Genomic DNA, 72,089 nt, shown 5'->3' with positions numbered 1-72,089 from the left:
TTGTTCCTACATAGTACTTGAACTAGTGCAAAATTGACCCTTTTTCCTGATCGGAATATCTAAAATTTTCAGCTGGCGCCTTGCGTTATTGATTTAAACCTTCCTTTTCATAATGAAAACAAATGTGTTAAGAATACCCAGATTCGAGGTCTAAATCTATAAAAAAAAAAAGAAATGAAAAAAAAGCTCGCGCGTTTTGAGATACGCAGGCAACGCAGCTTGTTCTTTAGTTAAAACGTTCTTAAATTAACCAGTTTCAGAACAGAATATAAAAAAAATCTGCTCGTGGTTCGCGCTCGAATCCTTTTCATGGTTTAAAACTATGGATACAGCTTCCAGTTTTTAGGTATAAATCTCATAATTTTCCCGCTCACGCTACGCGCTCGCACCTGTAGTTACCAAGGCACAGGTTGCTGATTAAAAATTGACAAGCAAAAAAGAAACAAGGCAAAAGCGATTTTGTGTCTCGCCCACTTATGAAAATACCAGAAATATCGTGAATTGCGAGGGCACGCAACATAATTGTATCGAAACTTAATTGTGAAATTATTGGGATGGAATAACACTTGTCATAAGAGCCTTGCACGTAAACTTTAATGTTGACCTGAAAATGACCTTTGACCTTACCATGTGACCTCCGCCTGCAGCATAACATGCAGGTCCCCCAAGTCCATCTACCATCCAAGTTTGATTGAAAAGTGACTTACGGTTGCGGAGTTAGGTGTCATAAGAGTCTTGCATGTAAACTTTAACGTTGACCTGAAAATGACCTTTAACCTTACCGTATGACCTCCGACTGCAGCATAACATGCAGGTCCCCCAAGTCCATCTACCATCCAAGTTTGGTTGAAAAGTGACTTACGGTTGCGGAGTTAGGTGTCATAAGAGAGTCTTGCATGTAAACTTTAACGTTGACCTGAAAATAACCTTTGACCTTTAACCATGTGACCTCCGACTGCAGCATAACATGCAGGGCATCCAAGTTTGGTTAAAAAATGACTTACGGTTGTGGAGTTATGTGTCATAAGGTCTGTGGCGGACGGACGACATTTGGATCCCTAAGTCTCGCCTTCACCTCTGGTAGGCGAGACAAAAATCAACAATGCAATTTGTTGATTATTACATAATAAGGACACAATTTTTGTTTTTTGAATAACTAACTAACACACCATGTGTGTTAGTTTTCGGCACGAGCGCCCGCACAAGCGTGCGATCGATGGACGTATCATTAGATGGGCACCTCCCCAGCTCCATTAACAACCGAAATAGTCTGGCCTCGTTAGGGTTAAGCATGGTCCTATGAGTTTGGGAGGGGGGGTGGGTGCTTGGGGTGCTTCAGCACTTATGTCATAAACCATAGGCAGCTCCCTTGGAAATCAGGGCCCGTCTTATTCAAAGAGTTACGATAGATCTAATCAATCTCAATTCTATGGAAATCCATCGATGTCATAATTTTTTTCTGTAGTAAACAAAGAGAATCACACTGAAGCTTCAAGAGAACGATGCACGTATGAATTTATATCATATCTAGAAAATATTTTGAACAAATTGGCATATTAGATTTTGACGTTGCTGGCTGTCCATAGTTGTGGTTGATCGGATCAATCGCAACTCTTTGTAAGACGGGGCACAGATTGGTATGCTAAATATTGCAGAAATCACCTTCATTGTTAAGCGAACACCTTTTTCTTGTATTATTTATTGTGTGTGTGAGGGTGGGTATGTGTGTGTATTGAAATCTGTACTCGGTGTTTCAATTTTACCGTCTGTCACTTTATATTCATTTGCTTTACAGGGGGAGTTCGGCGAGATGGCGAAAAGGTTGTGTGGAATAAAACTGCAGTAGAGAAACTAAATGCATACCTTAACAGTATGCGGATGTCCAAATCTAACTGCGAGTTATTCCAGATCCACTGTGCCGTGATAGTTGTGAGGTATGAAGCACAAATTTCATTCCTGAACTTATTAACATCAGAAAATAATGTCTTATGTGCTTTACTAAAATGAATTATGAGGGGGGGGGGGCATGTCTGCACACCTAAAATTTTAACTTAAGTAAACATGTTTTTATTCTTATTCCACAAATGCAAACAAATTTAGCAATATTTTTATCGATGATCGAATAATGTTTCCAAATTGCACATTTTTATGATAAAGTTGAAAACTTTTATGACGAAAAAGACATGAAAGATTGACCCATTTTGATTGCTCGCACAGGAAGGTGTAAAAAAGATGCCAAATGATTTAGGTAGGCAAGACAAATTTGAAATGTGAGGAATCAAAGTACATACTCTTTACGATAATGCAATACTCCGTCATGAGAAAGTCCAGTGTGGAGTCCCTCAGGAAAAAAAAACATCTCGTAAACAGATGGGTTAAATACATTGTTTTCTTTAAAAAAAACCTTGGCCAGTCATTTTCAGATTGAACACTAAAATGATGCCCCATGTCTGTGCACCCTTTTATTTTACACACGATTCGCGGATTTTGATAAGAAATTGCTGCATTTTTAGGCCGTCACATGAAATGCCTGAAATTCAATATTAATCCATTATTCTGAATCGGATTTTTATTGAATATCTGTCTCTGTATTGCATATGCAAAGCAACGAACGTAGAGGGCAGCAACACACGGCAGTGTTGCTATATTAGGAAGTAATCTAGGGGGGGGGGGCTGAAAACGCTACTAATTTTCACCTTCACAGTATGTATTCCCCTTAGTAATAAATTGAAATGCGCGTCTGGCTGGTCGTTGGAGGAGTCTGTGGCTAGGAGGGCCATGAAATGGACCCCCAAACTAGGCTGGCCTAGCTGAAAAAGTAACCTCATGAAATTTGTTGGATATTGTCGTGCAGCTCTTTTTGCTCAGTCGCTACTATCACTCGCGTATAGTTGTAACAAATAGTTTTTTGGCGGGGGGCAGGGGAGACGGGATGTTTAATATTACAGATACCAAATCCCAGCTGCATGGTCAGAAAAGCCACCACTTCGTCCTGGATGCCCAAGCTATCGGCCACTTCCATTGTATTGAAAAAACCCTAAGCCCCCCCCCCCCCCTAAAAAAAAGTTCCAGTCTAGAACCACGCTTGAGGGTTTGCATTATTAGGGGGTGCTACACCCACAAATGTAATAATCGCCCACAAATGTAATAACGCCCACAAATGTAATAACACTTTACCCACAAATGTAATAACGCCCACAAATGTAATAACACTTTACCCACAAATGTAATAATTTCACCCACAAATGTAATAATGCACTTTACCCACAAATGTTATAATTTTTGATCGCCCACAAATGCAATAATGACTTTACCCACAAATGTAATAAATTTGAAGGGGTTTTTGGCGAATCCGTTCTAAACTAAAATCCTATAGTAATACGTTCATATAGCACAAAAGTGCAGTCTTTTTTTCCAGACCCGGTTAATTCAAAAATTATAATATAAGTCCAAAGTCTTTTTCCAGACCCGGTTGTTCCCAAAAATATTATATAAGTCCAAAGTCTTTTTTCCAGACCCGGTTGTTTAAAAAATTATAATATAAGTCCAGTCTTTTTTCCAGACCCGGTTATTTTAAAAATTATAATATAAGTCCAAACTAAGATACAATAATGATATTCCAGTGGAATAAAAATGAGAATCGAGCTTATTCTTTTCTCCAGACCCAGTTAATTAAAACTGGTGGAATAAATGTCTTTGTTGTTGTTTTAACTTGTATGGCGCGTATTGTGAATATATGCGCAAAGAGTAAATTGAGAATCAAGCGTAGTCTTTTCTCCAGACCTGGCTACTTAAAACTAAAAACTAAAACCCTTTACCCACAAATGTTATAATTTTTGATCGCCCACAAATGTAATGATGACTTTACCCACAAATGTTATAAATTTGAAGGGATTTTTGGCGAATCTGTTCTAAACTAAAACCCTATAGTAATGCGTTCATATAGCGCAAAGTCACAGTCTTTTTTTTCTCCAGACCCGGTTATATAAAACATTTAAACAATCTTCCAAATAAAGATCCCAAAATTAATTCTTTTTAAAGGAGAATGAAACTCTTGGAGCAAGTTAGCTTTTGTGAAAGCAGAAAAATCAAAGAATAAGATCAACAAAAGTTTGAGTAAAATGGGACTAGCAATAAAAGAGTTATGAGCATTTGAATGTCGAGATCACTAATGCTATGGAGATCCTACTATTGGCAATGCGACCAAGATCTATGATGTAACAGATGAACAACTCTCCCCTTATGGACACTGGAAATATACCCCAAAACATCTCTTTTTGCTCATTCTAATCATATGACAAACGATTCATCAATGATATGTTGTGAAACCTCTGTACTTGTCCTCTCATAAAGAGAACACATCACCTTGTGATAGACTCTATAAAAGTGAGAATATAAGTGAAATAAGTACTAAAGTAATGAGGGAGTTGTACGTGTGTGACATCACAGATCTTGGTCGCATTGCCAATTGGAGGATCTACATGGCATTAGTGATCTCAATATTCAAATGCTCATAACTTTCTTATTATTCATTAAATCTTCCTCAAACTTTCAACAATATGTTTCTTTGATTTTTCTCTTTGATATGGATTCAGCTGGTTTCAAGGGTTTCATTCTCCTTTAATGTTGAATAACATAGAAGTTTAGCGTAGTCTTTCCTCCAGACCCAAATATTTCAAATAGCAAATAAAAAAATAAATAATTATTAAAAAAAAGACCTCACAATCTTATTAATGTTGAACAAAATGTAAATATAGCATAGTCTTTCATCCAGACCCAGTTATAAAAAAATCATTCAAAAACAAAACAACAACAACAACCAAAAACAGGCCCCGCAATCTTTTCAACATTGAATAGCATCGAAATATGGTGTAGTCTTTGTTCCAGCGCCGGTTATTTCAAAATATCAAATCATAAAGAAAAATATTAACAAAGACCCCACAATCTCATTGATGTTGAATAACTTGAAATATAGCGTAGTCTTTCTTCAAGACCCAGTTATTTTAAAATAACAAATCGTAAAAAAAAGATATATAATAATAATAAAACAAAGGCCCCACAATCTTATTGATGTTGAATAACATGGAAATATAGCGTAGTCTTCCCTCCAGACCCACTTATTTCAAAATTACAAATCATTTTTTAAAGAGTCAACCAGTAACAAAGACCCCCACTATCTTATTAATATTAAATAACATGGAAATATAGCGTAGTCTTTCATTCAGACCCAGATCTTTCAAATAACAAATGATGAATAATAATAATAAATAAATAATAATAAAAAAACAAACATAGACCCTGCAATCTAATCAACATTGAATAGCATGGAAATATGTTGTAGTCTTTGCTCCAGATCCAGTTATTTCAAAATAGGAAATTATAAAAAACAATAAACAATATTAACTAAGACCCCACAATATCATTGATGTAGAATAACGTTGTTGTTGTTGTTATCTTGGGTTTTAAGGCGCATCATTCAGATATGAATATTTACGCCTATGATTAATTTGTCGTTTTTATGCGTTATCACAGGGTTTTTATAGTTTGGTAGATGCTGGGGTCTAAGTTTTAAGATTAAGATTTCGCTTAATTTGTATTTTTAAGAGAACTGGGGTGGGGTAAAGACATTTTAAATTCTTGCTAAATTTCACCAAACAGTTATATGCACATCCTGGTAAGTATGCAAATGAGGGGACCGATAACATCACCCACTCACTATTTCTTTTGTATTTTATTATATGAAATATGAAATATTTGAATTTTCTCCTCATTGTCATGTGAGCAAAGATTCATTCCTCCCTTAACATGTGAGATTTGATTGTTTTAACATTTTGTGGTTCAAACAAGAGGGGCATAATTGTCCTATCCGTAAAAAATGAAATATTGTATAATTCAAACAATAAAAAACAAAACAAATAGTGAGTGAGTGACATCATCAACTCTCTCATTTGCATATCACTGAGTTGAGCATAGAACTGTTTTGGGGAAAAAGCGACACTTTAAAATGTCATAACTTTCTTATTTTCCATCCGATTTTGATGAAGTTTTCAGCATTATTCTTCTTTGATTTTTCTCTATTTATTCAAATCAACTTTTTTCTGGGATAGACTTGACCTTTAAAAAAAAACTGGGTGTGGGGTAAAGACATATTTTTTTACTGGGTGTAACTTTTGAAGATTGGTCTTAGATTTGAAATTTTTTTTAAATTCATTTTTTAAATAACCGGGTCTGGGGGAAAGAGTACGTTTTAAAACTCGTGTTATTCCACAAGAATAAGAACATGATAGGGTCTTACGTTAGAAGATTTTTTTTTCGTATTTATAATGATTAGGTCTGGAATAAATACAACGCTCTAAACCTCTTTTTAAAACAGGTTCTTAGGTTGAAGGATTGTTTGGTCTTAGATTTGGAGTTTTTCTCATTTTTACTATTGGCGTTATTTTGAAAAAAAACTGGGTCTGGCTGAAAGACTACGCTACATGTCCATATTATCCAGCATTGATAAGATTATGGGGTCTTTATACTGTTTTTGTTGTTGTTGTATTGTTATTTATAATTTTGGAATAACAATGTTTGGAGAAAAGACTAAGCTCGATTTTCATTCTTATTCCAGTGGAATATCATTATGGTATCTTAGTTTGGATTTATATTATAATTTGTGAAATAACCGGGTCTGGAAAAAAGACTTTGGACTTATATTATAATTTTTGAAACAACCGGGTCTGGAAAAAAGACTTTGGACTTATATTATAATTTTTGAAACAACCGGGTCTGGAAAAAAGACTTTGGATTTATACTATACTTTTTGAATTAACCGGGTCTGAAAAAAGACTTTGCACTTTGTGCTATATGAACACATTATTATAGGGTTTTAGTTTTTAGTTTTAAGTAACCGGGTCTGGAGAAAAGACTACGCTTGATTCTCAATTTACTCTTAGCGCACATATTCACAATACGCGCCGTATAAGTTAAAACAACAACAAAGACATTTATTCCACAAGTTTGAATTAACTGGGTCTGGAGAAAAGACTAAGCTCGATTCTCATTTTTATTCCACTGGAATATCATTATCGAATCTTAGTTTGGACTTATATTATAATTTTTGAAATAACCGGGTCAGGAAAAAAGACTTTGGACTTATATTATAATTTTTGAAACAACCGGGTCTGGAAAAAAACTTTGGACTTATATCATAATTTTTTTAACAACCGGGTTTGGAAAAAAGACTTTGGACTTATATCATAATTTTTGAATTAACCGGGTCTGGAAAAGAGACTTTGCACTTTTGTGTTATATGAACGCATTACTATTATAGTTCAGAACGGATTCGCCAAAAATCCCTTCAAATTTATTACATTTGTGGGTAAAGTCATTATTACATTTGTGGGCGATCAAAAATTATTACATTTGTTGGTAAAGTGCATTATTACATTTGTGGGTGAAATTATTAAATTTGTGGGTAAAGTGTTATTACATTTGTGGGTAAAGTGTTATTATATTTGTGGGTAAAGTGTTATTACATTTGTGGGCGTTATTATATTTGTAGGTAAAGTGTTATTACATTTGTGGGCGTTATTACATTTGTGGGTGCAACAGGGGGTAATTTCCTTATGTGATGATCTTTCAACTTTCTCTCTCTGTCTTTGTTTTGCTTTTGTCATTATAAAGGAACTCCCCAAAGCTTCATGTACATATATGTTTTATACAGCATTATACGAACACTGTTGATCCGTGTGATTTTCAGTGAGTGCCGGGCACTAGAAATCTGGAGACTTTCTCTTTTCTCATTTCTCATTTTCTCTTTTTTTTTTTTTTTTTTTAATCAATACATTCTACTGGATTTATGCTAAAAATGTCACCATGTTGTACTTGTGTTTTTGTTTATACTGTTTATACGAATTTTAATAGGAGGCTGCATTCTACATTGGAGTAAGATCGCATGAATTAACAGAATGCTCCGAGGAGAGCAGGTCGAAAAGCTTCGGTATGTCCGTTTTTTAGGCTATTTTACAATTTTTCGGTACCAGGCACTTATCTATTCACAGATATTCATTAAGAATATCTGATTCAAAATGGTGGATGAATATTGAATTTCAGGCATTCCATGAGACGGCCTCAAAATGCAGTGTTTTCTCGTCAAAATACCTGAAGATTTTGTGTGTAAAATGAATGGGTACACTGTTAGAAAATGTATCCTTAGAATAAAAGAAGTTCCTGCAGCAGAGTCTCGAGAACACCTGTAATCTTACCAGATTGCGTAATCTTACATTATATCATGTAAAATTACAGGAAATTGGTATTTGGTGTACGGAACCTTACAAATTTCCTTAAATAAAATACAATTTTCCCCTTTTTAAACAGACCTGTTCTGTTAAATTGTAGAAAAATTCCTATTTTATGAATTTACAGAATGATTCTTTTATTGCTTTCTGCAAAATTTGGGGTTTTTTTCCTGTAAAATCAGGGTTTTTTTAACATTGTACGCAGACATGTGGCACCATTCTTTTTTTTTTTATCTGAAAATGACTGACCAAGGTTTTTTTTTTTCAAGAAAATAATATTGCATCTTTTTTTCCCCAAATTTTTGCGAGATGTTTTTTTTTCTGCGGGACTCCACACTGGACTATCTCATGACGGAATATTGCATTATTGTAAAGAGTAACAATGTACTTTGATTCCTCACATTTCAAACTTGTCTTGCTGTTCTAAAGCATGTTCCATCTTGTTTATACATTCCTAAGCGAGCAATCAAAATGAGTCACTCTTTCATGTCTTTTTCGTCATAAAAAAAATTAAACTTCATCATAAAAATGTGCTATTTGGAAGCATTATTCGATCATCTTTTAATTTGCTCGCATTCTAAAATCATATTGCATCGACCTTGTTGTCTGTGATATAAGTGTATGAGAGAACGCAAAAATACACTCTCATAGTTGATATGATTATAACTGACTTATCATCATTAAAATAAATTTAATTATTACAATAAATAACGTGATGTAAATGTAATGATTCCATGAGTAATTGTTGATTTCACTCTATAATGTATTCTGTTTTTACTTTATGTTACATACATTGAATTGCTATGATGTTGGGTTATTTGTTAACTGCAGGGTGCCTTTGGAAAGCAGTTTTGCATAACTGAACATGCTAGGTCTACCCTGCAGTATAAAATAAATAAAACCAATAAATAAATAAATAAATAAATTCGATTCTTAATCAATATTCATTCAAACATAATACAAGGTTTTATAAATCAGAAACAAACTAGGGATTGACATTTTAAAGAAAAGCAGTATGACGTAGAGCAGATTGACATGGAAATGGGGTGGTACACTAAACATGCTAAAATCAACACTTGTGCAGTGTGAATCCCCTTGAAAGTATAGATATAACTGGGTCACTGGCGGATCCTCCCCCCCCCCCCCCTTTTAGAGACACAATTGAAATTTGTAATGTAAAAATGCAGTCTTCAACCTTTATTTTCTATTTTCATTAAAATTCATTTTGGGGGGAGAAGAAGTTATCCCCTACCCAAATTATTTTTCATAGCTGACAATATGTCACCTAATATTTTGCTCCTAATTTTGATATTATATTATTGATTGTATTATATAGTGGCGAGCACCTTGCTGTTAGAGCGGATGATTTAGCTGGCCTCGTCAAAACAATAAAGAATATGACAGGTATGTATTTCGTTTTTTAAACATGTTGTTTCTTCCTACTAGATATTCTGACATTTCTTCTCAGGTACAATTCGCATAGACTTCTCATAACGAAATATGATATTTTCCTGTTTATTTGAATGCAAAATACGGACACTATAGCACGTAACGAAATACAAATATCTTATTCTATGAAAAATAAAAACCAAAAGAGAATGACACCCTAGTTGGAACAAGTTAGCTTGTATAGAAACGGAAAATAAAAGAACAAATTCAACAAAAGATTTTAGTGAAATTGGACAAACAATAGACAAGTTATGAGCATTTGAATCTTGAGAACACCAATCGTTTGAACACCGATCCTCAAATTAGCAATGCGAAGCTGTTTTATTATTCGTTCAATCTCCCTCAAACTTTCATTGATTTTTTCTCAGATTTTTCTATTTTTAATTGAATTCAACTGGTTTCGAGAGTATCATTTTCCTCAAGCGCATAAGGAAATATGAATATCAAATTCAAAGACATATTGTGTGCTCGAATTTGGCTACATAGTATATTTAATAACACGTTTAATAGTTTCAATAAGTTAAGTAATCTCAATCACATTTCAAGAAATAGGCCTACAGAACAATTTAATTTTGCTTGCCCCTGTAAAAATGAGAAACATGTACTCAGGCTATGGGATGGAGGGTGTTGGGGGGTGTGCTGCCCTCGCAACATAAATATCCTTAATAACGGCGGCCATAATTTAGGGGAGACGTGTTAGGCCACATCTATGTATGTTTGTGTTTGTTTCACGCTGTTTAAACTTTTTTACAAAAGTTCTTTCATGATATTGGTTTATCTTATACAGGAGAGCATCCAATTTTTGTCATAACTCACAAAGCAACGTCATCCGGCGGTCCAGTGAATGATTTCAAATCTGGGCTTCTCAGTCTGGGAGTTCAATTCGTCTTCGAGATTGAGAACTACACAAATAAAGATCACTTCTATGACGAAGAGAAGCACATGGAGTTGCTGGAAGTTCTCAACCAATGTACAAGAGTGGCTGATAAAGCCTTACGATATGCCGAAACTCAAGAATCGGCTTGCATCCTTTTGTAAGAAAATTGATTGATACCTCAAGGCTCTTGTGTACATGAAGGCCGATATAAGCGGCGGTGTCGGGGCGAACTTTTTTATCACAAAGTTTTATTAAATTGCCTCTGATTGCGCCGACGCGTCGGTGCAATCAGAGGCAATCTGACGTCGCGACGCGTCTCTAAACTTAGAAAATAAAGGGGGGAACCGAACCTGCAATCTTCATTTAGCATTGCAAGCGTAAAAGGATAGTACTTGGTTTATATTTTGACGCAGGTTAGAAAATATTTAGGAGAAAAAAATGGGGATCCTTTATGACCCTTGGTGAGCCTATTAGAAAGGGTCGTCTCTAACCCTAACCACTTGTTTCCCTGGTTATGACGAAAAAAAACATCTAAATGGCACCGCTTCACCTGATTTAGGCCTAATGAAAATCACAATGATTATTATGATGGTGATACTACTAATATAACAACAATAATAATTATGGTAGTAATGATATAAAAATATAATAGGTTATATGGTAACAAGGCGGATCGTTTACAGCCTTAGTTGTGTGTTGCTTTTTTTTTCCTTACTGACCAAGATCAGAATGAAAATAGGTTTAAATTATAAGGAGATTGTAGAAATTGTATTTTGAAACCTGTATACAGATTACTTCTTGAAATCAACTTCATGAACAGGGGGGGGGGGGTTCAGCATCGTCCAATAGGCCAATATATTATGATATGGTCTGTAGCATAATGAGCCAATAATTCTAAGGGGTAAGACATGGCGTATGGGGCCACATTTCCAATAAGAGAGCGAAGCAAAAGAGTACAATTTTGACCTTTTTAATACGAAAACCTAATTTTGTGACAAGGTTTGACATAGTATTTTGACAATAATATATTTCAACTCCTTCCCCTTTCTTTTCCTCTTTTCCTTGGTTTTGAAAATTTTGGATATATGGCCCCCAAGCCCCCCCCCCCACCCATTCGTACGACAGTGATGGTGATATTCTGATTGTGTTGCAAACATTGCATGGATGCCATACTTTTCCCTATAAAACATAATTATGAATCATAAAACGATTTTTCAAAAAAGTGTAATTATGAATCATGAAAAAGTCTCCCCAGTGTTAAAGTATTAATTGTGACAATGAATCTATGACGAAGGAATCATAGCGAAAACCTCTTTGTGTGAATAGCTTTGCATTTGGTCAGAAAATGTTTACATCAATATGATTTCGACCTTTTTGTTCTTTTTTTTTCTTTCCTGTATATATACGCATATATGAATAAGTCGACAATATTTTCTTCATTTCCAAGGGGGATCCACACTTCACAATATTTGCTTTTAGTGGACTCCCTCATTTCCATTTATGCTCAATATTATACTGTTTTTTTTGTTTTACGAAGTAAGAATGCACGTCTGTAAAATTGTACTTGATTTATATTTAGGGAATATTGGATGGCCTTGAGTGGGATGCGAAGAAATATTGTACGAGCTGAAGAACAATATTGGATATACAGCGAGTAACAATATTTATACGCATCCCACGAAAATTGGTCATCCAATATTATTATTATTTAGATACCCCCACAAAGCTAAACATAAAGTAATGGAGAAAGGATACAAAAAACTCATTTGGCGGAGGGTATCAGAATTTCAAAAAGAAAATCACATGCCTAAAAAGTTCAATATCTGCTCTTTTATTTGATACCTTGATCACAAAAAATGGCCAAGAAATAAAAACAATTTTTTTCCCTCGACACAATGCTTGTATTTCCATAATTTCATTAAAGAAACGTGTTTTCATCGGTTTCCCACAGAAGCTATCGCACGGTTAACAAAAGACTTAATGCATGACTGATCGTCAACAAAACCATGAAAACGGAGTGTCAAGTGAGTCTGGACGCTAGCCTGTAAAACCTCTTCATTTTATGAAATTATTGAAAATCAAGGCTTTTCTGTAATTGAGGTATCAAATTAAAGAGCAGATATTGAACTTTTTAAAAATATGGTTTTCTTTTTCTTTCACTCAACAATGGCCATCAGTGGTGGCGTTCCCACTGATGTACCTACCACGCCGCCGACACACACCGCCGCCGTAACTCACCCCGCCGTCTACTCACCGCGTCCGCATACCACACCAACTCGTTTCCCGCCAAAACCGCCGACCCACGCACAGAGCGCCACCTACGACGTCCGCCCGCCGTGACCGCCGGCCCAGCGCTTTCCCCCACGTCCGCACGAACGCCATAAGTACCGCCGCACGCCTAGCGAGTTCAAGTTCAATATCTGCTCTTTAATTTAATTTTACAAGGCAACAATAGTCAAAACTGACTAGTTTGCCTATTTAAAATAACAACAACAACAACAACAGCGAACACTCACTCCTGAAGACGGACAGTCAACCTGCCCGAAACGTCGAGTCTCTCTACTACTCATCATCTCTACTCGCCGACTCAAGCCAGCATCTCCTCACTAGCTCTACTACTCAAGCTGTTCTCAACTCATCAATCTTTCCTGGTTTACAGTCCTTTTCAGGACTACTTTCAAGAAAGAATACTCTACTCTCAAATCTCCACTTTCTCGCCTATCCATTTCTTCTCTTCTCCTATCCACTGTTTCTACAACACTTCACATGGTGTACCGTAAACCACATCAGCGATTGTACATACCACCATGCAAACCTTCAAACAACAAACAATCACTTTGGAACCCATTTTTTTAACCCAACTTGGATTTTAAGGCAACATGGATAACTGCATAATGGTAACCAGTCCTAAAGTATTTTTTGACCCTTGAAACCCTAGTGTAGACACCAAAATAATATCCCCAAGTAACAACAGTCATTTAAAACCCCAATTTTTAAAGCTGATTTTTGGACATACCTGACATCTGACTGTCCTTTCAACTGAACCCAATATATTACTTGACCCTTTAAACTCTAGTGTATACACCAAAAATCATACATCCAAGGTGTATTTCTAATAAAATATGTATAATTTTAAGTAACAACAGTGAATTTACACCCCATTTTTCGAAGTCGCCTTGGATTTTTTTAACATACAGACAACTGACTGGTCTTGTAACTTACCCTAGTATTTTACTTGACCCTTTAAACCATGGTTTAGACACCAAACTCATATTCCCCAGACAGATATTGAACAAACTATGTCCTTTTATAAGTAACATCAGACATTTTTTACTCCTTTTTTGGAAGCCATCTTGGAATTTTTGACATACTAGACCTCTGACTGTCATTGCAACTTGTCGTAATATATCCTTTGACCCTTGAAACCATATTTTAGACACCGACATCATATCTCACAGGCGGATATAAAATGAGCTATACCACTTTTAATTATCAGCAGCCATTCTAGAATAAATTTCTGGAAGCCATATTGGATTTCTGGTCTTACCAGACCACTTACTGTCCTTAAAACTTGTCCTAATGTATTATTTTGACCCTTGAAGCCAGTGATTTAGACACCAAAATCGCATCTCCCAGGACAATTTGAAATAAACTATGTCTGCTTTAAGTAACAGCAGTCATATTATAATCAATTTTTGGGAGTCAACATAGATTTTTTTGAAATACCATACCAGGCCACTGACTGTCCTTGTAACTTGCCCTAATGTATTAATTGACCCTGAAACCAGTGGTTTAGACACCAAAATCACATCTCCCAGGCCGATATGAAAATGAGCTATGTCCGCTTTAAGTATCAGCAGCCTATTTTTAAGATCAATTCCTGGAAGCCATCTTCGATTTTTGGGCATACCAGACAACTGACTGTCCTTGTAACTTATCCTAATATATTATTTGACCCTTGAAACCAGTGCTTTAGACATCAAATCACATCTCCCAGGCCAAAATGAAATGAGCTTTGTCCGCTTTAAGTATTAGCAGCCATTTCAGAATCAATTTTTGGAATACATCGCTGATTTTTGCACATACCAGACCACTGACTTTCCTTGTAACTTGCCCCAATGTATTATTTGACCCATTTAACCATGGTATAGACACGAAAATCATATTTCTGGGTATTGAATAAACTATGTCGGGTTTTTTTTAAGTAGCAACAACAATGTTATACTCCATTTTGGAAGCCATCTTGGATTTCTTAACATACTGGACCACTGACTGTCCTTACCACTTGTCCCAATGTCTGATTTGACCATTAAAAACATGGTCTAGACACCAAAATCATTATGTTCTAGGTGGATATGAAATGAACTATGTCCATTTTAATTACCTATAGCCAATTTAAACTCCATTTTTGGAAGCCATCTCGGATTTTTTGGACACTATCTTGGATTTTTTGACACACCAGACCACTGGCTGTAATTGTAACTTGTTCCAATTTACTACTTCACCATTAAAACCCTTGCCAATTAGATGAATTGTGGATTTTCAGCCTAAGGCAGCCATTTTGGGCGCCATCTTGGACTTGCCAGGTACAATGGAGGACTTATAATTCACTCTTAGCCTGTATCAACAACATTTTACCCCCTAGACCATGGAATATGAATCGGAATAGGATTCTAGGGTGGATAATGAGTCAGTTGTATCCATTTTCAGTGAATGGCGGCCATCTTGGACGCCATCTTGAAAATAAGCACTTTCCCGGATGCGGATTTGGGTAGATATTTGGTATGTTATTCCTGAGGTCAAATAGTACAGAAAGCCGTAAAAATCATTTGTTGCAATTTGTTCCGGGTAAGGGTATTTTTGGTTGTATATTGACCCGTCTAAAATTGCTTCTTGATGCAGTGTTGTACAGTGCTTTGCGTGGTTAACACTTTGTTTTAATATTGTATTCTCTTATAAGCTGTCTGATATTTGCCTTGTATATAATCATGTTTCCCCCATTGTGCAAAATGAGCCTATGTGGTTTATCTTTTTCATTTTATGTATTTTTTGTTTATTTTTTTAAAGACACATTGCTGACACACAACAATGGCGTGCATTGTCTAATGAATTGTAAATAACAGTATTTGTCTATAGTAGTGGGCAGAACGTTTTATATATGTTTATTTCTTGGTATACCTGTGCAGGTTTTTTGCTAATAAAGAGATAATTGAATTGAATCGAAAAGATCACAAAGATAGTCAATCAATACAACATCGTATTACATATTAGAGGAGTCAACAACGAGTGATATTTTTTTCATTTACTTGTATTGATATTCTATGAATTATCAATTATGAAAGATCATAATCAGAAATTATAATCATTTACACATTTTACATTATTTTGTATTTGTTTGTTTTCATGATTATCTAAACTTGAACTGAATCGAAGTGAATCACGAAGTGTGAAAATAGTATTTTAGAACACACGGAATAGGATGCTTATAAGAGTCTCGTGTATATAGATATCTTATCTTTTTTTCTTCTTCTGTTTTCACTTTTTTTTTGGGGGGGGGGACAATGGTTCGGTGGGGGTGGTAAATGCCCTCAATGACACAATCAGGGCCCCGTAACACAAATGTTAGCGATAAATCGCTAATTTGAGAGAACAATTCTGATTGGTTCCTAGTCAGTCTGCTGAGCAAAATGCGCATGCAACGATGGTCTTGATTGGCCAATTCATATTTCGCGATTAATTTCTTACTTTTGTGTTACTAGACCCTGGTCAATATTCAGATGGTGCAGCTTTTGCAATAGAGTACTTTGTGTGAAAGCAGAAAGATAGTAAACCGAACATTATGTATCCCTTATATTATTGTGATGGAGAAATTTGTCGCATACGCAACTTTGTACATCTTATTTTCATTCAGCTGAGGTTATCCTTGTTTAGATTATATCCAAATACCTAAAATAAAATAAAAACTACTGGGAATAGAAATATATGGTTTACAAAACCCGCACATATACTTCGAAGTATATACCAAAATATCTAATAATACGAATATATCATAGAATATCTTGTTATTTGTCTGTCCTCTTGGTAGAATAGAAAAGGTAATTAAAACGTTTTAAAGGGATGGTCCGGCCTGAAAGTATTTATAGCTTAATACATAGAGTAGAATTCACTGAGCAAAATGCCGAAAATTTAATCAAAATCGGATAACAAATAAAGTTATTGAATTTTTAAGTTTAGCAATATTTTGTGAAAACGGTTGTCATGAATATAAGTGGGCTGATGATGTCACATCTCCACTTGTTCTTTTGTATTCTATTATATGAAATTAGGTTTATTCAATTTTTTTCCTCCAAGAACTAGAAAAATTGGATTGACAACTGATTTAGTGCATTAGATATTTATTGCTGCAACTTATTTCATTATAAGAGAGACATATTATTCACACAAGTATGAAATAATGAAAAAAATATGATTTTATGTAATAACATAACAAAACGGAAAGTGGGGATGTGACATCATCAGCCCACCTAATGAATATTCATGATGACTGTTTTCACAAAATATTGCTAAAATTTAATCTTCAATAACTTTATTTGTTATCCGATTTTGATGAAATTTTCGGCATTTTGCTCAGTGAATTCTACTCTATGTATTAAGATATAAATATTTTCAGGCCGGACCATCCCTTTAATAAGTGAAAATTTAGTTTGTACTAAATTTTAATGAACGTGAAAATTCATCTGTCGCTTATGTCACAGCGATATTAGCTCTACATTAATATGAAGCACCCGATTTCACCTTTTTTTCACAATTCTGATACCTTCAGATTATCCTCTTTCGGCATTGTAGGACATTTTGCCTTGTGATTTTGCACTATTGCAATTGTATCTCTCTGATTTATATGAATTATATTGTATACTGTCTTGTTTAATGTCGTTATTACGTAGTATTTTTAAACATGCACATTGTGATATCATGTACACGAAATTGTGTGTTATTGTTGAAACATACGAAAATTACTTATTTTACTTTTTAAGTTCATTACAGAATAAAGTGAAATATTGACTAAAATCATATACATGTACTGTAATTGTATCAGATTTCACAATTTCTAATCGTACGTATTACGATATACAAGAACTCATATAGACTCGTCTGAAAGCGGGGTGGGTGCAATTGAAGGAATTTTCATGAAATCAGCTGTAATTAAAATTCAATTACAACTGATTATATCTCAGCATGATGACACATTCTTAGAAATTGTCGAACCTTCCTTTGTCCCGTATTTGCAACCTTAAAGGTTCTTCAAAAGAAGCAGAAAATGGTTCTTAACAGTCTTTTAGAACCGTTTTTTGTTTCGACAAGAAACTGGTCGATGTTCTTTATAAAACCCTTGTTCTTGGTAGTGTGAAGAACCCTACCGAAGTTTATGATACCTCGTTCCCACTTTCATGATTCGCGTCAGGATTGAAACAATGGTCTTAGACATGTTAGAAGACCACGGAGTAATCGTTATGACCTTTCAGATTGTATCATATCGTATCACGTCAGTCGTGGCGATCCTATTGATAATAGAACATTATTGCGAACAATTAACTTATTTATTAGCTACGAAAAGTCTATCGTGGATTTCGTGACTGATCGCACAACAGTGGGAACGGGGCATAATGTTCTTTATACAACCTATGTGTCGAGCGTTGTGGCCCAGTGGATTAGTCTCCGGACTTTAAAACAGAGGGTCGTGGGTTCGAATCCCAGCCATAGCGTAATTTCCCTCGGCACGGCAAGAAGTATATCCACATTTTGTTGCACTCGACCCAGGTGAACATAATGAACATAATTTGTTTAATTACAAATAAATTCATGAAAATTGATTGAATGGAAAACCGCACGTATTTCTGTACTACGATGGATAAATATGTGCGTGTTACTGACCTAGTTCATCAGTGTCGGTTTTCCAATAGGAAAACAGTGAAAATTATCGATTACGCCCTGTTAAAAAATAGAACACACGGTAAATACACTTTTTAAAAATTTGTACAAACTTTCGGCATTTCTTTAGCAGTTTAAACAACCATGCTTAATTTGTAGAAGATTAAATATCAGAAAGTAACTCTGTTGTTAAAATTTTAAACTTGTTAAACAACTATTGTAAGGTTCATATACTGGTAAATTGCCAATTCGTCCACTGCCAACTCGTCAACTCACCACATTGTCTACCTTCATTGAGTCCTATGTCATTCCGTCCATCAACATTTCGTCTAACAACCATTTGGTCCGATCATCACTTCGTCTTATCACCAGATCGTCTATTACCATTTCGTCTAATAACCAGTTGGTCTAATATCCATTTTCTTTTCATTCATTTTGCACGATTAACACTTTAAATTAAATAGACCAAATGGTATATGTGGCTATTGGACCAACTCGTTATTAGACGGAATGGCGTTGGACTAAATGAAAGTAGACAATGTGGTGAGTGGATGAACTGATGGTACACCATATGATAGTAGACGAGTTGGCAATTGGACGAATTGGCATTAGACGAATTGGAAATAAACCCACATACTAAACATAGATATGTCATAAATTCAAATAGTCTTTGTGCGTGTTTAGTCCAATAGGCTTTTGAAAACACTTAACAGGAATGAAATAAAAACAGTATAGACCGGTCCTTGATACTGATAACATTTACTGGTCGGAATTCATCTTTTTTGTAACAAAGACAACGGGAAATAACTAGGTCTTAATACTGATCATAATACTACGAAATGAACAAAAATTGATAATTGTTAGCACCGTTACAATGAATTTGTTATCCTTGACACTGACATTATCCGGCAGTATAAACCCAAGTAACCGACACCCTTTGACATCGTTAGATTTCATATCTGACATCCTTGGTTTTGATCTGCTGAGAAGAACAAATGTCAGATAATGCCAAATTGTCAGTTCTAACACTGTTTCGTGATAATTGGTCCCCCACGCTTCTACGGGCAAACAAACGTGACGTTACGCTTTTCAAGAGTGATTTTGTGTGGGGGAGGGGCATTTTATTCCCTGAAACAAAAGGTTCTTTACTAAATTATAAGCAAATGGGTGCTTCTCAGCCAATCAAAACCAAGGATTTCAGTGATATTGTCGGACCTTACAATTTAGTCAATGCTGAAAACTTCCTGCTACGGTGCCCAGATGACAATAATATTCACAATCATGATAATAGTCTAAACAATAATTAGTATCAAATTTTCACAATGAAATATATGAAGAAGAAGAATCGACTGTCTTTATTGGTATTACACTGTTTAGCCAACTTTGAATCTCCAGCAGGGACCACGGAACGGTTTTCAAAGTGGGGGGGGCTGACCATGCATAAAATCACAATCATATCGTCATTTTTACGTTTTTGTACACGGTTTTGGAAAAAAAGTGGGGGGGGGGGCTGAAGCCCCCCCCCCCCCCCGCTTCCGCGGCCCCTGTCCAGGGGCATGCGACACGATTTCTTGAGGTTTTTGGTCCCTCTTGGAGGGAAGAGAAGAACCTCTCCCATAGGATTCTGTACAAACAAAATTCTCATGTCAACGTCAGCGCCGCCAATGCTTAGTAAGGGCCGCACAGAAACGTTGTTAGCAAAGTTTCGCTATTACAACGGGGACGGATTCTTCAACGCAGTATATCTAATGAAAATGCCCGTCCAAGCACATTGAACACCTGGGAGGTCTTTGTCTAAAAAACCAGGACAACTGATCGTCGTAAGTTTCGGAGCTGAAGAAAAATTGCAAAAATATTTGTCCAGAGTCAAGAACGAGAACGACACTGCTGTATTAATTCACCGATTTTCGACCAAGACTTTTTCATGTTCAAAGGACTTTTGACAACAGATTCTCTACGTTCCAGAAAACGTCTACACATGGCTGCAAAACACCCCGTCAGCCCTGACAGAGCGCTAACAGTAGACCCAGTCACATTTGTTCGGATGGTGATGCCTGGTACAGGAGAATAGCAACCTCAAATTTATACAACTTTAAGAAACTCTGAACTTTTTTCCAATTTCGTTCAAACTTTCAGCTTTTCTCCTTCACTGATATTTCTATATCCTTTCAGTCAATATAACTTTCTATCTCGGTTGAAAATCGAACTTAAATTATCACATATATCTCGCATTCTTTTGCAACTTGATCCGTAATAAATCTGCAGCGTTGTATTGTCATACATGATGCGTTTCCGTGTCTTATTTCGATGAGGATATAGTTCCATTTTCTCAAATGCTGCAATCCATGAAAACATTTACAAAAAAAAAACAATAAGGTGATAATCCACTTTTGAATACAAGGTATAATGTTGATCTGCCGAGTCCTCAAGTTGAGCACATGAAAAATACATTAACAATGTACACCGTTATTTGAAGAGGAAATGTCCTAAAAATGTAGGTCCATCTTCATCGCAAAACAAATGATAGTCCGAAGTGCACATGAATCGCTGTAGTTTTTTTTTTTTTAGATTCAAACTTCTTCCGTTGCTCCTCCATCCCGCTCTTTAAAAGCCGTCTCCTCGGTCGCGCCATATTTTTGCGGCGCATGCTCCGTCGTGTGCGTGACTTTTCCTGAACCGGAAGTAATTATGCCCTCTGATGTGGGTACCGCGGTGCATTCCGGGTGCCGCCTATTCTCTGGAATTTGAAAGTCCGGTTTATAGGTAACGTAAGCCGTAACAGCAGCAAACGCGATGAGGCAGAGTCCGAACGCGTTGGCGAGATGGCCCGAAGGCACGATTTGATTGTAGTTCTCTCTGAATAAGAAATCAAATTCAAACAGATTTTTTTTATTCATAAAAAAACATAAAATTCCATCTATGAAACCAATTTTGGGGGAGGGGCCCGGTAATTTTTACAGTCCAGACTAAAATCATAGTAATATATTCCGGTATTTAGCTTATTTTTCAATTTTTCATTTCCATTATCATGGTTGAATCACCTTGACTAGAATGGGAAATATAAACAGGACATCCATCGGCCCATAACTACTGAAAAAAGAAAGGAAGATAACTGAACTGAAACACAGCGGTTCTATAATTTTTCGATTATACAGAAACGAAGACATCAGTGCTAGAGAAATGCCAATGTTGTGACTTGGGTATGCGTCTTGGTGGTACGCAATTGTAACAAATCAGGGGTCTCTTTCATACAGACTTACAACTACGGTAGGCATTGGTAGCTTTGTAATAAACTTGATTGCGATTGGTTGATAAGCCCTGTTAATCTGTTATCATGGTAATTACCAAATTGGTAAATTTACAACAGTTGTAAGCCCTTAATTAATCAGAACTGATGTGGGACTCCCTCTACAGTTCTGGATGCTGAAGACCGAGCCCAGGGTAGAACTGAATGGAAAAGGATCATCAGTAGGAGAGCGAAGGGACACTCCGTCCTATGCATCCTAGTCAGTAAGTCAATTAACTAACCCATTCTGACTTGGGTCTGCATCTTGGTGGTATCACTATTGTCATGGACCACATCGACTGCATGATCAGGGGCCCATTTCATACAGCCTAACAATTATCTTGATTGCGACCGGCTGATGAGCCCTGTTACCATGGTAATTGCCACAAAGACAAATTTACAAGTCCTGGGGCCGTTTCGTAAAGCTGTTCGTAAGTTAAGAGTGACTTTAAGAACGACTGGTGATCCTTTTTTGTGGTAGATGTTATTCACCATCAAAGGGATGCTCCGTCTTGAATATATTTGTATCTCAATAGATAGAGTAAAATTCACAAAGCAAAATGCTAAAAAAATTGATCAAAATCGGATAACAAATAACAAAGTTACTGAATTTAAAGATTTGCATTATTCCGGTGAAACAGTTCTAGGCATGTCTTCATGGATATTCATTAGGTTTGCTGATAATGTCATATCCCCATTTTTTCTTTTGTATCTTTTTTATATGAAATTTGGTTTATTCAAAAATTTTCTACCAAGAACCAAAACAATTGAATTGAAAACTGATTAAGTAGTAAGTTATTTCTTGCTGCAACTTATTTCATCATAATGGAGACACATCAATTACACATTTACGAAAACATAAAATACTTATGATTTCATGTAATAACATAAGAAAAAAGAAAGTGGGGTGTGACATCATCAGCGCACTTAATGAATACTCATGATGACATGCCTAGAACTGTTTCACTGGAATAATGCAAATCTTTAAAATTCAATAATTTCGTTATTTGTTATCCGATTTTACCGATTTTGAAGAAATTTTCAGCGTTTTGCTCTGTGAATTTTACTCTATTTATTTAGATATAAATATCTTCAGCCCGGAGTATCCCCTTAAATTTTAAATGGCAATTATCTAGCGCGTAAGAAAGGTTCACCAGTCGTTTGTAAAGTCGCTCTTAGCTTACGATTAGCTTTATGAAACACCCATTAGTATGAAACTGTCCCCAGTGATCATGTGTATTAAGATTATATTTCGTGAATGCAAATACATGCAGCTGACCAGTCGAACAATAGCGTCGCTTGTTTAGAGTTGTTCGTAAACTCTTAGCCAGTCTCGCAGTCCGTTAAACGGTATGTTTAACACCAAACAAAGTGAAATGAAAGATGGTTGTACGTGTAGTACTTTTAACAAACATTTTAAAAACGTGTGTCCGTGGATGATATATATCGAAGGATAATTGGGTTCTAGTATTAGAACTCTTGAAGTTCCTGTATCTCGTAAGTGCTCATTGATATTTGGCGAACATCTAGCGACAATCATTTTTCAGTAGGAGCTCAAACTGAATCAAGGGTGGGCTATAATCTAAGCGGAGGCTGTAGCTTTTGTATTTCCCTTAACGAGTCTGATGCTGATACGCGAAATGTCAGAAATATGGCAATGCGGAAAACTGCGAATAGTGGATGTAAAGCACTCGGGTCATGTTTTATTTTTATTTTTTTCGACTGGGATGCGTAAGGGTGTTTGGTACGAAAAACTTCCAAAAGACACTTGTCAATGAAATTTAAAAAACAAACAACTAATGCAACGTTTTCGCAGACTTTCTCCTAGATTATAGGCTAAATCAAGGGCAGTGCTCGTCGATTTTGATAGGACGCAAGAGGACTTAAATGCTCTCAATAAGGCTCCAATCTCTCTTCTAAATACATTTGTTTCCCCCGTATTCCCTTTTTTTGCCCCTGACTACCACCCACACACACACCCTAACACACAATCAATTATTAACTTGCACAGAACTTACACGAAGAATATTGCCATTTCGTTGACTCCTGTTAAGCAAGACCCTACAGACATGGCAAATATGAGAAGGCCAAAGAAAGCATGGTTTGGAAGCAGCAAATCTTGCCATGAGCGATCCAGCTTGCGTAAGGCCACTGTCATTACAATCCCGTATATCCACTGGAAAATAAAAAAAAATAACAAGGACACAATCTTATGCAGGTAAAACGATACAAATACTCTGACAGGAAACATATCAGCGAGAACGATATGATGTAGTCGGAGAAAAAATATCATGGAGTTATCGCACGAGACGCAGAAAGGATTCCAAAACACAGTAAATGAATTAGAAATACAAATCAAAATGATAAGGGACAGGTGGGAGGTCCTTATCGATAATTGGTGCACCAAAAAACAGCGGTTTCGTCCTAGGTTTCGGAGCTGACGAAAAGTTGCAAATATGTTGTTTGTCCAGAGTCCAGGACGTGACTGCTGTATTCATTCACCAATTTTCGACAGGCTTTTTGGTTGCTCTTCGTCATGAAGGGCATTTGACAATGCATTTTCTATTTTCTTAAATCAGTTCTGCGTCGCGCTGTGATGACTCCCTATTTTCACTGAATGAAAAGACTACTTCGCATGCAATCAGACACCTATGCTTCTCACCCAGTCGATAGCAAGGAAAGATGTTAGATCCCAGAACTTACTTGTCAGGAGTCAAAAGGTTCCTAAAACACTCTCCTGGTCACAAGGAAACAATTGGAAATGGATTTCTTGCCTCGGGTGAATTTTGAGAAACTGCACGGTTCCGAAACAGCTTCTCTCGGACGGAACCAAATTATTTAAACCTGATGAAATTTACAGGTTTTACTTGGTAAATTTGGCATTGCCACTCTAGGCGTGCATGCTAGAAGCATCTTTTAAAAAAGATACATTTTTTTTACCTTTCTACTCTAAGGACTTAGGACGCAATGTTGCTCAAAGACCAGGAAGGTCCGAAGGTGCTTCCAGTGTGCAAATGGGTTGCCTTGGGACGATTTTAAAGGGGGGGGGGTGCTGGTTTGTTAACAAGCAAAAAAGGAGGTATTTTCGCTCCAAAATGAAGATTTGGGTCAGGAAAAAATGGCCAGCATCCACGCGTGCCAGGGCCATGTTGCTAAAGGTACAAAGAAAAACCCTTGAAGTGTTGCTGTAAAATGTACAAGACTTTTATAATCACAGTTGAAGATTTAGGATTAAGACTTCCAATAGCTTCACTTTAGCTGGTTTGGCAACAAAATCCAACAATAATTGATTTTGACACCTCTCTAGTTTACAAACAAAAAATACAATCCATACCTGACCAAAGAACACGATGATGGTTGCCAAACCCATCCAACTATGAAGTGAATACAGGTCCTTTCCGGCTTTCTCTGGGCCTTGTGTATCTTTGCATACGAACGCTGCATGTACACCGATACCAACTAAAACGATCACGATAGATTGTATCGTTGCGTGGATAGCCTTTTCAGCCATGTAGGACAGACCAAGTCGATGGCACACTCGGAATGACATCATACCTGGAAGATAAAAAGGTAGGCAACATATTTAGATAAATAATAATGATAGGGTATTTGTATCTAGCGCATATAATATATCGACCTTCATGACATTGATAGGTGCGCAAGGCGTTCATAATTATATTACTCCCCCGACGCCGGCTGCGTATTTTTTATTTACACCACTGCTCCGCCAAAATATTGAAAAAACGCCATAGAAACGGCTCGCGCCAGAGTCTAACACGTTGGCCACACGTTCGTATCTCCTTGATTTAACCGTAGTAGGTCCATGATTTAACTGACTTATTCAAAACAAACCTTATTTCAATATATGAATAAGATATACAGCTTTTAAAAGCGTTGAGTTTGTTGGGACCTAATCCGCTTGCATTACATATTAATTCCTACATGTGTAGGAATCGTATGATCATTTTGTTCGCAGTTATGGCACCTCCAGATATTCATGCAGAATTGCAGATGCATTGAACAATGAACTAGGGTGGCCTGTACAAACATCCCCCCCCCCCCCACTTTTTACGAAAGAAATTTAAAAAAAATCACAAGAGATAATTGTTTTATTGGTTAAAATTCTTCCTAAAATACCGCTTAACAAATAAAACAATATTATTGAATCATAAAATGCAAATAAAGAGTCAGTTCACCATTTCCAAACGAAATACTTATGTCCATATCATAACATTGAAGAGAAACCCCCGTTTCTTCCAATTCATCAATGTTGGGGTCTTTGGGAAGGGATTAAGATGGAATGTCAAATTTTGTTTAATGTAATCTCTAATAAAACCATTAAACCATCATAGGGTAAAAAAGATAATAATATTCGAGGGGTATTTGCCATATGGACATACAGTGGCGTAACTACGGGGGAGGGGGGGGGGCACGGGGGGGCGCATGCTCCACCCATCGGCTGACCAAAACAAAAACGGGGAAATGGGGAAAAATAGAAAAGAGGGAGAAAGGAAGAGAAACGTAGTGGGAAAGAAAAAAATATTATTCATTATAATGTTATTTTATATTATAATTATGTTATGTTACATTACATAAGAAACATTTTTATCATAACTTCATGAAACATAATTTGCCCAGGGCCTACGTCTTCATTGTTCCTGGTGCTCGCATTGTCTATTCAACGAAATATATAATCCTGTTGTACTAAAATATCCCGTTTTCAAGTCAATATAAACCAAATATATTTCCTAGCACTTGAGTTATCATTGTTTTATGAGGTGACATATGCTTCTTTTACATGATTAAAAAAGTGATTGCCCATGTTAAGGTCTACGTATATATAAAAACATTTCCTTCCGTGATTACGTTCGCATTAGTGGATTGGTGAGATATGTCTGCTCTTCATGAATTCCTAAAATCAGTCCTTAAAATGTCCCTTCTTCTGATCTGAATATAAAAAATTTTCAGCTCACGCTTCGCGCTCGCATCATTTGGTTAATGAAATACGTATGGTCCTAGTTAATTCCTACAAAGAAACCTTAGAATGCCCCACTTCAGGTCTGTATTATCTAAATTATCTAAATTTTCAGCTCGCGCTTCACGCTCGCAATATTTGATTAGTGAGATGCGTATGATAATCATGATTGCAACGACTACAAAAATTGTTTCATGTGTTCAGATGTAATTCTAATAAAATCAGCAAGCGCTTGGCACTCGCATTAGATGACTATGGTGAGATATGCATACTCTTAATGGATTCCTAAAATATATTCCTTAAAATCTCGCTGTTTGGGGTCAAAATAAACGAAAATTTCAGCTCGCACTTCGCGCTCGCATTGTTTAGCGAGACAGGTACCTATCATGATTACACAAATTTGATTATAATGTCCCATTTTAGGTGTGAATATAAAAAAAATCAGCTCGCGCTTCGGGCTCGCATTATTTGATCAGTGAGATACATATCCGTTAAATGACATTGTCCTTAAAATGTCTCTATTAGGTCAGAATAACTAGCAACTGAGCGCGCTTCGCGCGCTCACTCAGTGATTCAAAAATTTTGCTGGTGCCCCCACAATGCCGTGACCCACGGTACGCCACTGTGGACATATCAATTACAATTCCTTGCATATCTAAAAAAATGATGGCAAAAAAAAATGCCAAACTATTTCAGTCATCCCCCCCCCCCACCCCTCAACACGGATTTACGCCAGTGGCTACTACTGAACTTTGTCCAACAAGTGCACTATACCAAGCTTAGTTGTGCATAACAAGGACCCTCACACATTCTTTCAGCACTTAATTGGCTCAACATCACTAGACAATATCTTGTACATATTCATTTTCAATACAAAATCACATATCAGCTCTGGTTTTTGGAACCCTTTTTCGTAATATCAACAATAACCTTTAGAAAATAATGTGGTAACAGGATGATTGGTTTTGGATATAAATTCAACTTACAAAGGAGAATTTAACCCAAATCTAACGCGAGAACGATCCGAGAGCTTTGCTTGAGCGCATAGATTAGACTTGCCCGCGAGCCGTTTCTTTCGAATTTCTAGGGACCATTTAAGGACTGTTTGCAGTTAGCCATTAAGACGATTCATGTTTCAACAATTAGAAATTGCGAGCGCGAAGCGCGAGCTGAAAATTTTTTACATTAAAAATAGTCATTCTAAGCACTTTTTGTAATCATGATCAGGATAGGTATATTACTAAAAAAGATTTCAGACCTTAAAACGGGACGCTCTATTCATGTTTTGTGAATCAAGAAGAGTATGCAATTGCAATGGGTATCTTCCTTTCTCAATAATGCGAGTGCGAAGCGCGAGCAGAACTTTTTTGATATTCTGATCTGAAACTTGATAATTTAAGCACGTTTTAAATAAGAACAAGCTGCGTATCTCAATAAACATGCGTGCGCGTGTTTTAAATTTAGACCTCAAGAATCTGGGCATTCTAAATGCATTTCTGTTATTATGAAAATCACTAATGCGAGCGCGAAGCGCGAGCAGAAAAAAATGATATTCCGATCTGAAGAAGGGTCAATTAAGTATTGTTTTAAGCAATGTGTAGGAAAATTGTGAGTGGGTGTGGATCGCACAATGCAATTTTTCTAATCATTATTTTGACCTAGCACCGGGACATTTTAAGGAAATTGTGTCATTATATGAACATTATGACTATCTTCTTATTCCTCTTTCTAAGCTCGAGATGAAACTTGTCGACATTCCATTCTGAAAAAGGAAAATTTAAATATTGGGAATTCATGAATATGCTATTATCTTATCTAAACTCATAAGCCTAATGAGAGCGCGAAAGTTGTTGAAATTAAGGCCTGAAAACTGGACATTTTAAGCACTTTTGTAATTATATATATAGGATGCAAGGGTTAATACATTTTAAACAGTTAATGCGAGCGCACATCGCTAGCCGAAATTTTTGATAAACTGTCCTGAAAAGGGGATTTTAAGTGTAGTTTGTTGGAATTATTATGAGGTATTATAACTCACCTGGATCCGCCTATGAAAAAGGGGTTTGCCATTTTCTTGTTTATTCATGGGCAGAAAATTTGTTTAAGCCTATACATACTGAAATTCCCGTGTAAATATACCTTAACACAAGTTCCAATGACAGATAGAACCATTTCCCGCGGTGTGCGCGAGGAGAAATCTTAATTTTGTACTTTACTAGATTTAGCTAAACCAATTTTTTTTTGTGTTTGGTTAATTTGCCGATTTGTGTGTAACGTTACACTTTTATTTTATTTTGGCACTTCCGGAATTATTGGGGGAGCTAAGCAGGGATCGACTCCTATGGTGATGAAATAAATTTAACAAGTAAAAAAAAAAGGGGGTTCACTACAAAATGAAGGTCGTTTTGGTCCAAAGAATTATGACAAGCAAAAAAAGAAAAGAAAGAAAGAAAAAAAGGGTTTCAACACGAAATGTTGGTCATTTTATATACATTTATCTAATTTGACACACCTACCAGAATTCCAGGGGGTGCTGCATATGGGAAATAATACACGCAGCACCCCTGGGAAAATCTTGGAGGTGCTTCAGCACCCCCGCTTCCCAGGTCCATGTTGACGGTAGCTATTTACCTCGGTAAATTGCCAATTCGTCTACTGCCAACTCGTCCATTCACCACATGGTCTTCTTTCATGTAGTTTAATGCCATCCCGTCCATCAATATTTCGTCTTACAGCCATTTGGTCCATTAACCATTTGGTCCAATCACCACTTCGTCTAATCACCATTTCGTCTATGACCATTTCGTCTCATAACCAGTTGGTCTAATATCCATTTAATTTTCATTCATTTTGCACAATTTAACACTTATTCCAATTAGACCAAATGGTATATGGACTAAATGGCTATTGAACCAACTGGTTATTTGACGGAATATCATTAGACTAAATGAAAGTAAATCATGTGGTGAGTAAACGAACTGATGGTAGACCAAATGATGGTAGACGAGTTGGCAATTGGACGAATTGGCATTAGACGAATTGGAAAAAACCTTTACCCCTACCTGGCTTGAGTGCAGCATATCGTGGATCAATTTCTTGCTGAGGGAAATCACTTCATGGTTGGAATTCGAACCACAACCAGTACCACCTGTTTCAAAGTCCGGAAACTAATCCACTAGGCCACAATGCTCAAAATCCATCTTTAGGCTTCATAGCATTTAATTGTTAAAATTTATACCATTCGATACTAAAAGCAGAGGTTTTTAATACTAAGCCAGGTCTATAAACGTTACATAAATTGCATAACAACCTATCAAAGATATACCTTGTTTCATACTTATGTAACTTTGATTAGTGTGATTCAATATACAGAATGACACTCTTCCAGTATATTCCAATTTTCCAGTCCCCGTGTATGACATTCGACTGATAACAGCCAAACTTCTTTCTGACTGTTACGTAAGAGTGGATGTGGGGCCCCTATCCGTATAGAATCTCTAAAATTCCGGTTTTAAAGGAAAGTTCACCCTGGAGGAAAGTTTGTTGTAAAAATACAACAAACAAAAAAATAATAAACATGATGAAAGTCCATCAGAGATTAAGAAGGTTATTTGAATTTTTATTTCGAATTGTGACGTCAAATACGAGCAGCTGTCCCATATGTTATGTGATACATACTTTCGATGACCAGTTCAAGATGACTTAAGAGGTTTTTCTTTCAAGAGTGGGTGTATAATAATTTCTCTGTAGATACACTGATGGAACAATAAAAAAAAATCAATTTTTCGAGAAAATGAAATATCATTGAAATAACAAAAATAAAATTTGAACAAGTGGAATGCCTCTGGCCGTCTCACCTGCATCACGCGATTCAATATAGCAGCAGTGCTGATTTTGAAAACTACTATAACTCGCACAAGATGTTCAGTGATACTTGGTTACTCTTATTTCCACGTTTTATGAACTAGACCAATACACTTATAGAGATATGATGGCAATTCAACAAATACCCCCAACGTGGCCAAAGTTCTTTGACCTTACATGACCTTTGACCTTGATCATGTGACCTGAAACTCGCACAGGATGTTCAGTGATACTTGATTACTATTATGTCCAAGTTTTATGAACTAGACCAACACACTTTCAAATTTATGGCTGTAATTCAACAAATACCCCAATTTGGCCAAAGTTCATTGACCCTAAATGACCTTTGACCTTGATCATGTGACCTGAAACTTGCACAGGATGTTCAGTAATACTTGATTACTATTATGTCCAAGTTTCATGAATCAGATCCATAAACTTTCAAAGTTATGATGGTAATTCAACAGATACCCCCAATTCGGCCAAAGTTCATTGACCCTAAATGACCTTTGACCTTGGTCATGTGACGTGAAACTCATGCAGGATGTTCAGTGATACTTGATTAACCTTATGTATAAGTTTCATGAACTAGGTCCATATATTTTCTAAGTTATGATGACATTTCAAAAACTTAACCTTAGGTTAAGATTTTGATGTTGATTCCCCCAACATGGTCTAAGTTCATTGACCCTAAATGACATTTGACCTTGGTCATGTGACATGAAACTCAGGCAGGATGTTCAGTAATACTTGATTAACCTTATGGCCAAGTTTCATGAACTAGGTCCATATACTTTCTAAGTTATGCTGTCATTTCAAAAACTTAACCTCAGGTTAAGATTTGGTGTTGACGCCGCCGCCGCCGCCGCCGTCGCCGTCGGAAAAGCGGCGCCTATAGTCTCACTCTGCTATGCAGGTGAGACAAAAACCTTTTTAATATTAGATGGATTTTCCTGAAACCTTTATCAACATTTTTTCATTACTTTTCTGCTATTTTTACAAGTAACTTTTTGTCAGAAAAAAAAAGAGATGGGTGAGGCGATGAAAGGAAACCATGCAAGAGTCGAAAGAAGGGAGCATGGCGGGCAGGGTCGAAGATCCTCAATTTTATTCACGGGAAAGTAATGTCCATATGTATTCAAAATGAAGTAGGGGAATTTTAATTTTAATCGTCAGAGAAAATTATAAGACGGAACATTGTAGATATGTGCTGTGCATGCTTACATAATGCTAAATTGGAGGTTAAAATGATTTTTTACGCGTTTCCGTATAGGCAGAGAATAAATCAAACTTGAAAATTGCCTTTCAAGTACGTGCAAGGGATGATCTCGCTAAGAAAATGATAAAAACAAAGAAACAAGTAAGAAGTCAATTATGACATCATGTTTCTTTTCAGTAAATGAAATTATAGACAAATAGAGGGAAGCACTATGATGAATTGCCCAAAATTCCAATATTTCGGAGAAACAAATTCTCCAGGATGAGAGTGAAAAGTTAAAGATATACCTTCCCTTTCTTTTCTTTGAAATTCTCCTTTCTTCTTTCTTTCTTGCTTTTTTTCCTGGCGGGGGTCTAATTTGAAATAGAAAAACTTGAATGAAAAAAAAGGATCTCGTAGGACGTAGGATATATTTACCTTCCGCGTAGAGAAAGACCATTCCAATTGTAAGTAGAAGATAATGAAAGCTACCAACTCCGTTTCCACAGTCCCAGTCGTAGCCTCCCCCGTATTCTGATAACCATGTTGCCAACAGGATTACACTGACTATTCCAAAGACTTGAGAGAGAAGAACCAGAGTCCAGAAGAGCGCCTCCATGGTGAAAGCGAGTTCAGAACGATGTCAAACTATCGGTAGATTGGAGTTACAGCAAAAAGTTGTGGTTGTGTCAAAGAAAACAAATGAGTAGGCTTACCAAAATCAAACTGATTTGAAACCAAAAATGAAAACATTGAAAACCGTCACCAAACTCGGATCGAAGTAACAATAAGCTTTTTTTACAAAGAGTTACAATTTCGATGTGTTTGGAAAGCTTACAACTTCCCATTGAATCCAAATCACAATGAAGGGGACTGGGATGCTTTCAAAAAGCTTGTGTTTCTTTTATGAAATGAGGTTTATTTCTACGTCTGACATTAGGATTGATGATTGATCAGATATAATATGATCGTAGTTTTTGTAATTCATTTGACACACGATCGAGAGTGACCATCTTGTGCAAATCTATCAAAGAGTAGAAATTAATTATCACAGTTAAGCGCATCGAATATATTGGTTACCATGATAATACAATTATATTTCTATGCACTATAAAAGGGGGAGTTCACCCTGACAAAAAGTTATTTTCAAAATAGCAAAGTAAAGTTTGAGGAAAAAATCCATCAAAGACTTTTTAAAAGTTATTAGAATTTTTAATTCTTGATCTGTGAAGTCACAAGCGAGCAGCTTTACATACATCGTGAATTTAAAAAATTAATGTAATTTTCAGTATACCTCCAGTATATTAACAGACAAATTATTTCACACCCGCTCCTAAAAGAAAATTTTAATTCATCGTGAACCATTTAAAAAAAATGAAATTTATGCATTTTATATTATTTGGGGTAGCTGCTGGTATATGACTTCACAAATAATAAAAAATTATAATAACTTTCTTAAAGGAGAATGAAACCCTTGAAACCAGCTGAATCCATATCAAAGAGAAAAATCAAAGACACATATTGTTGAAAGTTTGAGGAAGATTGAATGAATAATAAGAAAGTTATGAGCATTTGAATATTGAGATCACTAATGCCATGTAGATCCTCCCATTGGCAATGCGACCAAGATCTGTGATGTCACTAACGTACAACTCCCTCATTACTTTAGTACTTATTTCACTTATATTCTCACTTTTACAGAGTCTATCACAAGGTGAGGTGTTCTCTTTATGAGAGGACAAGTACAGAGGTTTCACAACATTATATCATTGATGAATCGTTTGTCATATGATTAGAATGAGCAAAAAGAGATGTTTTGGGGTATATTTTCAGTGTCCATAAGGGGAGAGTTGTTCATCTGTGACAGCATAGATCTTGGTCGCATTGCCAATGGGAGGATCTCCATAGCATTAGTGATCTCGACATTCAAATGCTCATAACTCTTCTATTGCTAGTCCTATTTTACTCAAACTTTTGTTGATCTTATTCTTTGATTTTTCTGCTTTCACAAAAGCTAACTTGCTCCAAGAGTTTCATTCTCCTTTAATCTTTAATTGATTTTCCTCAAACCTTTACCAATATTTTTATCATTTATTCTGCTATTTTTACAATACACTTTTCGTCAGGGTGAAGTTCCTCTTTAAATCTATAATACAAACTAAGTAGAGAGTGTGAATAAGTATCCAAGCCAGACTAGGCCTATATACTGAGGACAATTTATGAGAACACTCTCAACACACTGGCGTATATAGCGGAGAAGATAGTGCGCTACGGGGGCCTATATTCATCCCCCAACAAATTATTATGTGAAAATATATCACAAAATTCGATTTTCATATTGAAAAAGGTAAGACAAACTTTGCAAGCTCGCTTGGCACACTCAGGACTTGACAAATTTTGTACAACAGGTTTTGTCCCTCGTTTTATTTCTTCTTTTTTTTCTGCTATTTTATTTTTAGACAATAAACATTTCGACAGTGTGTTTCCCCTTTACATTTTGTAAATCATTTTAGCACCCCCCCCCCCCCCAATTAAACGCCTCTAATTTTGATTTCATATTTCTTTATCGTATATCTGATTTACAATTGGCATAGGGGGGTAGAAGCTTGTTGAGTGACCCACATCTTTAAGAAAGTAGGTTCATATTATGATTCAAAAGTTTACAAAAACTTAAATTTCAAAGAGTAAAAGTTTATGCGAAAAGAACAACTATAATGGAAATGTCAATGGTCTGTTTTTCGTATCCTCATAAATTATTCAGAGCATTGTCATCAGAAAATTAATGGAAACAAACTGAATACTCACAGCCAAGGCCAATTTAGGACGTCTGTAGAATTTATGCTGCGGTATTCAACTGATCAAGAACATGAAACTTGTCTTTGTTTCCATTCACTCTGCAACAATATCATGAATATAGTCTGCGAATATATTCTGTCACATATCCGATCAGACCAGGCGGGGCAGAGGTTAATGGGCGGCGATAAATTCGATTCCAGAAAATGAAAAATCCACTAATCAATCAGTCTAGCGAGCCAAGCAACTTATTTCCTGTTCCAACTCACTTTTCCTTGGAAACAGTTCGTCGATTATCTCAATCGCATCTGTGATACAACATGTACAAGCAGGGCCAGGGAAATTGACTTCATGCCCGTCCATCCATGCGCGGCACAACGACCCTTGGTGATCCCAGCCTCGTCCTGCACTCCCCCCGGCAGTCTGGCGGGGTTGTACGTGACAAATACCTAGTCCTCAGCAAACTTTATCTGGGCACATATCTCACTGAACAAATGGTCATGTTTCGCTGCCGTATAGCTTCGGAACCAAAGTTCAATGCAGACATGTGGCACTATCATGGAATTGTTGCGTTGAATCCTCAGTATAAGTGAAAAGTAAAAATTTCATTCATATACATTTGCACCCCTTACATAAACAACCTACAAAGCAAGTGCATAACTTTCTAGCTCTGCACGCGCACAGCAAGATATCGTCGCTGTGCAGTGTGTGTATAATGCATATGTGAGCGTCGAGCGTGAGTGCATTCAACAAGTGAAAGTATTCGGTCATTCACATTTGCGGTCTGCATGGTCTACTAAATCGCATTTTCTTTGGATTACAGTATGTATGAGTCATTATTTTGGCCCGTGTAAATCGCCCCATATTGTATGGAGTGACGTCTTTGTTTAGACGAAGTTTTCCACAATTTGTTTCTTCAAGAGAAGAGAATCTCTCTGTTACTTTCTCTAGATGTTCATGTACAAAGATGTAAAAGTATAAATATTAAGTTTGTTGATGATATTATATTCTTGTCTTTATTTTCCAGGATGAAATAGAAAACAATTAATTTTGTATCATAAGCTAAGAAGAGGATCACTATTATTTTGTTGGGCCTGTGATTGTTGTGTAATGTCGCCGAGGAATTTGAGTTTAAAAAATGAAAATAGGAAATTATCATATATTAATTATAATACCTTATTTGCGCCCCCTATCTTTCGGAGTTTTCTTTGAATGTTGTGAAAAAAATTGAACATTTTGTAATTTTCGACCCGGCTGACACAGATGAACTTTCATTAATATTATTTGTTATCTGATTTTGATACTGCAAACATAAGGACATAATATGGTATTCTCGAATGATATTTCAGCTGATTGAAATCCCCAAATCAGTCGTGCATAAATTACCATAATGAGTTTAATTTAGATTAGATGAAATGCAAATATAGTGATGATATAGTTTATATTAGGCCACACCCATGTCGATATCCATCCGAAATTATTATATCGAAGTCTCAGAGGCACAATAGCAATCTTGTATCGAATATTTTTTTTCTCAAATTTCACTTTTCGAAGATATAAACTATTTCCTCACGAAATCCTATTCAAGTGTTTTAATCTGGGTACATGTTTGGAGAATAGCCTAAGTCAGGGCAATGCCCCCATCCATTACCTGAAAAAGAGGGAAGGACAGCTTTGCTCATCTTACTACACGGGTTATAGATGGGGGTTTTGGTGCACTAGAGCTCCCCCCAAAAAAACAAAAAAAAACAAAAAAAAAATCCACGATCGATTAACAAATGAAATGTGCAAATCAAGATGAAAGGGAAAACTGAGAGAAAATCATTTTTTTTATAATATATCGAAAAATATACATCACAAAGTGTCATGTTAATATAAAGTTAGCCCGTTATTTATGCCTTGGTGTGCCCCTTTATGTAGGGGGGGGGGGGTTATTGCGCCACTGTTTCACATCAATCTTAATGACCTCTGACCCGGCTGAAGGACTGACTTAAACAATCAAAGAGGGGAAGCCAAAGATGTGTTACACTTTCACCTTTTTATTTTGATAATCTACGAAACTTAAACATACGCGCATGAATTTAATTTAATCGTACAATTCATACTCTGTATCATACAAAAAATATGATAGCATATGTTATCAAACTGATGGAAGCGGGCTTTAATCATAACATGAAATCGACCCACTCAGTAGGCTTACATTTATCATAACACAGAGATTATCTAATCATAACCCAATCTATACCCCCCCCCCCCGATCATTATCATGGCATTCCTTCAATGTGGACAAATTATAGATGTTTGTTTACGCCCTCTTACGGTGCGTATATGACATTGTAAGAGTTCGACATGCTGATTTCACACCTGGTCAGCCGTTTTGTATTTGTGATATTTATATATTGTCATAATACAATCTTCATCATTAATTTGTCCTTAGTACAAAATTTTATTGTTCTTCTTGTTAAGTTATTCTGATTCCATCTAAGTACAAATGAATTTACACTATATCTACAAAAATAATGACAGATTTAAAAATTGATTGAAAGTGTTGATTTTATTTGGGGCTTTTGCGGAGGAACAGAGCACGATTCCACCCCACATTTCCCCTCCCCTCCAATACATCCCACTCATTACTTCACTGAATAATTCATTTTTCCATACAGAAAAGAGAGAAGAAAATATCAAAGTTTTTGTTCTTACCAAAATGAGATAGATCAAGTTTAAAATGAAGAAATTAAACACCGTCCCCCAAAACGAATTTTGTACCCTCAATCTGCACGTAAGCCCGATAATGTTTCAAATTGAAATTCTATTTCATAAAACATAGGCCTATATAAGGAAACAGTGTATCCTGTTTAAAAACTAGTTGACATTTTGACAATTATTGACTTCCTTCTCAGGATATCATTGCAATAAATCATGACAGTCAATTATTGTTCATGCGTCCTTATTACATACAGTTAGATCATGGTATTGACCGCCTCTCTATAGCCAAAACCTGCCAGGGTTCACTAAAACCGATTCCCTTAATAGTGGAGCGGTTATGTGACAAAAAATGGCCAAGATGCTCGGATCTGGCAGAAAGTGTGAAATTTGGGATACAGGGGTATTTTTGGGCGCTGATTTCAAAAATTGCCGGCCCCAAGCGATTGGCCCATCGGGTCGGCCGCCATTTTGAAATCCAAGATGGCCGCCATGAAATATCATTAAATGTCAATTTCTGGAGTTTTACATGGCATGTGACACTGAAATTTGGCATATAGGGGTATTTTGAGGCACTGATTTCAAATATTGCCGCCCATCAGCAATTTGACCATTTGGTCGGCGGCAAAATGGCCGCCATCTTGAAATCCAAGATGGCCGCCATGATATATTATTGCAATCATTTTCTCGAGTTTTATATGAACTGCGGTATTGAAATTTGGCATATAGGCTTAATTTGGGGTGCTGATTTCAAATATTGCCGGCCCCAAGTGATTTGACCATCGGGTCAGCCGCCATTTTGAAATCCAAGATGGCCGCCATTTTGAAATCATTAATGTAACTTTCTTGAGTTTTACATGACGTGTGACAATGAAATTTGGTATGTTGGGGTATATTTAGGCACTGATTTCAAATATTGCCGGCCCCCAGCAATTTGACCACTTGGTCAGCGGCTAAATGGCCGCCATTTTGAAATCCAAGATGGCCGCCATGAAAAATCATTAAATGTCATTTTCTTGAGTTTTACATGATATGTGACACTGAAATTTGGCATATAGGCTTAATTTGGGGTGCTGATTTCAAATATTGCCGGCTCCAAGTGATTTGACCATCGCGTCAGCCGCCATTTTGAAATCCAAGATGGCCGCCATGAGAAATCATTAATGTCATTTTCTTGAGTTTTAGATGACATGTGACACTGAAATTTGGTATGTTGGGGTATTTTTAGGCACTGATTTCAGATATTACCGGCCCCCGCCCAGCAATTTGACCACTTGGTCAATGGCTAAAGGGCCGCCATTTTGAAATCCAAGATGGCCGCCATGAAAAATCATTAAATGTCATTTTCATGTGTTTTACATGATATGTGACACTGAAATTTGGCATAAAGGCTTATTTCGGGATGCTGATTTCAAATATAGCCGGTCTCAAGCGATTTGACCATCGGGTCAGCCGCCAATTGAAATTAAAAATGGCCGCCATGAAAAATCATTGAACTCATTTTCTTGAATAATATGTGCCCCTGAAATTTGTAGTATATCGGTATCTGGGTGAGTTCATTTAAAAAAATGCTGGCTCCAAGCAATCTGACAATTGGTCGGCGGAAAAATTGCCCACATCTTGAATTCGAAGCTGGCTGCCTTAGAAATATTGCAATTATTTTGTTGAGTTTTATATGATCTGCGGTATTGCACTTTGACAAATAGAAGTAGTGTGGGGAGCTTATTTTAGATATTGCTGGCCCTCAGCGATCTGATCCCCTGAGTCAGGGTTATACGGGCCAAAGATATTCATTCGAGCCAACCCATTTAATTCTCAATTTTTAATTTTGATATTGCTGATTGACAAAAATGAATGAATATGATTGATAATCTAACACTGATTCTGGGGAGGGTAACTTTATTGAACTTCCTTTTTTTTAATTGGGAAGATATATCACCACTTTGGAACTATCTTTATACTGGCGGGAGAAGTATTGCCATTTTACTGTATCAAGTGATGAATTTGATCCTGTCAGGTGTAGTCTTCATAAATGCCGATTTATTTTTAAAATGAGCTGGTCGAGGTACCCTTTTCTGGTCAGATATAGAATGCCAGATATATATCCTATCCACTGGACAGGTAGTAAACATTCAATTCTCGAATTTCATCCTTATTTTTTTTAGAGCGCCTCTTTAACACACGAGTCTATGGGAAATGTTTTAGGCCCGTGATACCTCAGCTGCAAAATGGCAGCCATCTTGAAATCCAAGATGACTGCCATAAAAAAAATCATTAAAAAAATCAAGTATCATAATTATAACGTAGGTATTATTTTGAAATTTGGCATCTTGGGGTATTGAAATTTCCCCCCAGTAATCTGTCCAATAGATATGCTGCAAAATGGCCACCATCTTGAAATCTAGAGAGGATCGACTGTCATGAAAATTCATTAAAATAATTTTCTTGAGTTTTAAATAATTTGAGGCACTGCATTTTAGACATACAGGCAGGTTTGGGCCTGCTGGTTTTAGAATATTGCTGCCCCAGTGATTGATCCACCGGGTCAGCTGAAAATGACCGCCACTTTGAAATCTAAAGTGGGTAATACGAAATATCTTTCAAAAATGTTTTCCTGAATTCTACATTACCTGTGACACTGTAGATTGGTATGAAGCAAAATCTTGTATTGTATGTTAATTTCAAATATGGATAGATAATGAACATATAACACATAACACACTTTATCTGCCATTTTAAATTCCCATAGGACCCATCATGACACAAAGGACATGATTACCTAGCTTAGTTCTAAATATTGATTATTGTGGGGGAAATAAGTACAATATGATAGCACGAATCAAAATTCATGTATGGTTTAACTGATGGTAATCCATTTATTATTGATATCAATCATTTATATGCTAGGCGGTTGAAAGTGAATCTTACCGATCTCCAGGAATTACTTTTGAACGATTCAATTGATAACCATCGCGTGTTTGACAATCTGACAATGGGAGCATGTTCGCCTCACAATCGGGAGATCAAGCTCCGACATCATCAGACCAAACGATGTTAAAAGAGGGGAGTTGCTTCTACCCTGTTTGGCGGTCAACGAATTAAAGGGGAAGGTCACCCTGACAAAAAGTTTATTGAAACAATAACAGAATAAATAATGAAAAAAATATTGAAGGTTTGAGGAAATTAATTCCATCAAATATTTAAAAAGCTATTGGAATTTTATTTAGTGTATTTGTGACGTGAGATGCAAGCAGTTCCCCCATGTTTCTTATAGTACAAAAATCAATGAAATGTAGCCTCCTAAAAAAAATGAAAATGTTTTTCATTGAACCCTCAGTATATCAACAAACAAATGATTTCACACCCGCTCCAGAAAGAAAAAAATTAACCATGATGAACCATTTATGCATTTTATATCACACAACATAATGGGGCAGCTGCTCGTACAGTATATGACGTTACAAATCAAAAACTTAAAATTCTGATATCTTAAATGGATTTTTTATATCATATTTTCTTGTGTTTTTTCAACAAACTTTTATCCGGGGTGAACTTCCCTTTTTAAGGAATAGAGCAATGTCCGATGTGGCGCTGCTAAGTTGCTGCCGGGCTCACGATCTACAAGGTATGGGCAAAATAAATTTTCGGAGCATTTCTGTTACTGAATTCTATTTTGAACAATAAAATATGTATTATTATTATCCATCATTAATATTAATTTCATCATCATCATCATACCACTATATAACCATCAGTACTTCAAGTCTGGAGCAGTTTTCTTCATGTCGATTTGTTATAAAATATCACAATTATTGGAGCAATATTCTGAAACCAGCAGGCCAAAAACCTGCCTGTATGTCTAAAATGCAGTGCCTCAAATTATTTAAAACCAAGAAAATGATTTTAATGAATTTTCATGACAGTCGATCCTCTCTAGATTTCAAGATGGTGGCCATTTTGCAGCATGAAATCAGCACCCCAAATTAAGCCTATATGCCAAATTTCAGTGTCACATATCATGTAAAACTCAAGAAAATGACATTTAATGATTTTTCATGGTGGCCATCTTGGATTTCAAAATGGCGGCCATTTAGCCGCTGACCAAGTGGTCAAATTGCTGGGGGCCGGCAATATTTGAAATCATTGCCTAAATATACCCCAACATACCAAATTTCAGTGTCACACGTCATGTAAAACTCAAGAAAATTACATTAATGATTTCAAAATGGCGGCCATCTTGGATTTCAAAATGGCGGCCGACCCGATGGTCAAATCACTTGGGGCCGGCAATATTTGAAATCAGCACCCCAAATTAAGCCTATATGCCAAATTTCAATACCGCAGTTCATATAAAACTCGAGAAAATGATTGCAATAATATATCATGGCGGCCATCTTGGATTTCAAGATGGCGGCCATTTTGCCGCCGACCAAATGGTCAAATTGCTGGGGGCCGGCTATATTCGAAATCAGTGCCTCAAAATACCCCTATATGCCAAATTTCAGTGTCACATGTCATGTAAAACTCAAGAAATTGACATTTAATTATTTATCATGGCGGCCATCTTGGATTTCAAAATGGCGGCCGACCCGATGGTCAAATCGCTTGGGGCCGGCAATTTTTGAAATCAGCGCCCAAAAATACCCCTGTATGACAACTTTCACACTTTCTGCCAGATTCGAGCATCTTTTTCACATATCTACTGGACTATAAAGGAAAATTCTATGAGCAGTCGCCTGTCTATAAAGGCCACATTTTACGTTTTCTCTGGTTGGTACTGACACCGTATTTCGTAAATGGCCCAAACATGGCCGCGCTCAACGATGATTCCGGGTGACTCTAACCGTTGCGTGCTGGAACCCTGGAACCAGCTCTTCCCAAGAAAAGCTCATGTGATTCACAAAAAATCAGCAGACAATTTGTTAATTGATTTGAGAATTCTTTGCCCTGTAGACCTCATTGCTGAGAATGTACGTGACAGTTGCTGTGAAGGCCGGTATTATGATGGTTAAAGACAGTGAGATGGCTGGATGGTTGCCGAAAAAACTTTGACCACTGCAAAATACAAAACACAGGAAAACATAGACTGAAGTTTATAATTACCAATTGTTCCATGCTATCATTGCCATGACAACAGATGTCGTAAGGATTAAATGTAGATAAAACCTATTTCAAAAAATCAAAGCCATATTGAACAGTTTGATAAACTCTGCAGAATTACGTTAGTCCTAAACTGCTTTATAATCAGGAGAGGAGTGGCTCAAGTAGGCCAATTTTATTAGGGCGGGCGACCGAAATATGAATTTGGATTTTATAGAAATTAGCTCCCCTGCTCAATTTCCACAATATATATATATAAATATTGTTGTTATTATTAAAAAATGCCCTACCATTCCCCAAGAAATACAATCAAGCTCTAAATGAAAGCAATGAAAAAATATGTATTACCAATCATGGGGGCTGTTTCATAAAGCTGTTCGCAAGTTAAGAGTTTGAGTTCAACTGGTGATCCTTTCTTGTCGTAAATGATATTCACCATTAAGATGTTCATTGGTGATTATTTAGCGAGTAAGAAAGTTTCACCAGTCGTTTTTCAAACAGCTTTATGAAACGACCCCCTGTTCACCCATTCCTTGTCTATACTTACAACTGTACACCCGTGAGACAAGTAGCCGTAGCAGAGACTAAAGTCAATGTTCCAAAGAAAGCATGAAGATGCATGTATGACTCTTTGATCCATTTAGGCGCCAAAGGTATGACGAAGATAAACAACGCACATAGAAACTGCAAAAAGAAAGGAATAACATTATGGGAGGATACACAATGGCGTATATATAGGGGAGGGCTGGATTGGGATACATGACCCCCCCAAAAAAAAAAAATATATATATATAATAATAATAATAGATAGATTAAATAAATAAATAAATGAATAAATAAAAATAAATAACTGAAAAATAATAAATGAACAAATAAATAGATAAAAATAAATATATGAATAAATAAGTAAATAAATAAAATTAATGAATAAATAGATAGATAAATACATAAATGAATAAATAAATGTATAATTAAAAAAAATCTTAGGACTCAGGAAATAAAGAAAGCCAAAGAAGGGAAAAGGTCTGAAATGTGATACTATTTTCTTAATATTGTCATAAAGATATATCACAAAATTAAATTTCCATTGTAAAAAAAAAAATCACAATTTTCGCTCTTTCGCTTTGCTTTCTTGCGCCTCTTTAATAAAGTAAAGGCACCAACAGGAATCAGAAAGAGCTTATACCAGTATAGGTGTGCGTGCAGGTGGAAGCAAGACTTTCGAAAATTTCTGTTTTGTTTTTATTTGTCTAATTAATTGTACTTTGGTCCGTCATGATGACCTAACTTATATTATTTTTATAATAGAAAGATAAATAGATGTGTATTTGTTTTATGTATCAGGAGTAAAGGTAAATGTAGGCCTCTGGGAAGCATAATCGGCATGAATTTATATAGGCCTTCCTTTACCTCTACTACTGATACATGAAAACAAATATTTTATCTTGAGGTAGTAAAATATGCACAACAGTTTATCTATACCATTGACACACCAGCATGCTCATATCAATTCACAGAAACCTTTAAAGTCCGGGGTCGCCACTGAGAAAAGGGCGGCAACCGACTCCATAATTTTTCAAGGTGCAAGAAAGGGAAAGGGGACGTGAGGGGTAATATGTGATAAAGACGTGAAAAGAAGACAAAGTGGCCCGTATTTTGAATTCTGGTTTAATTTAACTCTGGTTTTAAGTTGTGGTTTAACTATGGAAAGCCAGTTGTTACATAAATCTCTAAAACAATAGAGGTTCAATGTATCAGCTCATTTGACTCCCAAAACAGTATTTACTGGCTGGGAAGGATAAGTATGACAGTTGTCTTCACCATTAATGAATTATAAGGAGCACAGTGGACATAAGAAACATTTACTATAAACAAAATTTTGAAACATTTGGCTTCCCATAATTTTAGCAAAGAGTTAGACCATGGTCTAAGTTAAACCCGACTTCAGAATACGGGCCTAAATGTTGTGTGTAAATCTCTGCATGATACCCCGACTGGGGGAAAACATATTCATCACCAGATTGTTCTGATCCCCACCACCCCCACCCCTATCAAAATGCACTGGTTCCGTCCCTTTTTTTTTGCCATTGCATATAAGTATGGTTAATATATTGATTCACCATGTTTATAGAATAAAGTCCTTATTTGGACTCGTGTGGCAAGATGTTAGGTTGCTCAGTCTAATCATGTACATTTTGGGGGGGGGGGTGGGATGGGGAGAGGGCGTACCATCGCATAGAGAGTGGGACGTTCAAGTCCACCCAAAACAAGTTGATATAAAATTTATATATAGATACAATAGAACGAGCATGGATGAAGATTTCTTAAAATCATCTAAATCATGAAAATCGGCTGCAAAATTTAACTTCACTATTTTTCAGGGACGTACATCATGACCTTTACGCAAATGAGAAGGGGAATTTCATATTTCAATTCTAAAAGTTCTTTTGCTAGTAAAGAAAGAGAAGCACTTATTCACAATACATTAAACGACGAGGACTTTAAGTTGAAATGATTTATATTTCACAAATGAAATACAACGCGATATAGGCTTATAATGAGCGTGAAGTTACCAATCCCCTTTATTAGTATACCATTGTTGGTGTACATCATTATGCAGTTATGTGTGAAACTTTTTGATACATAAAAATGCCAGCGCTATCAGTCAGGCCGTTATGTGATTTTTAATCAGACGAACGAGATAACTTTATAATAATAATAATGATAATGATAATAACAATAATAAAAATTGAATTATTAAGCACATAATTGAAAAAAGCTATCTCAATTACGCTTATTATTATAATACCATTGATGCTATTGTGCGCGAATTGTGGTGTGTTTAGGAAGTGAATTCTGTTTTTCTCTTCAACATATTTTGTTATTTAAAAGGGACATTATTTTGGGCGCCTCCGTTTGTAGAAACCACTTACAGTAGAGATACAATGCCAGATTTGTATTTCGACAATAATGATCCAATACCTCAATCGGCATGTTCGTTTGATCATAAGTCGCCTAGCTACCTGACTATAATTATTTATGCTCCTTTGATTTTTTTTAAATATAAAGTTAGACTTGGTTAACCTTAAATAAGAGCCAACCATTAGTTTTCGCTCCGCGACGCACGACAGATTCAAGAACATAGTAAATGTATTGAAAGTGCCCGTCAAAGGACAATGAACAGCTCAGAGGTCTTTGACAAAAATTGGTGAACCGAAACAGCAGGTTCGTCCTAAGGCCCCTGATACAAATGTGTCCGGTTTGAAGCCGGTCCCGACCCGGGCTTCAAGCCGCCTTCACGCCTGCAACTTAAAGCTGCCTCGAGAACAGTATCCCCATGTTACACGCGGTCTGAAGCCTGCAATGTGTGTCCACACATAAGCCGGCTTCATGGCGCCTATTCACGTGACGCGAATCACCTGACTTTTCAAGTCAACATCTTACATCGTTCAATTGCACCATGTGCGCGATGGTTAAAGACAGCGAGATGGCTGGATAACGATTGATAACTTGTTAACGCTATTTATATACAGTAGTTCATTAGTCAAACCGGCCCGAGTCCACTTGTGGTGTTACGGAAGTGGACTCAGTCCGATTGCATTCAAACCACATCCAGAAGTGGACTCAGTCCGAGCCGGCGCCGGAGAAGGGTACATCAAAGGCGGCGTCAAGAACGGCTTTAAACCCGACGCATGTGTATCAGGGGCCTAAGTTTCGGAGCAGACGAAACATTGCACGTATGTTCTTTGTCCAGAGTCCAGGACGAGACTGATTTTCGACAAAGACTCCCAGCCGTCTTTGTCAATTTTGACGGACGTTTTTACATTTACTCTGCTCTTGAATTACCCGTAAGTCGCTGAGCCCAAACACCCTCATAATACCTGTAAAACGAACAAAGTGGTTGTCGCAATGCCCAACACGGCATGGACGTTCTGTAGCCTCTTCCCGACGATTGATGTAACGGCGAGGTAGATACCCAAAGCTGTGCATGTGATCACAATCACCATCATGCCTGCATGGCAAGCTTTGATGACCCTTCGTCGGATTGGAATCAAGGCGCCGACTCGATAGATGAGTGTACCTGGGTAAATGAATAATTACCGTGGTATAGTATTCTGATCAATTATTTTAAAAGAAATTCATGTTGTCTTAATGTTTATCTCAGTAGTGTTGAACTGTTGATATACTACACACATCACACCATCTTCTTCTCTCTTTTTTCAGGAGATCCCTCTGCATGTCAATTTTCTTGCGTTGTCTGAATTACAGTGTTAGTAGATGCTTGTGAAAATTGTTTCCTTTTTTAACGTGGAACATAAATTAATCAAATCAAATGGATTGCGCAATCAACTTCCTCAGATTGAACGGCGTGTCAGATTTCAGACAACGATTGCTCTTGATAAATTTAAAGCTTTTAAGAGGCTCTCCAGACATAGCAACAATGCATGCAAACTAGATTGCAAGAATTGTCACTCGTTTATCGCCAACATTTTAAAGAAACTGCCCCATTCATACCTAATACCTCGGTCACATTTGCTTTACGGCGGCCGTACGGCGAGTCGAAAACAGCCGTTTTATTCATTTTCCTTCAAACCACCTTTATGTAGCTGGTACAAAAAAAATGTTAAAACGGCTGTTTTCGACTCACCGTACGGCCGCCGTAAAGCAAATGTGACCGAGGTACAAGCACATTTCCCCTACGGCGGCCGTACGGCGAGTCGAAGAAGGCCGTTTGAACATTTTTGTGTACCTGCTATAATAGGCATGGTCTCAATCGGGCAAAGCAAAGTTTTTGAGTATTTCAATTCAGATCTGTTTCGAACAATGAAATATGGATGGATGGATGAAAATGAATAAAACGGCTGACCCACCGTACGGCCGCCGTATAGGGGAACTGTGACTGTGGTATTGATTCACTCAGCAAACAGTGATATGGTACCGTTTCGTAATTTTTATAAATACAAGAACGTGAACATAGTTAAACTTTAGATAACCCTTTATTTGAATGCTGTAAATAGATGGGTATAAGAATACTTACTGTTCCCGAAAACAAACACCATTCCCAAAGTCATCATAAAAGGGTGGATATAGATCTTTCCTAGGGTGTCCCAATGAAATCCGGACCGCAGAGGATAATACGCAACCCAAACACCTACTAGGACAACAGCTAGCACCCCCAAGATCTCGGTGAAGATTACCAGGGGTAAGAAGAGGCGACGCTTCAAATCCCTGACGAACGATGGTGATGGGAGATCCATGGTGTTGAGAGAAGATTTTACAAAAGCTAAGGATATGACGGAGAAGTTGAAGAAATCGAGAAAAATTGCTCTAACTCAACGACAATTAGAAGACGAAAGTGTTCGGGAAGCACTTGAGGGCCATACCATGCTAAAATAAAGTTTTCCAGTTAACCGGCCCTTCGCTGTCACGTGAGTGAACTTACTTGTAAAATTTGATATGTAGCTTTGGAAAATGTGAGCTGTATGACCCTGCATAATTATGATATGAAAACACTTACTACTTTATAAAATAACACAGGTCTGAAATCAGAGTATTACCTATCCAAGCTCGTAGCCAGCTGGTTCGGGGGATTTGATCGAACCCCCTGAATTTTTCAAAGCAAGAAAAATACGGGAGAAAAGCAGGTTCTTGGATACATGTACAAAAAAAACTGATGTCATTATTTACGGATACAACGAACCAATAGTTTTTATTGATGACCTTTAATGCTCCTTTTTATGCTTGCCATTTTTCGGCCATGGAAGAGAAGGAATCGAACCCAGGCAGGCTACGGGGCTGCCTTTCTGGGGCCCTGGAACGGTTTTGAAAGTGGGGGCGGAGTAGGAGAGACTGACCACCCCCCCCCCCTTAAAAACACTCAACCAGAGTGTCATTCCATTTGTACACGTTTGCTGAATAGGTGGGCACGGAGGGACTGAATATCCCCTCCGGTTCCGCGGACCTTGGCAATATAGGTATGATAAACATATCGTCATTTCATCGGCAACCCAGAAAGGGGGAGGCCTATCTCAAGCCGTGGCTTTAAAAGGGTTGGAGAAATACTACTTTTCTATACATTGCATTAATATTTCATTTATGCCTAACCAGAAAGAATTTGAATTGATTTGAATGTAACTTTGAGCGGAGGTCAAACTCGATCAACATGTTGTTTGGATTGAATTATTAGGCTTTGTTGACAAAATTCCCTCAGAACATTGGACATGTTTGAAATATTAAAGGTCAAGTCCACCTCAGAAAAATGTTGATTTGAAAAATCAGAGAAGCATAATGCTGAAAATTTCATCAAAATCGGATGTAAAATAAGAGTTATGACATTTTAAAGTTTCGCTTATTTTTCACAAAATAGTTATATGCACAATTTAGTCACATGCAAATGAGAGAATCGATCATGTCGATGATGTCCCTCACTCACTATTTCTTTTGTTTTTTATTGTTTGAATTATACAATATTTCAATTTTTACAGATTTGTTATTAAGGACCAACTTGACTAAACCATAAAATGTTAAACAATGGTAACTCCACATGTTCAGGGCAAAATAAAACTTTGTTTCAGGAGAAAATTAGAATATTTCATATTTCATATAATAAAATACAAAAGAAATAGTGAGTGAGTGATGTCATCAGTTCCCTCATTTGGATACTGACCAGGATGTGCATATAACTATTTTGTAAAATTAAGCGAAAATTGAAAATGTCATAACTTTCTCATTTTCCATCCGATTTTGATGAAACTTTCAGTGTTGTGTTTGTTGGATTTTTCCCTTTTTTCAAAACAACATTTTGTTGGGGGTGGACGTGTCCTTTAACATTAGCTATCAATCATATATCAAGTAGGGCCTATTTTTATCAGAGAATCGTTTACAAAAACGAAACAAAAATACGTACCTGAAAATATGTCCGAGTGAGCAAACGTGAGATGTATAGTCACATTCAGAAGTGTCCTAGATGATTGACAACAATATAAGTCTTTTTTATCCAGAGACTCAGGGTATGGAGTTATTAACGGTGAATCAAGGTACCTTTCATAATATATTTACGAGTACCATTAGCCAGGTGCCTCGATCAATACAACATGCACAATGAGCGGTCACGAGTGAATGTTCTTCAAAACATTAGAATTGATGCTTATTTTATGGCTTCCATGTGATGACAATGAAAGACGTGAACTTGATTCTGTCGGAAGAACGTACGTGATCTAGCGGACAGCATGCGATCCGGCTGGCCTGACACTATCTGACCCTTCGATTGCACAATATGTGAACCATGTAAGCATTATCAACTAGGATTCAGGGGATTCAGCAAAGAGTTGAAAAACAATAGCGAGCTGATGACACAAGCATGACAACTGATCACGAGATCAATTCCCTGGTACGGATGAAAGATTCTCAACCCCACGCTGCTAAGGAATGCTACATATGGGGCTTTCTCTCATTAATTACTCAAGTAATTAGTCTTAACCTGAACTTTGGACACCGGGTTTGAACGTTTAAGTACAGTCGGACATCGCTCACATGTCATCGAACCGGCAGCAGCTCTTATGTTTGCTTTATCATTGTAATCTTACAAATTCTTGTCAAAATTGCAAGTGGGATATTTAGTAATATTTGATCGTTCTTTCCCCATGCATTCTCAACAATGGACACACATTGAACTTTGTCCACACATTTTTAACTTTGCAAGATCGCCTTTCACTTTAGGTGCTGTCTTATTTTCTGGAGGCTCGAGCTCTCAACGAAGGCAGTGGCGTGGTTCCATGACGTTTGTTCCGGCGACAGTTGCTCCGCTCTAAATTCCACACACTAATCGAATGACTTACTTCAACCCTGGGTTTATTATACCGTACACAGTATGATACAATACCCTACAAAACCCCACAATACCCTATACCCTAATCCTAAACCTAACATAAGACCTATATATTTGCAATCCTATCTTAGACGAAATTAAGCCCGGAGCAATTGTCGCGGGAGCAAATCTCGTGTAACCAGTGGCGTACCATGTGTCAACTCATGAGTGAGGGGGCACAATCAGGACTTTCAGTTGCGTAATTAATAAGATAAATGAGGGGCACAGCATGGCATAAGGGGGAAATCTAGATAGCCACAATCAAGCAAAATTATTACTTTTAAAAAGATTACGTGACATACTTTAACAAAATACCCGGAAACTAATATCATAATTATTTTCTTTTTGTTTCAATTCCTTTCTGTTCCGTCTTTCTTTTTTTTTTCGGGGGTGGGGGGCCGTGGGACCTTTTTGGGGGGAGAGTTCAGTACCACAAGTCCACAATATCTACGCTACTGATGGTTGTATCATGTTGTAGTAGGTCCACGGTTGCATGTATTTTTCCGGAGATGGGATAGGGCAGGGTGTGTAAATAAATGCGAAAACGAGGAGGGGCGACAAAACTCATCAATAATTTTTTTTATAGAGAGATAATGGAGAGATAATGAAGGATTTGGTACACACTTTGAGGGGATTTTATTGTTAAATATGATATAATTGGTTTCAAAACATAGAGGCCCCATATAGCCTCAAACCCTATACAACAGAAGGGCCTTCGCGACTACAATTATTGCGTTCCCTCGGAACGAGTCCACCTTTAGACGCCGGCTTCATTCCTGCAATAGGCCAGTTCACGGTTAGCTCATGATCAACTTTTCTCAAATGACCTTTGTGATTTTTCATTAGGATAAGCACTATCATTTTCAAATGTAGATGTTGCGTAAGCTTTACCGGTAGAGTATTCAAATTCTAAGAACAAAATGCATTGTATAGACCAGGTGACTAGAATAGTACATCAGGGATAAAGTTTGGAAATCTGTTTTATTGTCTGCCTTTGGCACATTTGACTATTGTTAGGCTACTGTCAAATACCAGTGATTATGAAGGCTCTATTTATTACTCTTCAGCTTGGATGTGATAAAATGAATATTTTGAAAGGAATACATGAATAATCATCAAATCACAAATGCCTATGTCAGTGAATTTGAAAACCACCTTCATGGTTTATCTCAAATGACCTTTTTCCGCTCGTGCGCAGTTTACAACCGTGAACAGGCTTATTGGTATGTGGACTCAAGTGGACTCAGACCGGCTTGACCCATGAACTAGATAGTGAATAATAGTAATTGCTAACGAACACTATCAAATGCTGACTTTAAAACTCAACGTGAATAGGTGACGTAAAGGCGGCTTATGTGTATCAGGGTTTTCGCATTTACTATACGGAGACACTCTCTACAAGCATCGATTCCTTTGAAAATGCAATTAAAAATCACAATGGAGAGCTGAGAGGCTTTTGTCGAAAGTCGATGGACTGGGACAGTTGATTATCCGAAAATTTGCACCGGACGAATAATTGCAAATATGTCGTTGTCCATGCAGAGTCAAGAGATTCCGATGCTGTCCTGGTCCACAAACTTTCGACGAAAGCCTCTCAGCACTCCATCATGTCCATTGTGATTTGACTAGCATTTTCAAAGGAATTGGTGCGTTGTAGAGAGTGTCTCCGTAGTAAATGCGAAAAGTCCGGAGTGATCTCGCGGCGGCGTCAGTCCACTTTCGGTATCAGGGGCCTATGTCAAACCAGTAAAAATGTTTGACATCAGTAACGTTTAACGGTTTTGCCTCGGCCATAAATATTCATCTGTAAATGATCAGCAACTTGTTGAAGTGGGTTCTATGCAAGCTTTCCTTGTCAGAACATTTAAACAATGTTTTAACTTCGAGTTGTAATGCAGATTCTATCTTCGAATGATTATTTGCCATATTTTATAGCCCAAATATTTTATTTTAGAAGGTATTTTGAACCGATCTCCTAATAATTACACTATACTACTGGGCCCCGTAACACAAGGGTTAGCGATTAATCGCTAAATGAAATGGCCTATCAGGATCGCCGTTGCATGCGCAATTTGCTCAGAAGACTGACTAGGAACCAATCAGAATATGTCTTTCAAATTAACGATTAATGGCTAGCCTCCGGAACCCTGGCGCCTGTAACACAAAGCTTAGCAATCTTTGTAGAACAGTTTTCTACGATTGATCGCATTGACTACAATGTGCAATCAATCGTGAAAATCAAGCTTACGATCAATTGCTAACCTTTGTGTTACGGAGCCCTGGTCTTCTAATGTTATTTGGCTTCTTACATGGTTTCAGGTACAAAACACTAGAATCCTTGTAGTTTTGACTGGTTTTTAACACTATACCTGTATAGATATTTCTTCCGCCAATATTTTTAATGGATTCATGAAATTGTGTCTACTATTTAATACAAGTTCTTTGCTTATTATGTTTATCGAATACAAATCATCAATGTAATTTTGAATTAATACTTTCAACATAGTCCACTCTCCCAATTTCCGTTTACTTAGGGTTAGTGTTAGGGTTCCTATACATATCCATTAGACTAGTAAACTTGTTAATTACATTTCGGGAAACACCCCATATCACTAATCGGCCGTTGCAAGAAACTTGCGATCAATATTGCAAGTTTATTTTGTAACCAAAAATCAATTGTCTTGTAATTATTTGCAAATCTACACTTCATCGCTGCATTGCCGCTTGTAACAAGGATTATGATTAAATGTGCTACAGCTATTAAAAAAACCTGATACAACTGTATATCAAGGCCCCGTCTTACAAAGACTTACGATTGATCCAATCAATCGTAATTCTATGGAAATACATCAGTGTCATAATTTTTTCTACAGGAAGTTTGCACAATGTCCTTTGTAAACAAAAAGAAGCACAGTGAATTTTCAAGAAAACAATGATTGCATCAATATACATCATAGTTAGAAAATATTTTGAACAAACATGCATAATAAATGTTGATGTTGCTGGACGTCCATAGTTGCGATTGATAAGATCAATCGCAACTCTTTGTGAGACGGGGCCCAGTTGTATATCTGATACACAGACGATTGATTGTATTTCCTTGGAGTGCTCCATTGGTCACAACGAAAAGATAACAGCACACGTGAGCCGGTGAGTATACATGTTATAATATAATTTACTTCAAATTGTCAAAACAGTTACAATGATGATACAGCAAGAGTTCATTTGACATTTACGGCATGAAAAATAAAGAAATATGTTAACTAAGATTTGGTCATTTCATCTCAAACGGAAATGCAGATGTCATAACAAGAATCAACGTACTTTGTGTGTTCGTTGTGGTTAAATTGCCAATTTCTTCAATCATGTATACTGAAGTGAATACATAGGTACTTCAATCATCGAAAGAGCAGACGCATTGACAACTAGTAAGAAAACTTCTTCGTTCTGTCACTTTTGGTACCCCCTTTATGGTCGATTTAATCAAGAAAGTCAAATTGTCTAATCTCGCGTCAAATAATAATATTGAATCTTTTCCGTTTACTTTAGGTATAATCTAAAACCGAACTTTGAAGCTACCAAAGTTTACTGTTATCCATTAATCAATCTGTAAAATGGGTCTATTGGTTTATGTCAGGTGGGCTCATGTGTGTTTTTGCTTAAAGGTATTGTTTAACTTTGTGAGCAGCCGATTTAAAAAATTCTCAAACCAAGATGAAACATGTGTACAAGTGCATGTATTAGAACTAATAAACCCTGAAAACAACCATTATTGAGAATGAAAAGCTAAAACTACAAGGCAAACCCCGAGTTTGTAAATAGGTGTCTTATAGACGCCTAAATAGTACACATAAGTGTATGGGATGAGATTAAGATGGTGTTTTCGGTCACTTTATATTTCAATTTTTGAAGCACTAAATAGTTATTTTCGAACGCAATTTTTTCTGGGCTTCATTTTTGTAACATATCACAGACACAGGTGACAAGTGTGACCTTCTAGCTCAGATTTTTTTAAAGTCAAACCAATGTTAACCAATCACTTTAATCATGGTGGTCATATAATTATTTTTATTTATACAAATCACATCTAAGCGTGTTCATTGAGTTCACACATCAGTCATATGAACCACTAATCGTATAAGGAAATGTGATCACTATTCAAAATGATCATTATTCATAAAGATCGCTATTCATAATACCAGAAGAGGGTCGCTAGTCATAACGCGTAAGTCAGGCCCTTTATTCATTAGATGGGAAAATGATGAGTCATAAGGTTACATTTTCATAGGAAATCGCTATTCATAATCCAATGGGGATCGCTATTCATAATCTGATTAAAGGGTTACTATTCATAAAATCCTCAACAGACATTACGACTAGCAACCATCAAAACCATTTTGTTCCATCGTGATTGACAGCCCCCTTGCATTATGAAAAATGGTCCTTATGATTTAAGAACCTAAATCTATATAATGAATAGGGAACCTTCTTCCTTGTTAAGTATACTGATTCCGTTTTCGGATTATGAATAGCGGTGCTTGTGGACAATCATGGCAAATTTCGAATAGCGTATACTTCATCTTCATGTCTTACATCATAAATATTAATTGAACATCATATATGCTAATGGTCCTTATATCTTTTTTTGAATAATTTCCCCTCCCCCAGCAGCGGGGTTTCCCCGGTCGATATACCATCGACTTATTTGGTAAGATAATTAGCCCTAACCACCTGACCACATCAATACACTTTTAGTAGAATTGCACTGCCACTTTGCACAAAAATGAACATTGTAAAGCAGCAATCTTATTAGAATGCTTATAGATACTTTAGAAAATGTATTACTTGGCAACATTCGAGAAATTTATAATGTAATGTAACGATTTTCACATGTTTCCATAATATGTGATGATATTTTGAGACATTCATGAGAACGTTGCAGTTTGAAAAGTCTTATTTTTGTAAATTTTATCAACAAATCTATAATACAATAATGTATCCTGAGCATATTGGAAATGGTGTCTATCGCATCTTTATCTTTAGTCAGGCTTTATTGTTTCCATGCTTATCGAATCTGGAATAAAACCATTATTACATATAATGTATACCAGGCATGTTACATAAATGGGCTTATCAAAATAATAAACAATAATTGAGGGTTAGATCAGAGATTAAACTATGTCGTAATCGGCACTTCCCAAATGTACTTCTTCATTTTCAGGAACCGCAATTAATTTTCTTGCGACATTATATCTTTTATAGACGTACGAATTAATTCAGAAAAAAATATGCACTCGAGTCAATCAAATGAAAGTAATCAAGATATATAGAACTATGCAATCTTTATATGTGATATATATGTCCAAGCTTTTTCTGAAACGGCTTAAAATTCTCAATAAAATTATTATAATACCCGATTTTTCAAATTCCTGAAAAATAAATAAAACAATGCAATATCAAAAGAAGTTAGACAATCACATTATACCAACGAGCACACGTGAACGCGTAAATGCAATGACACCTGCGGCAAATACTGGCACTCAGTTTCTATATACAAGCATTTCAAAATTTATATTAAATCCATCAGCCTCTATGCGTGTTTTTTTTGTCATAGTCACCAGTGCATGAACATGGCTCGTCTGAATTTCCCTAGCGAATTAAAAAAAAAGAATTATACAACAGTTCGAGACTTTCACAGTATTTTTTTTTATTGTTATTCATTACTTTTTATTTATGCCTTGAGAGTCATTATAATTTTGTTCGATAATTCTAACAAAAGTAAAAATAAGGAATTTGTCCAGGTACTTATATTTAGCACTCCTGTCATTGGTAGCTCTTTTCCATGTTTTTTTTTTTATATTTCGAGAAGTCTACATGAAAAAAAATCATTAGTTGTCCACATCTTTGTGCCTACAACCACTATATTCTTAATAGAGTAATCTTCCATTCATTCGGGACACACTGTTCATTATATTGTAGTAAAAGACCCCCCCCCCCCACCACATTTCCCTCATTCCTGTCTCCCCAACTACACCTTGGAAAAAAATGCAAGAAGGCGGTCGCCCCTTTCCATTTTGGCGCTGCCCCTGGACATGAACACTCTCATTACCATTTAAAAAAAATCTTATATTTTCTAAATGTTTTTGCGCTCAACATTAAAAAACTCAAGACACTTTGATGGTGTACATTTCCATTAAAACGTTGACACGTATAATATACTTGATAATAATGGAGGCTACAAAAGAGGCTCTCGCAGGAGCCGTGGAACGTTTCTTATAGTGGCGGGGGTGAGCCAGAAAGGGGGGTCATGGCAATATGGTAGTTTGAAAAAGATTTGAAATCAAACGCAACTCTAAAAATCATTCGCAACTTTTCAGCGAATCAACCGTGCCCATTGGAATTTGCACTCGATAGTTTGACTCGCGTTCAAACGGAACCCTTTCTGATACGGGCCCATGAATATGAGGGTGGCTGGGACGAAAGGGGCGGAGTTGATCATACAGAAATCACAGTAACATGGTAATTTGATGCTTTTGTAAACGTTAACTAAAAAAGTAGGGAGGGGCTTAAGCCTCTTCAGCCACCCCTCCCCTCCCTCCCCGGTTTCGCGACCCCGACTCTATAGGCCTACTTGAATATAAGGTTCACTGCACTGGCAATGCAGTGTGTGTGTGTGTATTTGAGTTTTGTCAGACGTGCATCAATCAGATATGATTACTTACGTCTGGGACCGACCTTTAACGTCACCATCCGAAAGACGTGACCAGGGCTCGAACCTCTGCATCAATTTGTAACTTCCCCACAGCTTGGATTACAGGCGCACGCCACAACGCCCAGTTAGTGTGACGAGCATGGAGTTAAGTCCACAGAGGGCGTCTTAACTATTTTCAGGCCACAGTGACCTCGAGCTCCTTTTCCACAGAGTGATCGTCTAACCAAATGGTTGAACCAAGTTGTTCTACTATCACTTTGTTCTAGCCACTGTTTGGTCGTGAAAATAGAGATTTTGTTCGAATCCTGAAAACAATAAACAACGCTTGATTATGAACAGTTAAGAAAAATAAATATGTAAAAGCGTTGACTACAAAACAAGTACGTTTAACTGTATCAATATTTTGAAAAATGTAATGAAAGATCTTTTTTGTTATCACGAGAAACGATGACGAAAGTTCAATCATATTTGTACAAAGGTGATTCCAGGCATTGATTTCATACTTCAGTTTCAATGTTACTGAATGTTTGTCTTGATTCACCATCACTGACGCCATGTTTAGTATGTCCATCGGAACAAGTCATATCACACTCCTCCTCGTCGTCCTCAAAAACATCACTTTTTTCTTCCGTTTCATTCTCCATATCGACCCTCTCGTCGTGGTCACTGTTCGGTGTGTCATCCGAAGCTTCCTCGATTTTGATGTCAATCTTGGTTTTCTCATTCACTTCGACGTCGTTCTCGTGTTCATCGAAGTCAGGTGGATGGTGGTCGTAAAGGTTACTCCGGTCCGCAGCACCGTCCGGGTTTGGCCTCGGTTCGGATGGATCCGGTATCACGATACTGTTGCCAAGGGAACCGTTGCCCACGTGACCGTTTGACGAATCGCCCCGCGAGAATTGTTTTTTCAACGCGATGAATCGTTCGCCGAACGTCGAGCGCCCGATGCTGGTTTCGAAGACGGAATGGTTCTTCATCGAATCTTTCCTGGGCGGTGTCGAGCACGACGACCGTGACTGACAGCTGCGTAATGTTCTATGGGTGCTCAGAGTTCTGTTCAACAAGTGCAGCCGCCATTTTCGCTTTATCTCATTTTTCACTTCTCCATTCATGAAACAGTAAAGGATCGCTAGGAGAAAACCCTGCAAGTAAAGATTGTAAAAAAAAATCAACCAAGCGTTTGCTCAAACCATGCAAACAGAATACTTTTTATCGTTTTATTCCTAATGATACCGCAAGAAGTTTGACGGAATTCTGAAATCCGGTTTAACTTTTTAATAAGCCATGGTCTAACTCTGAGTGAAAATTATGGGAAACCTAAATGTTAAAAAGGGTATACTGTGGTTTTTCATCATGCCTTAATGATGAACAAAACCATACTATCAACAGAGTAATTCATTATTTGAATATCAAATGAGCAGATAAATTGAACCTGCATGTATCGTTTGATACTATTTGATTTCACAAGATTATTTGCTATCCATAGCAAAGCCACAACTTCAGACTACAGCTGAAATTAAACCCGATTTTAGAATACGGACTATTAAAGCTAAATAATGAAATAGAAGAAAATGAAAGAAAATTGTGGGATAAGTTGCATGTTGATTTTTCCCCAATTTTATGTTATCTTTTTAATTATATCCTGATATTTCAAGGTTCACGCTCATTGGAACAATAGGCAAATAAAAACCGACTAGGAAGATGGGCATTGAATCCTTTCACCTATCTCCAGTGACCTCAATTTTTTCCTGAAACCATTTTAAGCATTGTGTATCAAGGAGTTTTCTTTTTTTCTGGTCATTTCATCCCATTCATTTGTATTCAACCCCCTCCAAACGTTCCAACGTCAATTCATTGAAACTCATTAAAACAATTACCCTCCAAGAGATTCGATTAAACGGACAAATTGAGCGGGTCGACCTTCCGGCACCACCCAGTTTGGAACACCCTCGCTGGCCCGTGACGAATTGATCTAGTTACCGATTGGAAATTCGGACGGCTTGGTAAGTATTCCAAAATGGGACGGCGAGGGAGTTTGTTCACCATAAAATAGCAAATCTGCAGGTCATTTCCTTGTAGCGATTGAATTAATAGGCACACAACCATCAACGTTTGCCAATCAAAACGACCAAATAAAGAGGAGCTTTTGGAAATTTGATTAGATGTAAATAAAAAGTATAAATTCCGTATGAAATTTTCTTTTTCTTGTCCTTTTCCGTCTTCTTATTATTTCTCTTTTTTTCTTCCAAATGATGAGACGCTGCAGGACCGTCATGTTTGAAAGCATCTGCATTATGTCATACCACTAACTCTATTGTCATTTTCTACTTTTCTATCCTGCAAACGTCAAGTGGAGTGGAAGGTCTTTGTCGAAAATTGGTGAACCGGAACAGCAGTATTGTACTCAATTTCGGAGCTGACAAAGAATTGCAATTATGTCGTTTGCTCTTTTGATTCACCGATTATTGACCAAGACTTCTTGTTTGCTCGTTGTCATGAAGGGCATTTGACAATACATTTTCTATGTGCTTCAATCCGTTCTGCGTTGCGTTGCGTAAACTTTTTTTAAAACAATAGATAGCGGTATATTAAATAAGAACCCAAAACTCAGCACAGAAATTGATATGAAAAGAAGATTTAGGGGAGTCCTACCTGAAATGGTGAAAGGATGAGTTCAAAGTACATTCTGATGTAGACCATTGTTGTATCGTTGGATGCGTGCATACCGACTGTGATGATGTAGTACACTCCAAATAGAGGAATCAAAATCAGCGTTGATTTGGCTAGTTTACTGATAAGCGAGAAAGAAAAAAATAATCAATTACGTCGAAAATGGGAAATCGATAAAAATGGATGCATTATTATATAGAGAGAAATATGTAAAAATACAGCCTTGAATGAATGAAAACATGAAAAGATAATTTGACGGTAAAACAAAATATTGTTGATCTGTGCACGGACGTTGAACAACATAAAACGAGTTTTTACCGTAATAATACTATGCATTATCATCATCTATGTAGAAATAATCTGTTCTAAGGCGCATTATTATTATCATTATGTTATTATTAATATCCCGGCTTAAGCTCGAGCTGCCTTCCAGCGCTCAGTGCATTCAAGGAATTAATCCTGATGGGTACCCATTCACCTCGTCTGGGTTGAGTGTAGCACAATGTGTGCAAATTTCTTGCTCAAGAATAACACATCATGGTTGGGATTCGAACGCACGTCACTCAGATTGAAAGACAAGAGTAGTAAAGACTATTTCACGACGCACAACACCGTACAGCCCGAATGAAAAAGAAAATCAACTCCCGGAAAAAAATATGTCTGTAATGATGTGCAAAGAATTAATGTTGTCCCTAGGTATAGTGTAGATATTCAAAATGAGTATTTTGACTTAACAATATTGATAATTATTATGAGCATGCATATTCATTGATCAATATTAGAATACGTTAACGTATTTTGCATTTCCTAACTATTCTTCAAGCATTTCCATCTTCAGTATGCCTATATATCATGAAGATAATAACCATGCAGTGTACTACACCAAAGCTTGACTTCAATTTTTTATTCAGACCTCACCATGACTGTATTTTTCTTCATTCTGAAATATCACATTTTTTTTCAGGTAATGCTGAAAGAAACAGTGGTCGGACCAGCCATTGACACTTAACACATTGAAAAACTCCGGCAAAATGAAAAAAAATTTAGTGTTTTTTATGCAACAGGCCACACAATCACACTGACAATGATATTCATCCCTATTAAAATGACGACGTAGGAGGTAATTCAATTATGACTTAAGCCAGTAGGTAGATACAGAATTTCATCACATGTGAGGGGGGAACCAGAGATGTTTTTGATATTGTTCGGAATTTTGGGGTAACCCCCCAAAAAATAAAATAAAAGGGGGGGTCCCCATAATAACAAAACTACTCGTTCACAAAATAATGACAGCCCCCCCCCCCAATGGTTATCACAAATCCGGGAGGGGGAAATTCCTTCGTTTCCACATACACGATTTGCATTGGTGGCTCGTCCAGGATGAGAGGGCAGGGCCACACCCCCTGGATCCGCCAGCGCCTTCAGCATTCGTAACGGGCCCTGAAAATACGTTCATGATTTCAGACCGTGAGTTGACCTATAATCTAATTTCAGTCCCTTGATGTGTTCTACTCAAGACAATCGAAGTGCAAATACTGCGTTTGGAAAGTGTCACAAAAACAAAACGTTTATACAAATGACCAGGATCGAGTCATAAAAGAAATCCACAATATCATTTTTTTTTGCTCAATCACTATTGTAGATTACATTGAAAGTTGAATCGTTAGCCCCTTTCTTTTCTTCTCTTTACTCCTAATTTTATAGGAAGTTTTCCAGGATTGGCTGTTTTTCCAACCGATAATCCATGTTTGATGAAATACTTAGTTACCATTTTATCGAACAATTTATGTAAGATAGATGAAAGATTTCTGGGGTTGAACACAAATATATTCTGTTTTTCAGAGATTAAATATAATATCCACGCATGCTACCAATGAACAAATTAAGAACATGCAACAGTGTAATAGTAGAGCTAGTTTTGACTTTCAAAAATTAAGCTAGAGAATTTTTCATATCATCTATGCATATACACCGACCATGCACAGTCAAAATTTCCTTCAGTTTATATTCAGGTTATGTTATGCTGATGAATGATTAATATTGGATTGAGATTTAGAAAGGTGTGGCGTTCTAAGAACAAAGAATTTGCAAAGGATGCCACTGTCTAAAAATTGCAAATCATAACATAAGGTAAACATGCTTTCGAAAGTCTCGCGACATTTAAGTCGTAAATCATGTGAACATTTCGCGAAATCCCCCCCCCCCCCACATATTACGTTCGAATATTATGTGCACTGTGTCGGAGTAAGACTTCGTTTTCGTTTGGGCTCACGCACGTTTGCGACGATTTTGCAAGGACGCGAATGTCAAAAAAAATTATTCAACAACATTTCGACATAAAAAGCAAATATCAAGGGCATTATGCGGATATGCTGCTTTTGAGAGGTTGTTAGGGGTTGATAAACTTTTAACGGGATTTGCTTCCTACTTTTGCCATCATTTTGCTGCTTATTTCTGTCCTACACCTACACTCTAAAAAAAGAAAGACAAAAAGGTTGGAAAAGGGCGGGAAGTGACGTTTTTTACCCTTATTAAAAATGCTCTCACTCCTCGGCCCTTTAAAAGGATGACTTACCCCATTCCACCCTTTCATTTTTTAAGAGTGTTCATGGACAGAATAACCACCTGAGCGTTGTAATATCAGCTGGGGAAAACCCCTTCAGACAATTACTATTGTATTTTCTCTCATTCTAATAACATGTATGTTTCGTAAAGGAGGCTTTTAATACCAAGTTCCCCAGTAAACATGACACTGCTACATGAGTGCATGTTTCATGCATGGTTTTGAAGGTCGACGAACATGCTGCCCAGGGCCCCGTAACACAAAACGTAACGATTGATCGTACGCTTGATTTTTACAATTGATTGTACATTGTTTTTTTATAGTCAATGCAATCAATCGTGAAAGTTTGTTCTACGATCATTGCTAGGCTTTGTGTTACGGGCTCTAGATGAAGACCATGAGCAGGGTCCCGTAACTCACAAAGATATATAGGTCAAGTCCACCCCAGAAAATTGTTGATTTGAATCGATAGAGAATCATCAAACAAGCATAACGCTGAAAAATTCATCGAAATCGGATGTAAAATAATAAATTCATGACATTTTTAAGTTTCGCTTATTTTTCACAAAACAGTTCAACGCACAACTCAGTGATATGTAAATGAGCCGATGATGTCACTCACTCACTACTAGTATTTCTTTTTGCTTTTTATTGTTTGAATTATGCAATATTTCAATTTTTACAGATGTGACAAAAAGGACCAACTTTCACACGTTCAGGGGGGAATAAAATGTTGTATGCTCGTTTACATACTGACCAGGATGTGCAAATAACTGTTTGTGAAATTAAGCGAAACTTTTAAATGTCATAAACTTCTTACTTACACCCGAATTTGATTACATTTTCAATTTTATGATTGTTGGATTTTTTCTCACTTTATTCAAATCAACTTTTTGTTGGGATGGACTTGTCTTTTAAGCAATAGTAATTAAATTTTTAATGAATGGCCTATCCAGATAATCGTTGCACGCGCATTTTGCTCCGTAGACTGACTAGGAACCAATCAGAATTGTTCTTTCAAATTAACGATTACTCGCTAAACCTTTGTGTTACGGCGCCCATACGATGGGAAAAGAGTAGACTATAGATGGTTGTGTCAGCTATCAAAATTGTTTGATTTTCATGAAGGGGGGGTTGTATAATTATTCTCAGGCAGTCCGTAAACCAGCATGAATTCATGACATTGTGGGGAAAAAATCATTCCCGAAAGCTGGTAAGAAAATAGTTTTGAGGGAAATTTATTCACTGAAATCCAACCAATGCTCGATCGGTTCGGTGTTTATCTTTGACAATATAATTTTGAAATTACTTTTCATTTGTGTGATATCACTTCACTTTTCTTTTAAAAAGGCTGTGCACCACCCCACCCCCCCCCCCCCCCATCTCCCATCGCCACTGTACCTACGACAGTCAGCGGTGTGTCTTTCAAATACGGGGTTTGGGGTGTTTTTTTATAACAAATCTGAACTCTTTGGTAAGCCCGACTTCAATGTTAACATGGTCAAGGAAGGATATTAGGATATCCCATGAGGGGGGCAGGGGACTTTGAACCGAGGGTGGTTAAGGGGCTGAAGCCACCCCCATATTTTTTCCCCAAAACCGTAAAAAAGGTTTAAAAATTACCATCTTATTGCGATCTTTTTCTGCATGGTCAGTCCTCCAACTTTCGGCTCGGCCCACCCCCCCCCCCCCATATCTTTCAAAACCATTCGCCTGCCCCTTTTGTCCAATGAAATTATTCTGAGAGTGGTAGAAATAGTTCAGCTAGACCATCTCTGTATCACCCATGCTTCTATTTGTAGTGATTACATTATGAAAAGATAGAAAAGAAAAGCACACAAAGGAAGAAGAGTTGAACAAGATGCCTTGGATATATACATATATACCTGAAATGCCCATAGGATGAGGTAGTGAAAAGGGAAAATCCATCATTGATATTAAGTTGTTGGGTGTAATAAGAAATTAGAAACGGGAGGAACGAGTCAGCGAAGTTGAGTCAGCCCCGAAGAGGGAGCGAACGTCCTGGGCCCTCTCTTACTGAGTTGCAATTGATCCGTTCCTCTCAACTATGGAAATGCCAGCGTCCCCAAAATTTATTATGCACTTTATCAAAGTTTTTTTTCAACTTAAATGTTCATGCAAGCCCCTGCAAGCAGAGGCGGATCCAGGATTTTCCAAGGGGGGGGCACATTTTTCGGAGGAAAAATTTGGCAAGCCACAAAAAAATGTTTTTAACCGAAAATTAAGCATAGTTCGTACCCAAAAAAAAATTGACAAGCATAAAAAATAAAGGCCTACACTTTCAAAAGAGGGGGCACACCTCTGTTTTAATGGCATTTTTACATTAGAAATATTTTAATTTTGCTTCTTAAAGGGGGGGCACAGCCGCCCCCCCCCCCCCACCCCTGGATTCGCCAGTGCATGTAAGTATTAGTGTCTTAAAGGTAAAAGTTCCCGAGAACCAAGAGGGCTCCGTTTTGTTACGTGCTGTACTGACCGACATCTTCATTACGAAGATGATCGACCTAATTTGCGTGCAGCTGTCAATCATCAGCACATACACGCCAGTCATGCACACTCTGCACTGCTTTTGGTATATTTGGCTACATCCGGCGCTAGCCCAAACTTCTGCTGATGTCACTTCACACAGCAGAAGGAGGCAGTGCCACCCTGCCAAGATCTTCGAACAGCAACCGAGGCATATACGCGAACTGAGAACTGTCAGAGTTCGGGCATTCAGAACATGGCGTCTGCGTAAGCGTCGTATCACGTTGGTGCCAAAAGGCAGTTGGTGCCGCGGTGGCGCGCCGTCCGCAACGCATACGTATTTCAAACAGCACCCTCTTGAATCCCGGGAACGTGTACTTTTAATAATTCTATGTTTCCCAAAGGGACATCTTGACAATTTCCTGTACTAAGAACGATGAAGTTGAATAGTTGAGGTTGATCGGATCAATCAAAACTCATTGTGAAACGTGGACGAGGATCCTGTCTTATATAGAGATTTCATCAATTGATTAGATAAAAAACTATGGAAATCCACTGTTGTCATAATTCGCCATACAAGGAATCATATGGAAAACTAGCGGACAGAAGGTCCTCGCTGCACGCGCGCACCCTTATAACACGCAGAATTCCCTTGCATTATACCCTTTTTTCACAAACAAATGTATATCAAGGACAAGCGTTGATTCAGATAGAATTTCCGCCCCCCTGAAATGAATGGTAACAACTTCTTCTATCAGATGACCATAATTTTTTTAACATTCAATTGGTGGGAAATATGGCACTTTATTACATTAAAATCACTAAAAACCATCCATAGTCAGGAATATGTATTGGGATAATGGGTTTGGGGGACATTTTTATAGTACCCGGGTGGATTATATCCGTCGTCACATCGGTGGGTGGTGGTATCATGAATTTCCGCCCAGATTACAATAAAGGGCACATTGTAAGGCAAATACTCATGAAAGAACCATGGAGATTGGTTAATAAGGAAATAGGGCACTTTTATCATCAAATCAGAGGAGATTTTCTTTGTGATAGTGATGTCCGAAGAGCAAACCTACACTCGTGACGGGTCCATTATCTATACGAGGGGTGCATTCCAGCTTAATACTGCATAGCTAAGTCTGAAAATTAAGTTTTGCTTATTTCTTTCATTTTATAATGATGTTTAAATGTTCAAACAACGATAATTCATAAAAATTGACTCAAAATATTGCAAATCAACGCTGAAACATTATCTGTGTATACATTTTATCCCGCTGTAATGCTATTTCCCCCATAAAGCCGCAATGGAACATTCCGCACCACCAGTCATACGATGATCGCGAGGTCTGCAAACGTCGTCTGCTATGTTTTTACATGTCCGTTACACTGCATACAAGTTTTCGATATGGGCGCGATGTCACTTGCATGACGATCGGCCTACGTCATATTTACAAAACATTACGAATAGACAAGAGCATTTTAGATGTTGGGGTTTTGGATTTCCATATTTGTGGTTGGTTGGATCAATCGCAACTCTCTTTGAAACGTGGTCCAGGTCTTTGGACTGACTCTTCCTGATCCGATTCCACCCGCTTTACATTCAAACCAACTTAATACCAGGGCTTCCCTTTAGGTGTATATAGAGGAACATGATGCTAGTGAGTGTTGCAGGCCATGCGAGCAATAGAAAGCTACCTGTACGTTCTTGCCTCAGCTGCATTGCTCGCCCTCAGCTTGGTCGCCAATACACATAGTATGTGGAGAAACAAGACGAAATTTACCTGGTTGGGGGAAAAAATTGAAAAGAAATATTGAAAGGACGAGGTATAAGCTTTAATGGAACACTCTAAAAAAGGATTGGGTCAAAATTACCATTCTCTTGGTCAATATGTGTCCGACCGAGAAAAAATTGTCAAAATCAACCAAATTATTTGTTAAAATCTACCAGGAATTTGGTTGCTTTTGGCCAGTTTTATCAGTTGGACCATATTAGCCAAGAGAATGGTCATTTTGATCAATCTTTTTTTAGAATAAAGTTGAATGGATCGAAGAAAATAATTCAAGTTTACCTTTTTTTTGAAAGAGGAGAAACACAAACGGAATGACAAAGAAATGAAGAAAGTGGCGTTTGATCACAGTTCTTTGTGCAATGGGTCGTCGGTATTAAAAAACCGTAACAAATAAAAACACTAATGTGAGACTTTTAGTTATCATTTTTGAAAACACATAAAAAAATACCAAGGAAATAAAATAGCTAACATTGATGTGATGCTCGTTGCCTGATAATCTTTCTAATCTTTTGAAGAAGATGTATTTTTTCAGAATTTGATTTAGTATGATATTTTTATAAATATTTAAGTGATTTAATATAATTCTTCTTTTTTGCATTCCACATCTGTGTTGAATAAATTACACCCATGAACTACTTGCTTTTACTCAAACCAGATAAAAAAAAAGAGTTGAAATAAAGTATGTCTATCAGTTAGTAATACAAATGTCAACTTCCGAGAAATGAAAGTTGATTCAATTACTAGATATAAAACATTACATCTAATCGATTAGAATTCCCTTTTCTCAATGTCCCAGAGGCATGAGGTTTACATTACACTTCTTTGATGTTGGAATGATGTTACTTTTTATTCTAGAAAACTGTATTCTCAGAATTCGCCTAATGTCTGATGTATGTCATGTCATTTCACTCTAGGAACTCGAGTGTACAATATTTCCAGCAGTGCCCACCCCCCCCCCCCAAAAAAAAAAAAAAAAAAAACAATGGATAAGTTAGTAAATAAATATATATATAAAGATAAAAACATTACAACGATTAAAAAGATATTCTGTATCTTATATTGGGTAAACCTTTTCTTAGAGTGCAACCATACTTGAATTATTAAAGATTAAATTGTTTTGTCTAAGAGTAGAATAGAGTGTTAATACTGTGGCGTAACCGAGCTCTGTCGGGGTAGCGTTCTGCCGTCTCGCAGTCTCCAGAACCCGGTCCACGCTTCTCCTCACTTTTATATCTCTTTTTGGGCAGGTTCGTTCACAAAAGTATATTGTGCAACGTGGTACACTCTCTCGCTCCTCTGAAATACACCGAATCACCCGCTCACTCACCCTAGATCATGCAAATGAAGCAACTTGGGAGATATTCAGTATACAGTTCAACTTGATTTATTCGGAGCTTACATCTTACAACCGCACGCCACCGCAGCTCCCAGCGAACTGACGTACTTCTCCAATAATCGCAAAGCATATCACAACTAAAATATCGCCCTCTACGATTAAACTATGAAATACATCTTAAAGGTATAACTCATTATGCTACACAGCCCCTCCCCAAGTCTGGGCTGTCCTCGGACCAGGTATTAACAACAAAACATAAAAATGAATTTCTTCCAAAGAAGAAAATAAAACATTAAAACATCGTTAAAAGTATACAGGTATATACATTGGCATTGTACATAAAGGAAGAACCTTTCTTACAATAACAACCAAAATAATCTATATACAGAAATAGATAGATAGAGTAAAGAGAGTAGCATTGAGATCAGGAAAATGTCAAGATGAGAATTACATAAGAAAGGTTAGAAAATAGGAAAAGGAAAACATGGAAGCAACAAAAAATAAAGCATACATCAAGGCATAAAACAACATTTTGAATACAAAATCAAATGCATCAGAGTCTTTTACTGTTTCTGGCACAAAGTTATAGCGAAAGTTATGTCCAATATCTATTCTGCGGATTGAAGTGCTAGAGGATTTCTTCTTGGGGGTTTCTTCAAGGCGCATGTCTAGAACTACTTTTCATCATCTCGATCTCTCTCTATAAAGACTTCTTTGGAGGCCAAGGCGTTACCCTGTCGTAACAATCAGCGGATGTGCATCCAACGCAATTCCTTCGAACTATCTATCTGAAGACCAACATCACATGCCATGTTACATTCCGACCTTGGTCACACTCCTACTTCCTGTAGAGTATGTCTTGCTTCATCTCCAGCTGTGCATCCTCCAATAGGACTTCTCCACACTAGACTTTGAAGCCACCGTTGACCAATCGGGCCGGTCGACTGACTGATGCTCCGCTTCCAAGATCTACCTGATCGAAGGTTCTTTCTGTTGGTATCTGCTCATTGCTGATGTCAAGTTCCACGGCAACCACCCTTGCGTCTGCAAAGATCCAACCAAGTGCCCGATGATCCGTCCTGATCTCCGCCCATAGAAGTTCTGTTGCAGCTCCGAAATACTACCATGGCCCATGACTCCTTTTGAGCCCCATAGTAGTTTTTTCTCTGCTTTCTGAATGCAGTACCCCACTAGCATAGGATATGACTTGCTCCTTCCCAACATAGGACAGCTCCAGTTCCCTCGTTGCTAGTATCTGCATATCCAACAAGTACTTCTCTTCGACGTTCAGAGATCCCCATCTCCACGCTGCACTTATCCGGCAAGGAATTCCAGATCCATTCTTCATAGCCACTCGTCGTAGGCGCTATACATTTACATGTATAGGCGCTATCCACGCTGTCGTCTACACACCGACTCAATAGGCGCTATCTCCGCCACACACACTCAAGGCGCCATCTCCGCCACACAAACTCGAGGCACTATATATTTTCAACCTAAAATGTATGCAGTAGCATTTACAGCCACACACACTCAGGGCGCTATTCACCAACGTGTGTAGGCACTATCTCCGCCACACACATCCAGGGCGCTATTCACCAACGTGTGTAGGCACTATGTCCTCCACACACATCCAGGGCGCTATTCACCAACGTGTGTAGGCACTATCTCCGCCACACACATCCAGGGCGCTATTCACCAACGTGTGTAGGCACTATCTCCTCCACACACATCCAGGGCGCTATTCACCAACGTGTGTAGGCACTATCTCCGCCACACACATCCAGGGCGCTATTCACCAACGTGTGTAGGCACTATCTCCTCCACACACATCCAGGGCGCTATTCACCAACGTGTGTAGGCACTATCTCCGCCACACACATCCAGGGCGCTATTCACCAACGTGTGTAGGCACTATCTCCTTGCCTCTCTCCAGGCTCCCTTCTTCTGCGCTATCCACGCTGTCGCCAACACACACACTCCGGTTGCTATTCACCATGTGCATCGGCGCTCTCTTCTTGCCTCTCTCCAGGCTCCCTTCCTCCGTGCTATCCACGCTGTCGCCAACACACGCACTCGTGGTGCTATTCACCAACGTGCATAGGCGCTCTCTTCTTGCCTCTCTCCAGGCTCCCTTCCTCCGTGCTATCCACGCTGTCGCCAACACACGCACTCGTGGTGCTATTCACCAACGTGCATAGGCGCTCTCTTCTTGCCTCTCTCCAGGCTCCCTTCCTCCGTGCTATCCACGCTGTCGCCAACACACGCACTCGTGGTGCTATTCACCAACGTGCATAGGCGCTCTCTTCTTGCCTCTCTCCAGGCACCCTTCCTCGGCTCTCTTTACCCCTCTCTCCTGGCGATCTTCATAGGAGATATACGTGGCGCTCCCTGTAATACAGGCGCCTAAGTTGTCTGAGCTTCCAATACCACGTTGTTCAATCCCACCGCGGCCACCAGTGTGGCGTAACCGAGCTCTGTCGGGGTAGCGTTCTGCCGTCTCGCAGTCTCCAGAACCCGGTCCACGCTTCTCCTCACTTTTATATCTCTTTTTGGGCAGGTTCGTTCACAAAAGTATATTGTGCAACGTGGTACACTCTCTCGCTCCTCTGAAATACACCGAATCACCCGCTCACTCACCCTAGATCATGCAAATGAAGCAACTTGGGAGATATTCAGTATACAGTTCAACTTGATTTATTCGGAGCTTACATCTTACAACCGCACGCCACCGCAGCTCCCAGCGAACTGACGTACTTCTCCAATAATCGCAAAGCATATCACAACTAAAATATCGCCCTCTACGATTAAACTATGAAATACATCTTAAAGGTATAACTCATTATGCTACAATACCTTTAAACAACTACTGTAACGTCATATAGTGAACAACATTGTGTTAAAATTTAAACAGCTTTTTTATTGGGTTGGGGCAATAAATGTCTACTTACAATAACGGAAATCATGACAGGGGCCTTAATGATCCAGTAGCTCGAATCCCGTGTCACATCATTCCACCAGCACCTGCAGGATTAAATTTGATTAAGAAAGATTAAAAAGGAGGGGGCACAGAACCGGGGGCTTTAGGGAGTGCTCCCCCGACCCCCTCCACACACACACCCTAACATACACACATACAATTCATTCAGTACAGAAACATGAACATTACTTTCAAGTTGCGGTATCGTGTATGTTCAGTCCCCCCCCCCCCTCCCATCCTCTCTCGAATTTCACGCCCCCTGATGCAAAATACATTGATAAAATGTGAAAAAAATACAAATAAACTATTGTGAACTGTGTTCCAATGGTTCGAACCCCCACCAATAATTACAAAAAAGTATTCGCTTTAAATAGAATCGATCAAACTTTAGCGATCTAACGGCATGTTTCACATTTTCACAAACAGGAGGCATTATTGATTTCCGTCGTAACTGATACAATTTTTGAAGGAATTATCTCCTTTAATAGTATATGTCTACCTTTTTCCCCAGATATTTTTTTAAATAAAATCGAAAGAACCGTGAAAAAGCTTCCAACCCCTCTTTTCTAAACCAGGACTGGTGAAAGAACTTTAATTCGCAAAAGCCTTTGGCCACGTGATTAGGATTAGTCGCACATAGAAATTCCCTTGATTTACACTCAACTTAAGAATCAGGGACAGTCTCCGTTTGAAGAAGACGTAATTGATGACGGTGTTTTGTTACGTTATTGTGATATTTCTTTAATACCAGGACGAATGCTTCGGTTAGATAATCGGGTATACGTAAAATCAGACATTGGTACTTAAAGCACAGACGTTTTAGTTTCGATTTTCCCGTGTGAGGAAAAACATTAAATCCTGATTGTTTGATGGCTTAGCTGATTCTCAAATCTCCAGTGCAAGGTGTGTAAACACTCCAAACTAGGTTGAGGTAGAAGCTGACGATAAGTTTGCTTTCTCAAAATTGTGCATTTTTATTGTCCTGTATCTTTCCTTTTCTCTTTCTATCATACATCTCAAAATACGACTCCTCCATGCAGCACTGCAACTAAATGATGAGAATTCGGGAGCATTTTTTGTCAATGTTTGTCTTGCCTTATGGATTTTTGTCATGCGCAAAATATTACCACCTGTTTTGATTTGTTGGTTCCATTCGAAATTTCCTTTTAATTGTTGTCAAGCATTATGACATGATTTGTGTCATGAATTCATTTTATCG

The 72,089-nt window shown here is 37.5% G+C and overlaps 4 protein-coding genes across 5 annotated transcripts in view; 1 reads left to right on the top strand and 3 right to left on the bottom strand.

Annotated features, from left to right (window-relative positions):
- LOC135156336 (uncharacterized) overlaps positions 1-12,459 on the top strand; it is a 13,415-nt gene extending 956 nt beyond the window's left edge. Inside the window, exons 2-4 of the mRNA XM_064108445.1 lie at positions 1,796-1,934; positions 9,619-9,686; positions 10,519-12,459. Coding sequence (XP_063964515.1) covers positions 1,796-1,934; positions 9,619-9,686; positions 10,519-10,769 — 458 coding nt within the window. The 3' untranslated portion in view covers positions 10,770-12,459. The remainder of the gene's footprint in view (positions 1-1,795; positions 1,935-9,618; positions 9,687-10,518) is intronic.
- Positions 12,460-19,279: 6,820 nt separating this feature from the next.
- On the bottom strand, positions 19,280-35,397 carry LOC129274499 (transmembrane ascorbate-dependent reductase CYB561-like). 2 transcript variants are annotated; one of them, XM_064108443.1, is made up of 5 exons: positions 34,666-35,397; positions 32,299-32,508; positions 25,158-25,378; positions 23,842-23,999; positions 19,280-21,393 (listed from the first exon to the last, which is right to left on the bottom strand). In XM_064108443.1, the coding sequence occupies exons 2-5, from the start codon at positions 32,477-32,479 to the stop codon at positions 21,108-21,110; spliced, it is 846 nt and encodes a 281-aa protein (XP_063964513.1). In that variant the 5' UTR covers positions 32,480-32,508; positions 34,666-35,397; the 3' UTR covers positions 19,280-21,107. The 2 variants fall into 2 exon arrangements, with proteins under 2 accessions (XP_063964513.1, XP_063964514.1); XM_064108444.1 differs by having other exon boundaries at positions 34,923-35,367.
- A 4,775-nt stretch (positions 35,398-40,172) lies between these two features.
- Positions 40,173-50,287, bottom strand: LOC129274498 (transmembrane ascorbate-dependent reductase CYB561-like). Its single transcript, XM_064108733.1, has 5 exons — positions 49,364-50,287; positions 47,495-47,740; positions 46,338-46,537; positions 43,004-43,140; positions 40,173-42,411 (listed from the first exon to the last, which is right to left on the bottom strand). The coding sequence occupies exons 2-5, from the start codon at positions 47,712-47,714 to the stop codon at positions 42,279-42,281; spliced, it is 690 nt and encodes a 229-aa protein (XP_063964803.1). The 5' UTR covers positions 47,715-47,740; positions 49,364-50,287; the 3' UTR covers positions 40,173-42,278.
- A 6,413-nt stretch (positions 50,288-56,700) lies between these two features.
- Positions 56,701-72,089, bottom strand: part of LOC129274993 (vasoactive intestinal polypeptide receptor 1-like) — a 42,550-nt gene continuing 27,161 nt past the window's right edge. Inside the window, exons 7-10 of the mRNA XM_054911753.2 lie at positions 70,842-70,914; positions 66,460-66,545; positions 59,688-59,826; positions 56,701-58,177 (exon numbers count right to left, since the gene is read on the bottom strand). Of these exons, the coding sequence (XP_054767728.1) occupies positions 57,533-58,177; positions 59,688-59,826; positions 66,460-66,545; positions 70,842-70,914 (943 nt within the window). The 3' untranslated portion in view covers positions 56,701-57,532. The remainder of the gene's footprint in view (positions 58,178-59,687; positions 59,827-66,459; positions 66,546-70,841; positions 70,915-72,089) is intronic.

This window comes from Lytechinus pictus, chromosome 13, assembly GCF_037042905.1.
Source record: "Lytechinus pictus isolate F3 Inbred chromosome 13, Lp3.0, whole genome shotgun sequence".
In the NCBI taxonomy this organism is placed as follows: domain Eukaryota; kingdom Metazoa; phylum Echinodermata; class Echinoidea; order Temnopleuroida; family Toxopneustidae; genus Lytechinus; species Lytechinus pictus.
The sequence above is the reverse complement of the archived record's forward strand: the minus strand, read 5'-3'. Positions and strand labels throughout refer to the sequence as shown.

What these genes read in the sequence shown, in the direction of transcription:
- LOC129274498 (XM_064108733.1), bottom strand. Translation starts at nt 47,714, where the DNA reads ATGGATCTCCCATCACCATCGTTCGTCAGGGATTTGAAGCGTCGCCTC. An exon ending in GGTGTTTGTTTTCGGGAACA is followed by an intron (nt 46,538 to 47,494) that starts GTAAGTATTCTT and finishes TCATTTACCCAG; the next exon opens with GTACACTCATCTATCGAGTC. An exon ending in TGTCTCACGGGTGTACAGTT is followed by an intron (nt 42,412 to 43,003) that starts GTAAGTATAGAC and finishes TGTATTTTGCAG; the next exon opens with TGGTCAAAGTTTTTTCGGCA.
- LOC129274499 (XM_064108443.1), bottom strand. Translation starts at nt 32,479, where the DNA reads ATGGAGGCGCTCTTCTGGACTCTGGTTCTTCTCTCTCAAGTCTTTGGA. An exon ending in GGTCTTTCTCTACGCGGAAG is followed by an intron (nt 25,379 to 32,298) that starts GTAAATATATCC and finishes TTTATCTTCCAG; the next exon opens with GTATGATGTCATTCCGAGTG. An exon ending in TCATCGTGTTCTTTGGTCAG is followed by an intron (nt 24,000 to 25,157) that starts GTATGGATTGTA and finishes TTTATTTTCCAG; the next exon opens with TGGATATACGGGATTGTAAT.